We start from the raw sequence: 72,089 nt of genomic DNA on the forward strand, positions 1-72,089 counted from the left end.
TCATTTTAAAGGCAGTACACTTTTAAACTCAAATCCTACAATATTACTTCAATAAATACAGCTGTGGTTTCCATTGATTGTCATTAAGTCGTGTACCTAAAGAAGTGGCCTCTGTGTGTATTGCATTGAGATTTATAGATCCACATTTCGCTCTTTGCAAAGAATGAGACGCAAGCGTCTGGCAACCTTGGTGCAAATGACCTTGCTGCAGCGTGACGCAGGCTGAATTTAAACACGGCCGTGACATTAGCCTGCCCACGCGACAACACGCTTAACACCGTACCGAGGATGTGATACCGCATCGTTCGATACGCATTATTCGACTCTCATTAGCTTGGTAGGGTTCGCTCATTAACGAGGGTAATCCCATTCTGTGTAAGCGGGAGAAAACAGTCATGTTTTTAAACAGTGTTTTTTTTACAACAAATGTTTGGTCTTGGGAGTCTTGCGTGATGGTTTATAAAACGGATTTGCCTTTGTTGCTTGGACAGAAAATTTCCTGACCTTCATGCCAGTTTGCACTTGGATCCCAACATTCACTTCTGTTATTACGGATCATCTTTAATTGAGGGCATAGGTGTCAAACACAAGGCCCGGGGCCCAGATACGGCCCGCCACATCATTTTATGTGGCCCGCGAAGACAAATTGTGCATCAAATTTGCGTGTCATTACTAGAATTGTCTTCAATTTTAATCATATCTTTTTCTTTTTACCAGTTTTTACTCGTCTGATTTGAAAACGAGTTATTTGTCAGTTTGTTTTGTAGCTTTTACTGTATATAATATGAGATGCTCATACATTTATTTGGGTTGACAGTCATAATGGCCCTCTGAAAAAAGCTATTAATACAATGCGGTCCATGGAACAGAATGATTTTGAAGCCCCTGATTTAGGGGCTCGACAGAAATTTGTTCAGAAATGTTCTGTATGGGTTTTTGCGCCACGAACTGGTTACGTGTCAGAAATATTTTCACGGACCGGTTACATTTATTTATATATTTTTTCTGTGGGGCCCGGTACCAAATGACCCACGGACCGGTACGGGTCCGCGGCCCGGTGGTTGGGGACCTCTGCTCCTAGAGTCTAAAACTGCGCATATAATCATAAACACTGAATTGATGGCTTTGCCAAAGAGTGAACTGTGCCCCGCTGGCTTTGTGTGTTTACACACAAGTTTCACAAATTTGACGGTGTTTTTGAACGTGTCAGGGCATTTATTGAATCAATACATGGTTAAATTGGCTCATTCATTTGCTAATATTACCAAACTGGTATTTGACCACAGTGCACTCTCACAACATAAATAAATCACTGGCTTTTATAAACGTTTAACAAGATGTTGTGTGTTCCTCCTGACAAGTGCAAACACAATAAAAAGTCCCCATTTGAATCAATGAGGTACAAATTTTCCTTCAAAAAGCATTATCATCATCTTCAGGAAGCAAACATTCATTATTACTCACCACTTTGGCCTATTTACATGCAAAGTGTCAGGAGATAATAATCAGTACATCACCATAGACGTGGCGTACTATTTTCCATGCCGATGTTATGGTGTTAGGTACATACAAAAATGTCAGTTAAACAGTAGTAATAAGTGAACACGTTTTTTTTTTTTTTTAACAAACGGTGGTTTAGAGCAGTTGAAGCCTCCAAACGTAGCAGATTTGCAATTGAGTAGCAATGGAATCTTCCTGGCCATCATACCCACAAGGAAAACGTCATGAAGATGTATTTCACCGTAATATTGTGGATGGTAGCCTTGCTCATACAAAACCTTTCTACAAGATCCTGGAGTGGACTGTTCATCTTCCGCATCATGAGTGTAATGAAGAGCTGGTGATATGGCTGCTGGTATCGATCCATCAAATCGCTTTTGAGCGTGCCCGTCTATGACATCAAACATGTCACTTTTGAAAGACGTCTACGTCAGCTTCTGCACAAAAAGATCATTCTTGTTAATAGTGTACAACACGTGTAAATGAATAAAAGCAAAACAACACATAACCATAAATGAAATCATCGTGAAAATATATCTCATACAGTAATTACTCACATGTAATCTCATGGGATTGCATTTTAGTAACAAAATACATTTACTTGCCTTTTACTTGCCTTTTCTTCATCTGTTTCAACTGAAAATGGCAGTCTTGTTAGAGTCAGACCTAGACTCTCCTTAAAATTTGATAATTCGGCATCTAGCTCTTTCATACGATTTTCTACCTCCTGTAAAAAGAAAAATAATGTTAGCAACTATCATGCATTAAAAAGCACAAATAAAACCAGTATTGCTATCCAAATAAATATGCATGTAGATGTGATATGAATCTCTTACGGATATCATGGCTGCGGCCTGGTCGTAAGCCTTCCTGCAAGAATGACCTAGGTCTATGGAAGGCATGAATGACGCTGGTTCTTCAGCAACCTGTTCCACATCTTCCACTTGCTCAGGTGCAGCTTCACGCAGATCCATATTGCTTTCTCTAAAGACAAGTTATAATAATTATTCTTGTTAATATTAATAGCGTTATTTTAATGACACTATTCATTTATACATACACGCGCATTGAACATGAGTATCTCGCGAGAACGTTGGGGTCATCAAAGTCAAAATGACGCCCTGAATTCCAGGGGAATATGGTCGGTCAGACTTAGACTCAACTTTAGACATCCCTTGGGATTGCAGAGTTGAGGGCATTGAACAAACTGTGAGCGGGATGTTATGGCCAATGCCAGCTACACTCTGCACACCATCATCATCGCTCAGAGGAGCCTGTATGAGCTAGGAGAACCAGGATTTCCTGAGGGGGCCATCCCAAGTGATGAATAAAGTTGAGTTAAAGTCAACAGTTTTGCTTCATGTTCAGAATTTCTTTGTGGCAAGCAAAACTGTCTTGTCTTTTGTCTTTTGTTGTTTTGGAGATGTATTATTTAATAAATAAATAAATAAATAAATAAAAATAAAAAATACATTTATGACAACCAGGGGTTCCAATAATTATGGAGGGCAGAGTATGTCGAAAAAAAATATTGAGGATCTTTTATATATATGTTTATGAATTGAAAACACAACGGCTGATAGGAATGTATGTAGGAATTAATTTTTTGGGGGGGTCTCTGCTGTTGAATGGAATCAGCAGCTTTAAGGTGACAGACTTTTGCAGATGACATCATGATCTGCAGTGAGAGTAGGTTACAGGTGGTAGAGAACCTGGAGAGGTTGAGTTATCCATTGGAGAGACAAGAAAGGAAGGTTCGTTGTCGCAAGACACCTATGAATAAAAGCCAGAGTGTTGGAAACGAGTTGAGGTGGAGAAGGAACATGAGTTCAAGCTATTGGAATCAAGTGCTTAATGCAATGAATGTGGAGGAGAGGTGAAGAGGAGAGTTCAAGGCAGGATGGACCAATTGGAAGGTATCGCTAGCCACACTCCACCAGCTTGCAGAGTCTAATATTGATTGAGTACAAATAAATGTTAACAATAATGTGTCACCTAATTGTCTTTCGCCGCAGGTATCTTATCCATCCTCGAAGGAAGATGATTACACAAAAGGCGACCGTCATGGCGCCGTATGATTTCAAAATGATTCTCAAGGCCAAGGGCAAGTCTGGATTTAATGTGACGGGCATATGCTCCCCAAAATGGGGGTAGACCAGCAGGTTTATCTCAGCCGCACGGCGTCCCTTCAGCCAGCAGTAGAAGACACCTGAAAAATAAAAAGTCTGTAAAAGCGGTTCATTTGAAGCAAACAAAAATGCACTCATCGTTCTTTAGCCTATTGTCCCAGCTGGCTTTGGGCAAACACTCTGGACTGGTCGCAGGGCACATTTTGACAAACAACCATTAACACTCACATTTGGATCTATGGATAATTCAGAATTCATGGTTTGGAGCTGGAGGATGAAGCTGGCCGGAGTGCTCTGCACTCAAGGCACGGGGAGAGCATGCAAACTACACATAGGATAATCCAACTAGAAAGTCAAGAAAGTCCAAGTCAAGACATAGAGCTTTCAAAAATATTCCGTACCCGAATCCTCAGTTTGAGCAGGGGTGAAGACCAGATGATGTCCAGTATCAATACGAATCCTCGGAAACGGGCCATCTGTCGTAGTCTGCGAGCGATAAATGGGCACAGATCCCTTGTCCCACGCTACCGCCATGTATGCCCGAGCCCCCGGGCAGCCAAGGGTCAAGATTTGTTCTGCTGGATGGTTTACGTAAGAAACCTTTATCGCCGATTCCTTTGTGTCATGAGAACTTCAACACAGAGGGAGGAGATGTTGAGGAGTCAGTCAGGTTATTTTTCTTTTAAGCATATCATTTATTTCCCCACAGTTTACCGGATATTCCAAATTATATTCCACCAACCTACTCTGTTGAATCACTCCTTTCTTGAGTCCCGTCTTTTTAGCCACTTTGGAAGTGGGAGGAGTTTCAATTGGACAAGTCACATTACAGTCTCTGAACTCCACTCTGGCTCTGCTATCCTTCAGTTGACCGAATGCCGATGGTACCGCCCCTGAGCCGCAGGATGCTACCGACTGGTTGAGTCGCGTGAATCTCACGTGCAAGTAACGTGAGCGGATGTAGCAGAGCCCTACTCGGACCTGCTCACCTTGCACGCCACAGCGGTCGCATTGTGACCACGGATGGAAAGTGGTGAAAATTTGGTAGAGCAGCAAACCAGAACGTTTTACTCTGAATTCTTCAACAGAGTTCGTCTCATTTTCAGGAGTCAGCCTGGAAGGAACAAAGAAGAACCTAGATCAGTCAACTTACCTCATAAAGAAGGATCATTTGATTATCAATATTATCACCTCTAGCACGACCTCATACCGTGATGTGAAGCTGAGCTCATGCACCTCTTGGATGTCAAGATCGTAAGCATAGAAGTAGTCCCCCTGGGCCGACCCGCAGATATAAATACCCGAGTCATCCACAGCCGCTCGAAAGATCAGCAGGCTGAAGAGACGAATTGAGAAGCGACTTTGCAGGTCGTTGCTGTGGGTGGTTTGACCGGAGTCCAGCAACTTGGTCCCATTGTTATCAGACAGGGCTCTGGTGTCTTCTGTGTAAGAGTGGTGTTCCCTGAAGAACCAAACCACTGACTGGACCTGAGACGCAAGCAATGGTTCAAATGTATGCTCAAATATGACTTACTTCCCCAATCACTGAATAATTGTTCAAGAACATGAATGGACTCACTTCTTCAGGTTTGCAGTGGCAGGGCAACTCCACCGTTGCCCCCGCCTGGTAGGCAGTGTTGAAGAAGATCAGGATCGCTGGACAGGCTTTTTGTGCAAACACGTCCGGCTTGTGCTTGGGAGCTTTATAGCCCCATGCCTCGGCGAGGAGGAGGAGCAAGATGAAGAGTCGAGACATGCACGGGGTCAAGCAGGCAAAGTTTGTAAGGAGCCAAGAATGGTGTTTAAAATTTAACGACATAGTCTTGACTTATCCTCTGGATGGTGTGTTGTTGAGACCATACAGCAATAGTCGTTGAAAAATATTGGAACACATTGTGCTGAAAACATGTCCGCTTATTTTTGACATATTTTGACAGTCTAGAAAATACACTGGAGAAGCATTTCGCGACTATACAAGTTGCTCAGCTGTTTTTATTGATTATACGAAATATTGTTAATTGGCTCATGTACAACGGAATCTCTATACATTTGAATTGTAAATATAGTTTATCAAGTTATTGGGTAACATGAAACACCACGTTTTGAGCTTGTTTGATCAAAGTGCCGTATTTAAGATTTTACGCTCCTGTGCAAGCGAGTCTGCGCGCGTCCTGCTCGCGTCTTCTTGGCTCTTCTGGGCTGTTGGTGAGAGCGTTGGGAGTGCGCGAAGGCGATCGGATTTTGGAATCCCCCGCCGAATGTATTATTTTTTTTAGGTCTCAAATGTAGGACATGTCCAGGAAAAAGAGAACGTCTGGTCACCCTAAGTAAAGCACCTCCAGCCCTTTCATTGATACGCCGTGGTGACGAAAGCTCCATGCACTGTGTTGAAAATTAGTCAAACTTGCATGGCATCGTTTTTCTGACATCACCAGACAGATCACACAAGAATCTGTTCGTAATATTCTACAAAGTACGGACGGCTACATCATACTTTGTTGCAATCGTGACGTCTGTCTTGGTGTCGTGATGACATCGCCTCTCTCGCTGCTTACGTCACACCCTGACATCATCATTTTCCTCCTCGAAAGATGTTAATATCTGTTATAATATGAACAAATCTATTCATTACGTTTTATTTTAAACATAATTTTCAGCTTCTGAACCAGCCTTTATTCATTCTAATGAGATTAATTTAAATGACTCTAAATCCTTGGCCTTTATTTGACAAATCTATGGATATTTTTTGTTCATGATGACGATGATTTCCCTGACATGTTATTGAAATCCCAATAAATTGTTAATATTTTGCTGATGATCAATGTATTTCCTAGCCATTGAGTTACACAGCAGGACGTCAGCATAATGAGGTGGTTAGCACGTCCGCCTCATGATCAAGAGATTTGGCTTCGCACGACCTCTTGCCTGTCGTTTACTGAGTTAGGCTTTATTTGTCTAATAGTTTTAAAAATATATATAATGCAGTGCAGTTCTACAATGAGCAACACAATCTCTGTAAGAATGGATTTTGAATTTTTGTGCCGAAATGTTGAGGTCAATATCGCAAAACAGCCGTCTGGCCGTCATGTCTTATTAGAATAAACAAGGGTGCTGTCGTTATGAACGCAATTGGAACCGCCTCAGTAATAACATCCTTGAGCGTCTGAGGGCAAATGATGTGGCCGAAGCATTTCGTATAATTGCATTGTTGTTAGTCTTCCCACGTAGGTATGTGGCTCAGCTCACATGTTCAGTGCACAAATGGCTTCTTAATTGGGTTTGGAGGTAACTGTGGTGACCTTCAGGGGCGGCATTGATTTCAAGAAGCATAACCACAGATCAGAGGGACTTTTTTTTTGGGACTACTGTAACTCTGGTCAGAAAAGAATAGACACACTGTGTCTTGTCACGTTTCTAATTTATAACAGTATTTATGTTCGGCTATTACGTATGCGGTATGCATGACTGAGTTTGGCTGCACTTCATCTGTTTATGAAAAATGGGCGTGTTTTCTTTTTCCCGGTTATAGAACGGCTGCACGGTGAGCGATGAGTATGTGCGCCCGCCTCATAATCGAGAGTCCTCGGGTGTAAATCTCAGCTCAAGTCTATACATAGTTTGTATGTTCCCACGCAATATAACTCCTGGCCTCTCACCCAAAGTCATTTGGCACAGAAAGTCAGAAGAAGCTGGAAACCTAATGCGAGGTGACATGACGCTACCTCAAGGGCTCAAAAGTCGTTATTTTTACCCTTTTTTTTCCCCCCTCCAAATAGGTTAGGAAGATCAAAATCATGTTTTGTTCAAACTGTACTGTGCTGTTTTTCAGTCTTGTGATTGCATGTAACAAGCTCATCATAAAAAGAACTACAAATTTCTCCCATCTACTGCTGATGCCCTTCTCTTTTTAATGGAGGTCACGCAAGTTCACTGTGCAGCTGTGATTTGTTGAGGGCGGAGGCGTCAATATTGTTGGAAGACCTTGTCGCTATTAGAGTTCTTGATGTCCATCGTAAGCGGAACAATTTAATAGGGAACAGCAACAGTGCACAGCATAGCTCCTTAGCAATAAATCTTTTATCGCGGGATATCATCAGACATTAATAACAAACACATTGTTGTATTGTGTCTTTGAAAATATTAGTGAGCTTTATCCAAAACTAGTTTTCTAATTTAGACAGCTTTTGTGTTGGATTATTCAGAAGTTTCCATGGAAACAAAACTGCATAATCGTCTACTCCAGAGGAAATCATTTCCTTCTATTAGTCTATTTACTCACTTCTTACTCTCATGCCTTCCATCACATTTGAGACATGTTTAACATTTTGTTCTTAGAACATGTCAAATGATGAAACACTAATTACTGTTTTCACAAAAGCCCAGGTTGTAAAAAGACTGGATACTTGCTGCCGCTTTGCAATTATAAAAGCTTCCGCTCTCCTGAGAAGACAATCTCTAAGATGTCGGCAAATGTCTGTGGTGGGAATGTTTGCAATTTAACTTAACAGAAAATTTTCCTCGCTCAAAATTTTATTTTCTGTCACATTTTGTCTGTCTGCTTTATGACACTCATTTTTTTTGCACATGCGAGATGACTCAAATGATTCCTTTTACCTGATTGAAGCAATTTTAAGTGCTCCAACTGTCCTCAGTTTCCCCAAAAATTCATCTCAATGAATTTAACGGTATAGAACCGCAATCCATTTAAACGATTCAAAAACATGGGTAATCAATAATTCATGTCATTAAGCTGAAAATGATATATGCTCCTCTTTTTAGACAGGTTCTCTTTCCAGGTTCTTTTGTTGATTTATAAAACCCGTAATGGATCTTATTTATTGGATTTGCTTTTACCACATCGACCCAGGCAGATGCCAAGTCCACTGGTGCTGTCCTTTTAGCAGAAGTTAAAACCGAAACCCAGCAGGGGAGGCAGATTCCCAATTCTTCGGCCCACGCTTGTGAAATGGCCTGCCCGAATGACTCAGGGCCAGAAGAGAACGTTGACATTTTCAACCCAAGACTTTTTTAGTTTAGAATTTGGCTGAATTTATCATTTGATGACTCTCACCTATTTAACTTATGCATTTGTATTATATTTTATATTGTTTTCATTGCAATGATCCTTACTTGGGAGCTGAATTTAGCTCTGCCTGTAGAGATGATGGGGGAGGTCCAGACTCGGCAGATGGGGGACTCCCTATCCCTGGAGGCTGGGCTTGACCCCCAAAAACGGTGTGTCCGCTCTCTGGTCACTTGTGCCTTGTTTTCAGGCTTTTTTTTTTTTTTTAAATGGGGGTCTTAGTTTGTTGTCAGTCACGCTGCATAAGGTGCTATACCAATAAATAAAGTTGAGTGAAAAAGAGCTTTGTTTGAATAACTACTAACACCCCATGTGAGGAATTCCGTGTTTTGCATTCTAAAAAGGCACTGTGGTATTTGATAGGATTTAATAAGCTGCCACGGGATACAATTATGTTGTGACCTCACAAAAGTCCATTCTGTTGACTTTCAGAGCTGTAACATTTTTAGATCCTCACTTTCTTTCACAACTGACACCAGGAGCCCTCTGAAAAGGTAGGAGGGTTATTTTATTGTATTTTTTTTTAAAGGAAAGTCGCTGTTAATTATCCTTTGAAAATTTTCCATTATGTTTTACCCACAGGTGATTTTATTCATCATTCACATTTAAAGACATAACTCATATTAGAATTTTCATTTCCTCTCCAAAAACGTCCTCAGAGAAACATAAAAGTGGAAGCAGTGGCTCATTATGAAAGAACTTTGGAAAGATCGGTCTGTCTGTCTGTCCGTCCGTCCTTTTGCCCATCTGTCATATAGGCTACTGTATTGTACACTCTACCTGATTTTTTTTTTTTTTTTTTAATTTCCTGAAAAATATTGAGTTTGGAGATGTGAGGATTCCATCAAAAACAAGATAATGTGTATTTGATGTGTCCAGAAATCCAGCGTAGATAAACACTCTCTCATAGACTTGTGTTCATCAACATCAATCTCTTTATTAACGTCATGTGCAAAAAATATATACAGTATACAGTTTAAGCTTCAGCAAATAAATTCTCCATGTTTTTGATCAAGAATCAGCTAGCACTGAGTAGCCACCTTTCTGTGCCTGGAGTCATGTGACACAAACAGCTTTGACACATGCAGTTTCACGCAGGGATAGCTTTAAAAGCTTGAGCCCTAAAAACCCTTTTACTGTCATTTCTCCAATCCGATAAGATTTAAACATATACCAAATCTCCTGCACAGCAAAAACACCGCAGAAGCAACACAACATTTTCAGAGCAATTCTCAAATAGCAACATCAACATTATATGTTTTTCTTCTTACATTTGGATTTTCAACAGTTATTGGCTCAACATTCACGTGGTCTGCAAAATGTAAACGGATGAGAGGAATCAGGTGCACTTAAATGCCCCATCCTGCTCGGAGAGGCAAATATATATATATATATATATATATATATATATATATATATATATATATATATATATATATATATATATATATATATATATACATATATATATATATACACACACACACATGTATATATATTTTTTTTCTTCTACACACTGAGAACACAGAGAAACAAGAAATCAGAGGTAAATGGTGGTCAGAGCCGAGTTAATACTTTTACACAGCTGGTACGAAATATCTACAAGGATTGAACAGGCAGTTAAATGCGCACTCACTCTGCACTGACAAGGCAGTGTGTGCACCCTCTTGGTATCATTGTTCTCTTTAGCTTTTTTTTGCGCAACAACTACGACAACAACAACAACAACAACAACAACAACAACAAAAAGAACATTATGCTACAGAACAGTGACCTTCAAGGATAAAGAACACTTTGAAAAAGTGTCGACGTGATGCTTTTGATTTGAGTTAGAATACCACACCACTATTCTCAGATTACATTTTTGTGTTATGCGATCACCTTCAAGATTCTAATCAGGTGTATGGCTGTGGATGGTTTTATACTCATTTTCATCCAGTGGTAGAACTGCATTGTTGCCATGGTTACCTGGAGTTTCATGCAAAAGAATGAGTCAGCCAAAACACACCAACTTTAACTCAACGATGTTTCTGTCCATCTTTGTTATTTTTTATAAAAATATCTTTTCAAATGTTTTTTTTTTTTTTATGAAAGCTTAACACACTATTGTGTCCACTGAGTCTTGACTGTTGCCATGGCGACACCGATGGATGCTGCTCATCCCTGCAACCGCATGGGATTCCTCCATGGGCCAATGTGGCACACTTGGAAAAAGACTCCTCCCAACAGTGGTCGTATGTTCGATAAGATCTGTGTTTGAACTCATTAAACATTTAAGTTCGACTTCAGAACATGACTCAGACTTTTTTTTTCTCCACTATCGTACTGATTTTTTTAGACTGCAGTATAATTTAAACTAATAGCATTAAAACAATATTTTCAGTATTCCAATACTTAAGGCAAGTGTATGCTCCTCTTCAAACTAAATGCAAAAAATATATAAATAAATAAACGCACCAAACACGACAGGAGGAACGATAGGCGACGCAAGTACAGATGAAAGGATATGTTAACCTTGAGACAGACTTGTGCAAGTTTAAATCTAAACTATAAATTATTTGAAATCATTTTTCTTCAATCAATACGATGTTTACAAAGGGTTTAGTCATCTGGGGATTGGGGATAATTCATTGTTAGATTGCGTCCAATTGTGTCTGGCTCAAGCTGATGTTTGTGTGTCTGTCTCCTGGGCTGGTTTTAAACTACGAGTGACACAATTTCTATGGTCAGATATGTTTTCATGGCAGAAAATCACATTTATGATATGCTCGGTTCAGAATTTGACACATATCAGCTATGTCAATACGAGTGCAGCGTATACTGACAGTTCTGAGGACACTTTCAACTTTGTGTGTCCAAACAACACAAATAGAAATAAAAATACAACAACAACTGTCGTAAATTTGAACATTGGGCATCTGAGCACGTCCGTAATTTCATGTGCTCTAGAAACATGAACACAGATTGAATGTGTCACTCGAAACGTACGCGCAAATAGATTCGAAATCGGATGGCATTCAATTGAAATTGGTTTACTGAAGATGCCTTGGAGACGTGAGTCATTCAATACAATAAGTACTTGGGAACATTTTCTTACATCACATCTGTCAATCAATCAACCACATATATGAGCCCTGTAGGCTATTAGGTGGCTAAAAGCTATTAGCATGATTAAAAAGGTAATTATACATAAATACTGAAAACACATCTGCGAAAGGTGCAGCTCACCTCTCGCACTAAAGCCCTAATCAGTATTAAAAGAAAGGAGGGTCGATATATAAATCTACTAAAAATGTGCAGCATCACAACGACACCTTGTGGTTTCTGTTTCAGGGTTGATGTCAGTTTTAAGACACTGAGAAGAGTGACAGTGAGCCCCTTAGTCCCCTTGGAACGGGATCGGAGCATGGCGATCCCCTTCTCTGGTTGTCCCCTTCAACGAGACCCCAACCCTCAAAAGTGACCCTTGACCTGTTGAAGTGCAACACGGCACCTCCATTCACAAAGCACCTGCGAGGATGCTGATCTTGGATCATTCATGGCTCTTGTGACAAAAAGAGCCAAATTGTGAGCAATTGTTCAATTACAAGCGCTATGCTAGTACAGGTTTATGCTGCATTGCAGAAACAAGGATTCCAAAATTAAATCGGACCAAAAGGCAACAACAGAGAGCACAAAACTGAGTAACATGTTGTTTTTTAATATCTATATACTTTACCAAATGACCGCATGCAGAAAGAATATAGCAACATATCTTAACACCAAATTCCGTGCTGGACAGGTTGCTATTAATAACAATATCAAGTAGAAGCAATTAAAACAAACAAAGAGGTTACATAGCTTTTTACATAACATTTCAATCAATTCCCCCACTTTGGTTATCTATCAGCATTTCATTGCACTTTTCCTCGAGGGATATCTGAAACCTTGGAATTCCCAGTTTTCTGGAATGCAGCATAGGAGTTGCTTTAACGTCTAAGCAAAATCACATTCATACGACCCAGCACAGGTCTCGAGACGTCAAATCTTATGACATGCACACATATTCACAACCACCAATTGAAAATCTCTGTTTAAGGCTTGATCACATGAATCTAGTGGACCCGTTCATGATTAAGGAAAGGGAATTTATACATCCCGATGGCCTGATACAATGACCTCAAAAGATACAATAAACCATCAGGTTCATCCCTCCTTTCACAAGCCCAAAGCAATTCTGTCAATATACAATCTTCTTAAAAGCACCAAATTAGTGGTTTGAACGTCTTCTCCATACAGATCCAGTCTTTGTCTGGATGACGAGACGCGCAATCAGTGGGTCTTGTTGGCATGGGAATTGCTTTTAAAAATAAACCCCATCTAGGGTTTATCTGACAGACTGTCAATTCCATTCTCGGTTTTACCACCCCGTCCCGTTTTCCTCGTAGAAAACTGCCAAACTGGAGTTCTCAGATTCTTTTACCTTCCGTACCATCATTCTCGTCAGACTCCCCCCCACCCCAGGCCAGTCGTATAGTTGGGGGGTGGGGGGGCTCGCGCCGCTAGAGAGCTGTGATCTGAGTCAGTTCTGTGTTGGAGTTCCCCGTCCCTGGCATCTCTCCCCTCTGGGGGGGATCCACCCCCACCAGGGGCAACTCCACGCCTAGTCACGCGGGATTGGGAGTCCCACCGCCGGGTCCCCCGCCGTCGGCCTTGCAGCTGTAAGCGGCCGCCACCTCCCGGGCGATGCTCCTCATGCGGCCCGATTGCTGGGTGTCCAGACGGAACGGCGAAGGTTGACAGAACTCACGGAAGCAGCGCTTGAAGTTCTCATCCAGGAAGGCATAGAGAACGGGGTTGAGGCTACTGTTGACGTAGCCCAGAGCAATGCAGAAGTGCATCAGGACCAAGGTGGACAAGCTGCTCAGGTTGAAGCCCAACGACTGGGCCAGGACCATGATCTGGATGGGAGTCCAACACACCACAAACACGGCCACCACCACCAGAACCATCCTGGTGATGCGTCGCAGGTTGCGGTCCTTCTCCTTCGAGCCCGACAGGATACGGACGCTGCGAAGGCGCTTGACCATCAGGCTGTAGCAAATGCTGATGATGGCCACGGGGATGAGGAAGGAGAAGAGGAACACGCAAGTGCCAAAGACGGGATCCCAGTGACTTCGCGGCTCAGGGAGGACGACGATACACTCGACGCCTAGATCCACGGAAGATGAAAACAGATGTGGGGGAGGGGGATCATAAATTCATATGACTCACTCAAAATCAGCATGTACATGACCTCTTATTTGACGCTTCAAATATTTAAAGAAAGCCCAAAGACAATTTCTATTTTATCGACTTTGACTGCTAAAAAATCCATAACAGCAACATGGAAATTTAACAAAATTCTGTTCAGCGTTCTTGTTTGAGAGTCAAAAATACTAAAGCCCACTTCAGAGGGGGGCAACAGTCACTGATGCGCTTTCTGCCATTCATTAAAAGATGTATAAGCTTGGAGTTAATAGTAATAATATAAGATATTAAATATAATATAAAATAAATAAATAAGTAACAAACCAGCAAGACTGGTATTTGCCAAACTGCATGTTGACAAGCCATAACATTTCTGGGAGAATGCCCTAAAGACAGACATAAAACTGGAAGCTTTCGACAAATCATTCACAGACCCCAAAAAAACCGAAGCATACCAAGAGAAGAACATTTTGTCTACTGGGAAATGCTACTACGAGGAAGCTCTGTTGCGTTCTGGGGCTGCTTTGCGGTCGATGTTAAGGTATTCTCAAGAGAAAATGTCCGACAAATTGCTCTCAGGATAAGGACCCAAAACTGAAATAGCTAGAATAATCAAAAATGGCCAAGAGCAAAACAATGTAAAGTAGTTCTCAAAGAATTATGCTTTTTGAATGAAGGATTCAAACCCGGAGACTTTTGAGCAGCCGTGTTAGAGGTGAACCATTCCAAGTGTGTGCTTTGATGCAATTGATTGTGAAACAAATATTGCCTCATAAACACAATCAAAACCTTTTTTGTCATGCAGAAAATGTGGGTGTTATTTGCATACATTGTGAAATGCAAATAACCCATTGTGATTAGGAAGCTATGCTAATATTAAAAGGCAGGGCAAAAGAAAAGGATGAGAATATATGCATGTGTAATGGCACTTGACGAGACAAAAAGATGACGTGTGCGTCGAGGGAGCGTGACAGAAGACGTGACGCCCGCTTTATTGCTTTTAATTAGAGGCTGCAGTCTGAGACTAATGTGTCTGAGACTACAGACTGATAAGGAGAAATTGAAGAGTGACACGCAGACAGAGCAGACCTTAACCGAGGCATTTGTCACCTGTGAAATCAATAACTGCGTAACTAACTATCTACTATCTCAAATCTCCAAAGCTAAAAGGAGGTCACCCGAATCAAGATTGCATCTGGATCGAAGAGGAATGCAAAATGTGACAGTTATGTAAATATATATCGTACAACAGATTGACTTTTTTCACAAAACATTCAAGCCTTTTGTGGCCGGCGCTGTGTAAACGCACTTTGGCATTGAGCGGTGCTTCCTTCCACTATGTGCCGCATCTCATTACCTTTACGGCATTCGACAGAATTTTGAGCTGTCGATGAACTGACTTCAATAATGTGCAACTGCGAGCACGTGCTCAAACTGATAACAAGAAATACATTTTTAAAAATGGATTCGTGTACTACTTATGTTGATCAAGAATCCAGTCGAATAAAAAATGCTTGTAGAACAGACCACAGGCGGAGCTAGAGGGGGGGGGTGCGGGGGCAAAGAAATATGGTCCCCCCCCAGCCCCCCAACCCCCGACACCCAGGTGCCAAGCCACTTAATTGAGTTATGGGTATTTTCTCAATTTTCCAGGATTTTTTTCTCATAGAGAATATTACGAATCTGTTTTTTCCGCTGAAACAGATTTTTTTTTTTTACACGGATTCCCTGCACATAATGAGTAAGTGCAGTGTAGTTTTCTCATTTAATCATTTAGTTTTTAATCATCAGCTACACCCGCTTTTAATGCAGGATGTTTAATACCAGCAGAAGAAAAGGTCATTCACTCGATAGCTTTTAGTGGCGATCATTCTTTTTGAATGTCTCACCTTCTCAAATGTTAATTGTCCACTTCCACTCCATCTCGTCCACCAATGGCGGTGTTACATTGCCATAGTTGCAAGGGTGCATTTTGGCCCAAGCTTCTCTTTTGTGGGCACAAATTGTGACGATAGAATGTAGCGACAGCGGGAAAAGGGAGATAAAGATAAAATGAAACGAGGCAGAAATGTAATGTGGAAGGAGAGCACATAAAAGATGATGTGGTCAAAAGAAAATAATTCCAAGAGTCCACTAATAACAACACTCAAGATTGCTGCAGGCTGAAACTGGATCGATGCAGAACCACAAATTCTCTGGTCAACATTCATTTCACTGAGTCTCAAGAAGGCACTTAAACGTTTTAGCTGCATTTAGAAGCGCAGCAATTAATCAATAGACAATGTATTCATTCATTCATTGATTCTTGACTATTTTGACTCAAAATTACAATTATGATGAATTAATCATAATTAATTATTAATAGAAATTCATCAAGGGACCATATAAATCAATAAATATTCACAGATTTCTATAGTAACAAGCATTGTGCCTTTTAAAGTTAGATGAGCTATCGTTGCCCTGGTAACAGCCACTGTATGGTGAAGCCACAGGATTCTGACTGTAATTATTACTCGCTTGACTTGCTGCATGTAAAATTGGCATTTTGCATTTGTAAACGAGAACAAAATGCGGTTTAATGATTATAATCTAGAGGCTACAAAAGTTTCATTTAGCACACGTGCACAAAATCACAGACTCAATGAATTGATCTGACAGCAGCTTTTCATACCATTTCTCGCACCATTCTCTTGAATACACACACCCATTCAATGGTTCAGTCTGTCTGGGCGCACTCACTATTTTCAAAAGAAAATTCTTCAACTCCAATCCTTCTCCCATTAGTTCTGATGTCCCCCAGGGCTCTGTCTTGAGCCCCTCCTTATTATCATCTACAGTTTTTCTAGCATTGAGTGTGTTGTGCTTGTCATGTTGTTTGCATGCCAAGTTGTGAAACAAAGGATTTAGTAAAGCTTAACCTAGTAAAAACAATTTCTAAAAGACAGTAAAACAAAAGTCAAGCATGTGGATTAATGTTACATGATTTATTAAAAAAGACAATATAGCTCGGCAGGTGGCGCGACCACAAATTATGGGCAGCCAGCCACTTTGTCAGCGGGCCTGCTGGCAAAACAGGACCTCCTCTGGGTAAATGGGGCTTCATGCAGGGCAGCATAGCATTATCAACACCACGCACACGCGCGCACACACACACACACACACACACACACACACACACACACACACACACACACACACACACACACACACACACACACACACACACACAATCTATCTTGAATCAACATTAAAGCCTTTTCAAACACACTTAAATGCATCACTGAAGACGCCAAAGGTGGCCATGTGGTTGGGAAAATGGTTTGTGGCTGTTTAACCACAGGTTAAATTCCCCTAACTGAAAAAGGCACTCCTGGACTCAGCTGGAAAAGCTAACTTGCGCATTGCTCATCATGAAAGCATGTGTGTGTGTGTGTGTTTATCAATTAGCACCTCCCCCAATTTAGTACAGTATTAAGTCATGTAGCAATTTATAGAGGATGTAAATAAGCTTTGTTCACAGCATAGAAAGGTTACAAATAATATCCAGGAAGTGATGAAAGCAAAACAAATATTTGCAGAAATCAAGTACAAAGTTCACAATGATGTTCTCTTAAGAGTCTCGCCGTGGCGGTGGAAAAGGAGAAGCAGCGGCAGTAAAGTTTAACTGGAGTGGAGTGATTGTGCGTTGCGCTAATAGACATCTCATTAAATGAAATGGAGTTCGGCGGCGGGCGCATCAAGGGAGGTAGGGGTGCGGCTCTAAAACCTTTGCGGCTGACATGATTGAACTGTACAACTCCTTTTAGAGGCAATCAAAGAACAGATAAACCGACTCAGATGAAAGTGTCACATGTGGAAACGTATTACACGTGTGTTTATGTGGCAAATGATGACTCACCAATGGCGCTCATCTGAGTCTTTTCATCATTATACTTGATTATTATTTATTTTTTTACTACTATTTACTACTGTCTTCCTAGGCTGCATTTGCATTGCCTGTGTCTGATTTTTGTTTTATTCATATATTCATTCTCTATTGCATCATCAGTGACAATGTTAAAACTTAAGTGGGGGAAATTTGATTCCACCTCCACTAGCATTGCATGATTGAACTAAGAATGAAACACACTTTGTAATGTGAGGAAGTTACCCATTCAGTTCTGCGTGGACCAATCAATGGACACATCAAGTGCATCTAACTCCACTTTTACCCAAAAATCTTCTATCAAATAAATGTCACTTGTAATGAACATGTTACTTATTGCACTTACAGGAAGTAAATCAATGCCATCCAGTGATTAACTGCACAGCCAAAATAGAGTTTTGTACATGAGAAGAATCGTGCCAGATGTTGTTTAAATGCCACAGTGCGAGAATTCATAACATCCACCGTGACGAGACATTTTGCTGGCAAATAACTTGATTGTTCATAAATTGTACGTGTCGAGCCCATTAGTGAGATGCGATGCCATAAAAAGCTGTAAAAAGCGAGCGCAAGCACATTTGGAAACAGGTTCACGCATACTGCAGCCCCTCAGGGTCCTGGTGAAAGATAGCTTCGAGCCATTTTGTTCCCATGAATTTTGGTCGCTAATGGATAATGAAATATAAATGCTGTGTGGCAGTGTTTCGCCAGTTTTGCATATTAATCCGAGATGAATACATCACAGTTCACATGTGTGGTGCACATGGAAAAGATTCTGTGTAAATGCAATGAGCTAGTTACTCACTATTATGTTCTTGCTCCTCCTCAACGTTGCCCATTACCATGGCCGGAACTCCAAAGGCTGACGCCAACACCCACACACAGATATTCACCACCTGACCAAAAATGGCACGTAATTAGTTTGCAAAGGAGCTAGACAGAGGGCTCAATTATAATTGCCTGATAAGTCAATGGAAAACGCCCACGCTAGATTGTCTGAACGGGAGTGATGGTGTTGTGCTCCCGAGAGAGAGCGCTGACAGCAAAAATAAGTCATACTCAGATTAAAAAAAAAATAATAATAATACAATGCGTTGAGGCTTGATTCTTTGATGCCGGATCGAAGTTTAGTACTAGATTATTCTTTTTATGCATAGCCAAACTGGGGCACAACGAGGAAAGAAGAGCAAAGTGCTTCATCACAATTTTGTTGATATGCCAAGCAGACATTTTACCTTGGCCTTGTGAGGTGTCCTCATGTCCAGAGCTTTGACGGGGTGGCAGACCGCCACGTACCTGTCCATGCTCATCACTGTCAGCGTGAAGGTGCTAGTGAACATGTTGTAATAGTCGATGGATACGACCGCCTTGCACAAGGCGTTGCCAAACGGCCAGAAGCCCAGAAACACGTCGGTACCCTGGAAACATTCCCAAATTAAAGCCATGAGGATGTGGAGGTCCCATCTACACTCAAGCGTTGATTCAGTTGAGTGGAGCGTGAAGGCACTTCACCTTTCTCTTGCACTGTTTTGATTCTTACGCTGATTAGACTTCATTTGCACATTCATTAAATATATAAACAATTATTTGACCTTGATGACCCCAGGCAAAAAAAAATTACATCACTGATTGTTGTTGTTAGCAAGATTGCACACATAACTGGGCAGAAGAATAAATATAAATATAAATATAAATATAAATTTATATATATAATAATACACCCATGAGCAGTGGTGTATTGTTTGTCTACATGTGTTGAAATATTCGTCGATTTGAGCACAACAACGGCGCTAAATAAATGACACAAATTGGGTTTCTAATTGTTGTTGCAAGTCAGGGAGTGACATGAAACAGCTTGAAGTATTAAATTGTCGATTTTGATCATTAGTTCACCTGGAATGGTAAAGTGGCAAGGAATAAAGAGTCAGCCAGAGCCAGATTGAAGATGTAGATGTTGGTAGCCGTCTTCATCTTCGTGTACCTATAGACATAACACAGGCAGACATAAACTGCTTTAGTCATCTACATGACAAATAGATGGATGATGTTGACGTGGAATTAAAATTCGCAAAGGTGCGCTGTCTGCTGTTTGTAGTGGGGGAACGGGGGCACTTTAATCAGACCTTGCAGCTTTGGAATTCATTTCAAGCATCACTCTGAACCAGCAGGTCCTGGTATCACTGCACCGACTTGGCCCTTTTCAAGTGGTATTAACATGAGTGATGGGAGAAGCATTCCAACAGTAACTACTGGAGGGGTTTTGTTCATATCCCCAAAACCCTAAAACATAACAGACAAGTCATATACAAAGAAAGTTGTTTGAAGTAGGCCAATCTCATTCAAATCATTTTCTCCATCAAGGCTAAATTTATGATTTATTAAAGTGATTAGTTATATAGTTCTTTGATTGATTGCGTAATCATACTGAGTAATGAATCAACCACCAAACAAATTAGATTGGGACTCAAGTCCCTATTTGCACTTGGCACGAGACATCAGCAAGCTTCAAAGCCAGATTTCAACTCAAAGGGTCAGTCAGGACATGAGAGCACTGTGGCTCTCAAAATTTACCACGAAGAACAATAAAGAAAATTCATTGGAACAATTCATCATTGCCTGTGGGTTTTTGGTCATAAAAAATGCACTTTCAAGCAAATAATTAGGGACAAGATCTTAAAAGTAGTTTTGCAACTGCTGCTGCGCTTGTAAATTCACTGCACCATCCCTTGTCCAATTGGGATCGAAACTTTCCTCAACCACAAGTTCCTCATTTGCACCTTGCCGAGTCAATCTTCTCGCCTAATCTCGTGTTTCCTCTTCTCTCCATTAAAGTTGGAAGGAGGAACCAGGATGAAGGGAATCTCTAATCTGATGACTCTTTCATCCGCCGTGCTGTTCACTTTCAAATATTCATCATCACTTTGAATTATTCACACGCCGCAGTCAGCGCTGTGTTGGCTTGTCACTGCATGAACAGGAAATATACTGTCAGAGGCTCTCAACTTTTTTGGGCTTTCATTTTAAACACAGCACTGCATTAGGGGAATTAAAGATGATTGCTTTGTTTTCTTCTAATCTAACAATTGCAAACGGAGATTCTTTAACATAGATTATTTGGTCACACTATATAAAGGTGACTTTGTTGTTATTGTTATATTATTGTTATATTATATATATATTCTAATATTAATACTTCATTTGTGGTTGAATTAACTCTTTTCACTGCCTTTGTGGTTGCCCCCATTGAAATATATATAACACTTTGTTACAGCTCCTGCGCTACATGAAAAAAAATGTACTGTATTGTATGAAAAGAAAACGTAATGAACTGAGTTTGCCGTTTCAGGATTCTAAGAGGCCAAACGCAGGAGTCAATGACCAAGGACATCTTAACAAATATAAAATGGATGTATGGATCTTAACAAATGCATAGCACACAACTGTCCAAATGGTTTTGCTATAGCCCGTATCTCACTGAGCTACAAGTGTTTGCTCATATAAGTGATGTTATTTTATTAGGGTTCCTAAACAGTTGCAAAAAAATGTTCGTGTCAGAAAAGAAAAATCGGACAAAAGAAAACCATTGAGGACTATTAGCACTGTTGGCAAATGTCTAGTGACTGTTTGCGACCTTGAACGAATTCTGACGGAAAACCAGCATTCAAGCCGTGCGCAATCCTTAAAATGAACAATTCAAATTTATGGACAACTAAGGGCTGTCATACAACCTAAATGATTTCTTGATTCTTCTGAATTACCGAAACCAAGGAAGGTGTCATCTACGTATATAACGTATTACCAATAGGTTTTTGCTTCTTCTTAATCCTTTCCAATAAACCATTTCCTTTCTTATTACGGATTACCTCCGCACTCTTTTTACACAGCTCGTAAAGACCTTAAAGACCTTTCATATGGTGTCCTTTTGATGACAGCCACAAACCCAATTCAGTGAGCGCTCGCTTGTGCGAAGTTATCACAACCCCCCTTGATAACACCAAATCAACACTCTCCTTCAAGAGTCTCAGTAAACCATTCACATGATCAGATGGACAGTTTTTTTGTGACGCACTGATGTCAAGACTAACAAAGCCTCGGTCATGTATTTATGGAGGCTTCAAACACACACAAGCACACAGTACCAAATGCCAACATCAACATCAGGGGACTTCTCAACCCATGTCGACTTGAATAGTGTGCATTATGAAATGCACACTTGATTAATTTAATCTTTATGAAACTTTAAATTAACTACAAAAACATTATGTGTTGAAGGTTAAAAAATGATCAGTATTGAGTCACACAAATATTGAGGCATCTGGTTCGACTATAAACTTACATTTACAATTTAAATCTTTCAAATGGTTTTGGATTACGGTGACATTATTTATGGACATGCAGTTTTATTCATTACTGGCGTGGCGATAGCTACTGCACACTTTATATCAAAGGTGGGATGGGTGCCTATTAGATATGCACCGGCTCGTTTTCATTTACAGTCTCGAAAGGCAACGTGCTAACCTACATCAACATGTCATTCAACTGGTCACATAATTAACAACATCGGTTTAATGCTCAAAGACTGATCTTAGTCAAATTATTTTCAATGTTTCTACACACACACACACCTACACACACACACAAAGTGTTAAGGTGCAAGAGTGCTCCTCCAATCCCCATCTCCAAGTGTCCTTGAACATGACACTGAGCCCCTAATCTCTGATGAGATGGCGGGTACCTCGCATGGCTGCCTATGTGCACACATAGAAAGACAAAGCACTTTCCTCCCCAACTGCATCAGCGCACAAATATAATTCAGAATTGTGAATACCGTAATTTCTGGACTATAGACTGCACCTGCATATGAGCCGCACGATCAGTTTTTCTTCTATATATACTATAAATCCTGGGTTTCAAATGAAGTGTCCACATTTACCAAAACAACTTAGTTTAAAATATCCTAAAAATCATGAAAATCCACAGATAAGCCGCAGAGCCCAAAGCTTGTGCAAAAACGAGCAGTTTATCGTCCAGAAATTACGGTATATGACAAAGATGGCTATCGTTGACTGGGAGAAAGACAACTAGGCACATGTCTACATAAAAATAAATAAATGAATAATAATTTGACAGACTTTTTAGCACTGCTCAAATCTCCACCAAATGGAAAAGAGTGGCGAGAGTGAAGTGGCCTGACGATACTCGACGGCTGTCTTGGGGCTAACATGTTACACACACTGCGATCATTTAACAGCTTTCTTCTCCCTGGGAGGCAAGAGCCAAGATGTTTGTCACCCACCAGCAGCCCATTTCTTTGTCGAGCTGCACAAGAATTAGAGCAGCCCCATGGGGAGCATCCATGGGAGTTTGTTGGACCATCAAAGAGAGAAAAGAGCCGATGTGACTGAACATGTGACCTTTGTGTCACGGGATAGTGGCAATTAAAGCACAACATCACACCTTACCTCTCCTCATCCTCCGGCGGTAAAATAAATTTTGGCTCTTAGCTCACCTCCAATGCGGTTCTTGTTCAGCGCACACATTTTACACATTCAGCCGAAGGAAACCTGACTTGAAGGCCATTATCGGCCGAGGTGTGTGCTGTTTGTCACATGGCTTAGAACATCCGTTAATATTGGCAATTGGGTGCCATTTTGGATGTGAACGACCGAGTATAGTATTTTTAGGACTTGATCTGCTACAACAAACTCACCGAAGAATGTGCACCAGGATTAAAACTACTCTTGTCCTCTTCATTAGGGTTGCCGTTGCAATTTCTGAAAGGAACTGGTCACATTTATCTAACACTCCTGAAACATAATCGGCTATAGCAGGAGCTCATCTGCCAACACTTGCATGATCAAACGCCCCTTAGTGTTCCTTCACTTTACAGGCACCTTCAATTTTTGCCCCTCAGTGGAAAATGACCAATTATCTTATGTCATTCAAAAATGGGGGTGTCCCCGTGGTGCAGCTTCTTGAGGTGACGGGATTAAGTCCCTTTACAATGACTTTGAATTCGATTTTAATGCCAGGTCAATGAACCACAACTAATTGAGAGAAAGATGCATCTATGTTGAAAAGTACTGAGATGGTCGACATCAAAAGCTGCCGGATGATTAGCGAGGCACTGATACCATCACTCTTCTTGACCAACGTTCACTCACTGGACAATAAAATGGACTTACTCCGCCTGAGGTTGGGGCACAGTTCCAGCGAGATTTGTTCCGTGCTTTGTTTGACCGAAACAATATGTCTGACTCATCCTTTGAAATCGAGGGAATAAAGCTGTTTTGAGCCAGCTCTGATGCCCGTTTGGGGAAGAAATGAAGCGGTGGAGTTTGTAGCGAGAAAGGTTGATGGACTTAAATGGAGCAATTGCTCTGAGGAAATTGAGCATTGGACCGTTAAATACCAGCCACACTACTTGCCTTGCAGATTCACTGCTTTTTACCCTAGCAGTGTTCACAGTTTCCAGAGCTCATGCTAACGCTAACATTAAGAGAAGGGCAAAGAGAGCTTCACGACACCATTAGTTCCCTACCATCCGAGCAGAGATGAGAGCACTGTTGAATGCTAGGGATGCTCCCTTCAGGGTACAAGAAGTAAGAACGGAGCTCAAACGCTTATGCTCAAAGAATCCAGATGTCCTCAATAAGTCCTTCCTTGGCCTTGAGGATGCTAACAACACCACCCACACAGTCCTCAGTGCATCCCCAGCAGACGAAAAGAACCCAAGCGATTCCTGGATTTCCTGACCAAAGACTTGTCGGGATCCACTCGACCATCTCCTCCTCCATCACCATCAGCATTGGCTCCCCTGTGTGCCAAGCATATATGACGCTCTTGATCGGGACAGTCTGTCGTTTTAGTTTGGAAGGAAGCAGCAGCATCATCGCCAAAATTACTTGGAAAAACATTGTCTTATTCCTGTCCTTTCACCACCTGAGTCTCTCATTAGAGGAACTGGCTAAAAAAAAAATAACCCAGAGAAGGCTTGGCTGCACACATCGCCTGATGTGTGTATTTCCATGTGCCCAACCAAGCTCAGCATCTGCTACCAGTGAGAATAAATTGTGTGCCTTACCTGAAACAATCACATCTTTTTTGGGGTTGTGGCAAATTTAGATATGTCCAAAATACCCCGCCAGTTTCCTTCAATGTTGCTAGTTAACTTATAAATGAGAGAACAATTTGGAATTTTTATGGCAACTACTGTACAGATGCTAACTGATGATTTTGGCAAGGGTTAAATGTGGGTTTGCAAACTCAAATGAAAGTTAAATTGCTCTATGTTGTAATATAATAAACCTTAAAGAAAAAAAATGCCCTTACAGTGGAAAGATGATCATGCTGCTCATCAGTCTCATTTATTTCCATGCTTCACAAAGTTTTGTCACCATTATGATGTTCAGGGTCAAACTCGACGACATTATATCTCGCCATTGATTTAGCAAATCGCTTGTCCTCATTAAGGTAAGCTTGAGCCTAGACTAGTTGACTTTGGTTAGGGGTTGGGGTAAACCTTTGCCTGGTCAGCAGCCTGTGGCAGTGTTGTCATGACATCGTATACAAGCAAATAAAAACAGAGTTGAACGGAACATCGATATGTTTCTTTTTTTTCTCAATGCGTTAAGTGTCTTGCCATTCACATACACAATGTAAACATCAGCTTGAGCTAGAATAGAGAAGGTATAAAAAAAAGACGTTCATGCCTCATTGATCAAGGCCACCATTTCAGTGTCATAAGAATAAAATTTACAAGAAGGAATCTCATTTGTCGCACCTTGTTTTCTGAACCAGGCTTTTTTTTCCACGATCATTAGAAAACATGCAAATGAGCTACGCATGGCTGATAAGTTTCCTAATGCAAGTGAATGTCGCTTTGTGCCGTGAGTCGACAGCGATCATTAGCAGACACTCATAGCTATGAGAAGATGAGGAGGGCCTCGAGGATGAAAGAGTAAAATCAGATAATAAGGGATGGAAGAAATAAACAAAAGGGAAGGTTTCGCTGCACCAATCATGTTCGGTCGGCTTTCCTTTGTTCTTAGTGCGCCAAAGACCGCCTGAAAACTAAATGCAGCAAGTAAAATCATTCCAGCCCAATTAAAATGAAGTTTTTTTGCAGCAAGAAAACATTGCTCAGATCAAGCACTGTAAATTGTCATAGTTTTAATGCCTTTTTTGCAGTTTGGAGAGGATCGTCAGAGTGAGGCTGAGGTCTGATAAAGTCCAACTATGTATCTGTCGGGTTTTCTCCTTCTTTTTCACAGATGGCGTCTGTGAGCAGGGTGGTTGAGGACCTAGCGTTGTTTCCAATTGAAGCTCATTAAGGTGGAGCTTTTAAGGAGCTTGCTGTCTTCCATCTCCTGCATCTACCCTGCTTACCTTCCGGCAGAACCCATTTCCTCCCTGGTGGTACTTCACTCTCTCCACCTTTTGAAGGACCAGTTCTGTTACTCCTGTCCCGGATCTTCAGTTCTACTAATTCATCATCTTTCAATAAACACTTAAAATTCGCTTCTGACCACTGAGTGTGTCCTGCATGTGGGCCAAATCAGACGCCAAAATCATGACAGTATCTTGTTGAAACTCTAAGCATGGGTTGTCATGGAAACATGGAGGAGTCCTTGAAGGGTGCTCAGAGAGGCTTCAACTTGAGCTTCAGCCTTAGGACAGCTCACTGCTTGCTTCGCTTTGATTATGCTCTTCTCTGAGATGCAACTTCTTTTGGGAAGAGTGCAAGAGAAAACGGATGCTTGTCAGAGTGCCTGCTCGTAGCCCTTGTTGTTGTTGTGAGAGGCTTCAAAATGTTTTTTTTTTCCACTGCCTGACAGCTGAGCGCAATCATACGGCTTGCAGTGGACACAAGAAACAAATACCATCTTGGTTATTAGGTTTCACTTTATCTCACTTCCTCATGAAATGCACAAAAATTCGCCGCTGATTTGAACACCCACCGGTTGCGTTGCATTTCCGGTCTGACAGACCTGTTCCCAAGATTTTCATCGGAGTCATCAAAAACATATTAGCTAAAGCAATCATTTTATAGGTTATAAACTTCATTTAAAAAAAAAATGTTCTGTAAACCATCCCTTTGTTATAATTCAATTTGAGCTGGCATCATGGAAACAAAAAGATAAAGTAACTAGGAATGAGTCACTTAGAGCTCAACGATCACAAAATGTGCTGACATACTCTCTGAGTCTAATCAACAGTTCAATTATGAACCTTTTTGCAGTTTACCGTTGACAAACTATTTGTGTCGTTTCAATCTGGACTAATCAATTATGGAATTTATCACAAGACAAACGGTCTTATCGACCCTTTCTGCAACACCACAAGATGGGGCCAAAGCACCCTACTCCACTGCAAAGGAACATCTGCAGTTAGAAGGTCAAGTTTAAGCTGCTGTCGTGACAACATGAGATCATTGATAAAGAACATTTGAGCAATCCATATTTATGCGACTGACAAGACTCATGGATTCATATGCTGGCTGACTGGATTATTGTAATGCATGAGCCTACTCACAATGGCAACAAAATGATAGATACGAGATGCGACTTGAGAAGACGAGGAAGGATCAAACCGAAGACCGATCGGATGAATACAGGAAACCCTTCAGGAATTCTTCATTATGGTGTGTGTGATTGTGTCCCATACAAAATGTGGATTTCATGGATTCATCAAGGGATGACATCATCTTTGTTGGCATTCCAAGGCCTCTCTGAGTCCTTCTATGAAAATGAATCAGCCTTTCACTTTTTTTCCTGCCTCCCACTGTTACCGCCTCCCCTCCATCACGGCCGAGTCATCGTGACACGCCTCTGAGTGTTTTTGGTCGACATTACGTAAATCTCATGCTGCTATAACAAAACGAGAGACAATCTGAGGTCATGAGTAAGAACTAATTAGAAGGCTAGTAGTAGACAGATGCCACTACAAAATAAAAACAGTCTATTTGAAAGTGCTATTTATAAACTTATCACTAGACAGTTTCTTCACAGTTTCCTATGTCACTGTTGTCATGACAACACTTTGGGCTTTATTTACTACGGTACCACATAGCAGGTTCGAAAATTGCATGTTGGCTCATTCGAACAGATGGCACAGGTGTAGAAGTGCTAACCGCTGTATTTAAACGCTACGATTTGTTTGATTAAACGAGTCATGAGTGCCAATGTGCACAACATTGAGTTTACAACGTTGGACAGCACACCCAGAAAACTGTCTGCTCTGCTTGCCGATGTGTATGATGAATTGAGAAGTTGCACGATGGTGTTGAAGTGTGTCCTCCGCAAGGAAAATGTTGCAGCTTTTTTCTATTCGCCTTTTTCTGGACTTTGGCTTGTGCTGGCTTGCTCGCCTCAATGCCCCCCCACCCCCATTCATCATGCCAATATCCCATACAACACAAAAACAGAGCAATTTCAAGTGGAATATTCCAAAAGCACACATTAGAATTGTTTTGGATTGTAGAAAAAAAGACATGTCTCTCGATTAATTGTCACGTTAGCTGTCGTGTTGATACTCAAATGTGAAAGCACATCATTCTGAACTACTGTGAAGTTGATTCATATCACCGATGTGGGTCGTACATTTGCAGGAAACGTAGTTACTAAATAGCTTTTAGTGTGAGAAGGTTTCAATCGCATGAGACCAAAATATTGTTTTAAACAGGCCACTCAAATCACCAGTCACCTTCGATCTCACCACACTGATCTCACCGTTCCAGAATGTGTTTAATTTATACTGTCACTGCACAGAAGATGCTTCTCTGTTTTACAACTTCGGACACTCGGTTCAACAGAGAGTTCCTCTTACCTTATAATGACGTACATGACCAGGAAGTTCCCCACCAGGCCGATGACACAAACGATCATGTAGACCACCACGATGGTGACCCTCACTCCCGTCGGCAGCAGGGCGTCGGTCTCATTGTAGGCGCTGCTGAAGTTGTTCTGGAAGAACGAGTCGTTGTACAGCTGCAGGTGACTCAGCTCGGCCAGAAGGAGTTCGTCGGGGAAGTCCATGTCCGGGCGAGGCCAAGGGGGCTAGGATACGCCGGCTAATTATGCAATCTGACCTGAGAAGGACACAAAGAACACTTTAAGTCTCTCTCTGTTGATACAAACAAAACATACTGGGCTATCCGATGAAAACATTTCTAATTGATCTCTGACAAGCTCGAAACATTTCAATGTGAATTATTCAAGCTTGTTTATATGTGGTTTGTCATTTGGTGACATTGAAGTACATTCAGTGTACATTTTATCATGAAGACACTTGGTGACCTCGAAGTACATTGAGTACATTTTATCGTAACGTTTTGAAACATCCTCTAATAACTTTTAAAGCGGCAACGGTTTACCATTCTTTCACTGCATATGTATGACTCCTCTTCATTATTTACACCCATGTTAAAATGACGATGGTCAAGGACTTGGTCTTCTCACTCACAGTTTGAAAGCAATCAAATCAAATTGACAAGACAATGAGGTGACGGAAAAGCGTCAATCTCATCAACATATGACTGACTGGAATGTAAAGGAATTTTAATATTCAGAATAAATTCACCTACAATTATTCCAAATTTGCATCTGTTTTTTTGCACCCTTAAAAACATTATAATCAAAGAAAAAGTGTTCATGTGCCGAGCAGCAAGGTGTATTTGCTAGTTCCTGATTCTGTGAAAGTACCCTGAATGCGATATGCAGCAAGCCTGTGACGTTCAAAACATTGTCATCGCTAATGCTAAAGTCAATGTGAAAACCTATTGACATGCTAATAGAAAATGACCATCAACTTTAGGGAGCGATAGTCCGAAAAAACAAATAGTCACACACAAAGGCCGTAAGGACACACAAATAATTTCTTAATTCGCTGATGGGGGAAGTGAAAAGTAAAAAAAATATATAACTGGACGTGAAAGGATATTCCACAAAGCTTCAGCTATTTAACTAGCTTGAACAACGACATAAGATCTAGAAATAGCTGTGATCTCTACTCCAAGACCTTGTTGAATATTACCTCATTAATATTAGACAGTCGGATGTGAAGAAACATTAATGTCTAATATGCAGCGCTTGCTTTCTTGCATCAGCTGCTGCAACAACACCTCAAATTGTCACCACGAAAGCGACTCCTGCGCTCTGCCTCTCATCAGTCATGAATATTCATTGAAACAGTAACTCTGAGGCTGCAGCATCCCCGCTGTTACCGCCAGCCTCAATACATGTAAGCTATATATGCGCTAGATTGCCTCCACCCTTTTTTCCCCGCATCCCGCCGTACTGATACCCAATTCACATTCAGACACTGCAGGGTGGAAAAAAATAGGGCGCATTAGTACAACGCAACATGTTCATTTTATGATGACAGGTGCTCATTACAGATCTTGTGTAAGAAGAAGCCTCACATTTGAAACTAATTGATGTACGCTGTTGAGGGGAAGCCAGCAAGATAGTAAGCATGTGTGTTACGTTGCCAATTGCAGGCCTGACGAGACTGTTTTCGTATTTTTTTTCTTTTTTTTAATTCCCCTCTGACAAAGTTGTCTTCTTTGTGCGACTGCGTATGAAATACTTTTTTTTATTTTTAGGGAGACTACTAATCAGATAAAATAATCTCTCTTTCTGTATGATTTGTTTTTGTACTCTGGAGTCATCAATGAACAAAAAACACAAAGGGTAGAATAATAGACTTAATCATAGACAATGCCGCTGAAATGGGAGTCCCTCATCACATTAAAAACCTCTAATGTGGTTAATTGATTTCTAATTTGGAAGTTTTGTGAAATGTCCATCCTAATATATGTCATTATAGAACGCATGGCAATCTCTACAGTAGACATATTTGCAAACGTACTCGGTAAAATATACATCCTTCGCCTCTTAAAGAGTTGTGCCGAAGAGAGATTGGGACTGGATGGGTATGACAAGCCTATAAAAATGCCAAGGTTTCCTTCTTTACTGAGAGCTTTTATTACAGTCCGCAGTACGTACGTAGCACATCTGCCTCACAGTCCAGAGAGCGAATGTCGGCTCAGCGCCTCTAATGTGGAGTTTGCATGTCTCACCAAAATAACTACACCCCTCACATTTTTGTAAATATTTGATGACTCCATCTTTCTGTCTGTCTGGTCTCAGCCACTCCGTTGCAACTCAGTCCTAGGGTATTAGCAATATGTACAGCAGCGATTATTTTTTTTTTCCAATCCAGAGACTTTCTTTGCCATACTGAAATTCCAATGACTGATATGAAAGAATAAGAGCGTGAACACAAAATGCAACACTGTTCCCATTTCACACCTGAGCTCTATGAAAAGAATCGAGTCACGGGGAAAGAGAAAATAGGTAATTGGGTCCAATTTGGACATTTTCGCATGTGCACTGCTGCCAGCGGTTTTGACATTAATTGGTATGTTTTGAGATAAGATGAGGGGGCAGGAATTATGCTGTAATACAAGTTATACAATGACTTATTTTTAAAGTGAGGTCTACAACCGCTTTTGTGACTTACTGTACTTGCCCTGCAATTAGCGAGTGGCCCAATCCAGGGTTTACTCATCCATGAAACCTAACGAAGATGAAAAAAATGTCAAGTTGTCCTGTCAGGTTAATTAGTGAAATTATAAAAAGTGACAGGAGTGGACATCAAGAAGATTCTGCCCTCTTGTTAACTCAAAGCAAAGCTCTTGTTTGGAAATGTTCCACCACTCTGTGGGTGTTGCAGGACATCCAGGACAGTGTAAACCAAGTTGTGCAGCGGCGTGGAAGCATTTCAAGCAGCCTCGATCATGTTCCAACACCTCACAGTTTTACCACACAGTCGATTAATAGCAGTACGAGTGCTTCGCTCGTCTTTCTCATGTTTACTTTGCTTACAGTATATACGGCGTTGTCACAAAATTCAAACAGTCGAGTGATTTTATGATTTGGAATTCAATCAACAATAGGGGTTTGAACATTGGCCTCTTACTTGAGAGGTTCCAGCTTTAAATCTTGGCTCTGCACCTCCTAAGCTGAGTTTCTCAACTTTCCTTGTACACTTAAAAAGCTTACTCAATAACATTAACAACTTCATGTACGGGCTCCTCTATTGAGGAAACATCAACCCTTCAAGCTGCAGGTCACTTCGAGAAATAAACAGGAGCTTCACAAAACAACAAAAAGATGCACGTTATGCGTGTATTTTACCTTTGTTGTATGGTTTATGTATTCCCTCTAGTGACCACCCAGAGTGAGAATATTCACAAACAAGACCACCCAGTTTGTTTTCACTGCATGTCAAGAAGAATCACCTACAATTCGTTTTCATCACTGTAAGTCATATTCACGCTGGACTCACTGGAAATATACCACACACAATAACAGGGAGGAGAAATTTCATCCCCAAAAAAATAAAAAATCATCAAAAGCAGTTGACCTTCCCTGAATGAACGTGTGGCCATGAAGGACAGGCTGTATCTGACTGATAAATACAGCACATGCTCAGTACGTCAATAAATCTGTCTGAGTGTGTTTTGTTTTCCAGGTTCAATCTCTGCAAGTGTGTGTGTGTGTGCGTGTGTGTGTGTGTGTGTGTGTGTGTGTGTGTGTGTGTGTGTGTGTGTGTGTGTGCGTGTGTGTGTGTGTCTGCGCTTTGATGAATATGCATTCATTTCACAGTCCAAAGTGTGTGTCCATATAAGGCGTCCTTCTCTTCGATGACAACATGAAGCAAAACAAAGCCAATCTCTTGGTTCCAATCAGGTGTACTTGTTGCATTATTAACATTACAAAGAGCCACTCCGGTTTTATGAAGAAATGCAAAGTGTATTCCTGATTGGGTGTGACTGGGTGCAAACAGGTCGCGCTGACATATACACATTTCGTGAAAAATAGAAGATGTAGAGTAGACTCATCCAAATAGTTTTGGTTCCATAAGTAGTTCTTATGCTGCATTCAAGGAAAGTGGGAAGTTGGACTTTTCCGACTGCCATTTACGAAAAGGACACCAGAACGAATTGAGAAGCCCAGAGTTGCAAAGTCAGAGAAAAAAAGGACCCCCAGTTCTCGGACCGACTACAATGTGATGTCACTCGACAATGGTGACCCCGTGGAGTTTCCGTCTGATTGTCTGTTTATTTATATACATTTAGGACATTATGAAGAAGTTCTACTTGAGGTCAAAATGTATTGTGATAAACAAGAACAAGAAACAAGCTATGGGAATCAGCCATCTTTGTTGTTTACAACGCTTTAAGGTCGCATCTGAGAAAATCAGAGTGGGCTAAATCTGACTTCCCACATTCTTGAATGCATCATTACTACCCCGGAGTGATGACATTGATGACAAAGAACATGCACACACACATTCACACAAATGTGCCCACTCGCAACTTCTGTTTCTACCTCAGAGGAGCTAGCTTGCTGTAGCTCACAGTTACTAATACAAGCTCGGAAAATGGTGGGATTCCGGTTCCAGGTTTAGAATCTATATTCAAAAGTGTCTACTTGACAATTTGGGGTTTAGATTCAATTTGGTGTGCATGTACTGACCTGGAATGAAAGTACCAATTTTTTGTTTAAGTGTCTTTTTTTTAAGCAAAAAAAAAAAAAAAAAAAGTAAGTACTCGTGCGAGGAAATACACAATGCTTAACATTCACAAGCCAAGGTAAATTTATTTGCTGGTTCAACGATCCATTGAAAGTTGCGCGCCAGAATAATACTTTTGGCCTGTTTGTTGACGTTGGCCAGCGCATCAATAAAGCAACATGTTTGAAGGGAAGGAATGACCTATCCAGCTGTGAACTCTTGAAAAACAACCAAACAGTAATAAAACACCTAGTTGATGTTTTTAGTCTCAATATTAGAAAATCAACTTCACGCATGACCTCCCCAGATTGCAAACATCATGCCATTAAACCAAATAAAAACCTGTCAGCATTTTCCTTCACATTTTTTTCCATCTCGTGAGCCCCACCACACCAGAAACGTCTTTGGTTTTTCCGCCATGCAGATGAAGCGCAAACTGTCAACATCAACAACTGGAGTCAATAAATCACAGCAAAAGACCCACAATGCATCACGCAACTCGAGTGGAAGAAGTCACTTCGGCCAGCGACAGACAGACAGACAGACAAACAGACAGACAGGGGGTTTGCAATTGAAGGCAACATATCTCAGCCCTGTCGCGTGCAACCTGTCACTTACGCACCACGTTACAAACTGCAGCCGCATTTTTGCACACTGAACGCACCATCTGCGCGGCGTGTTGACACAAGCCATTGCAGATGTCTTCAAAACCTCGCCGCAATGACCCACTCACTCTGTCGCAGCGGGCTAAGTCTGCATTTGGTGAAGCCCAGTTCGGTCTAAATCCCGTTCTTGGTCACGGTCCTACCTTTTCTTTCTGCAGCTACGCCGCAAGTTGTTGTCGCTTGACTGCAGCGTCCTGATGCCTTCCACTCGCTCCTGTTTCACTCCGCAGCCTCCTGCACCGGGGAATAGAAGAAGAAGATGAAGAACAAGAAGTGGAAAGGACTAAGGTGGTCCAAAATGCAGTTGGTCCGGTGTGGTTGGAGGGGAGGGGGTGGGAGGGAGGAAGGAGGGAGGGACGAATGGCTTTACCTCTCCGCGCGGAGCATTCCGCATCAGCCGGGTGGCAAACGGGCTTGGGGAGGAGGTCGGTGGAGAGGGGTGTGTGGGGTCGGAGCGATGTGTGTGTGTGTGTGTGTGTGTGGGGGGGGGGTACTCCGTTTGGCAGACCGAGGGAGGAGGGGAGTATAAAGATGCTCACCCCCCCCACCGACACTGACAGATCAATGGAAGCGCAACATCTGCAGCTCCACTTCATGCTCTCCAACACTTGGGAAAAAGCACATGCTTAAAACGTGTAATTAAAAAGATATTTAGTTACAGCTAAATGGACTAGTTTGTATCAAATTATAGTCATGATTTTATTCAAATCTTAATTTTAATTCATTCCCATCCTCAACAAGACGACTGTTCTTTTTCCTATTTATTTTTTTTCAATCTTCAAATTGTCTCCTTTTTAATTTCCTAGATTCCTTTCTTCCCTTCTTCCTTGTCTCCTTGTTCTTTTCTTCCATTCTGTCCTCATTACTTTCTTTCTTGCACTCCACACCAGGATTCAAACCCCGAACCTAGGAATACTGTATGCTTTCCACTATCCATTTGTCTAATTCCATTTGCCTCATTTAGTTTGACTTATCTTATTGTCATTATTTTCCTTCCTTCATTTTTTTCTCTGTCCTTCCTTGCTTGCTTTTGGTCCTCTCTATTTCCTTCCAAACTATTCTCTCCTTTTGAATAGGATCTCTGCAACACATTTCCATAAAGCTTGCACACTTTAACATCTCATTTTATTTTAATTGTTGGTTAACACTCTGGGGTCTCTGTTGTGGTATTTTTCAATAGTCTGGACTGCTTTTGGAGCATATTGCAGGCATCAAAATCAAAATAAACAACTATTTTGAATAAATAAATAAATAAATAAATAAATAAATAAATAAATAAATAAATACGGAAACATTGTTAGCAACTTGAACATTAAATATTTTGTGTTTTTTGGTTGGCCACTGTGCCACATAATAATAAATATTTAACAATTTCATGAAAATATATTGATTATTATCATTATTATTATCAGTCAGCTGGGATAACCACATAGTGACTGCCATAACTAGCAAGAGCAAGTCACTATAATCATTTAACAGATTCAATATAATTGTATTTAATTTGGGTTTTATTTCACAAAATACAAGACAACTCTGGTAGTTGTGCTAGACAAAGCTGTCGCCTGACAGTTTGTCTTAGTGAAATGTTTTTCAGAGGAACAAGTAAATGTATTCTATAAATATATCCTGAAAAAAGCTGTTTATAAGAAAAAAGCTCACGGGCATCTTGCAAAAGGTACACACTGGAAAAAAAGTGCTTATTATCAAACACTGTCAAGGATGTAGATAATAAAAAAAAAACTGTTTTAACCCTTCATGGTTCACCAATGTGCAGTCTGTCGCCATGGTAACACTGAAGCAGGTTGAAAACTGGGCAGTAACCAAGCTACAAGGGAAGGTCAGAATTTTCACAGTTTTGATAAAAAACACATTTAACATTTTCTTTCCTGCAGTACTCTGCAACTGGACTTAAAATTTGCAAACATTTTCTGAAATCAGTTTTGGGATACAACTTTTTTTCAAACTAACATTGTAACACAAAGTGCCTTCTACATTAAAAGCTCCGTCAATCAACAACACAGACACACATGGATAAAAATGAATACATTTGTTGATTCGGGCCAAAACGAATAAATAACCAAATGAATAGTGAGCATATACATTTTTTAAGTCTAGTCTATTAAAAAGAAAAGTTTTGAGTGGAGTCCATTAAATCTGCACTGTATGTATTTTTCTCCAGAATTTTGAACCAAAGGTCAGACGTCTTTTACAAATACTGATGTATAGTTAGATAGCATGGTGGGTGCCTGGAAGGCTGGTACGAAGTACAGCACAAAGGTCAGGTCTCAGTTCAACTCAAACAGAAGTCAAATTGATGCTGTTCAAAGCTGTTCCGGTGCCAGCATACAAGGGAACCTGTCGCTCGTTTTCAAGAAACTGGGATGGTTGCTTCTTAAAGGACCGTGACTTGAGGGCATCATTAAATCACATGAAACTCATGTCTGCATTGGTCCAGTGAGGACAAAGGTCTTGTTGCCATGCAATTCTTAGCCTGTCTCTTCTCGTGTCCTCAATCGAAGGTCGTGGATAATCTAGAATGTTTGAACGCTCTCGAAAAACAAAAGAAGCACATTGAGTCCCGTAAGATGCATAAAAACGACTTGGGCTATAGCTCAAAAGCACAGCTGGACATTTCAGCTTGGAAGTAGATGAGTGGTTAATATTTGATCAATGTAATATTCAAATCCTTGCTCGTATAGCTTAATATACCCATGGATGTTATGAGTAACTAGAAATCTAGTGAATGCAGCAGATATAAGTGAAGTCTTTTCATTTTACACTCCACTTAAGAGTAGCTGAAGTGTGAAGTGATGCCCTCGGGTGGGAGGAAGTGACACAAAAGTATATTAAAGTGTCCAGTGCTACTTTAATGTGAATAATGGGAAAGTATTTGCTGCAGTTAGCAGATACGCAGCCAATAAGAGCCTTGAAGAAACCAACATTTATGTTTTCATATTTTCAAACCTGATTTTGGAAACTCAGGAAAATTTCGCCTTCAAGCAATCTAATGTGAGTGGGGTTTGGTTTTCAAACATCTGAGGCTTCTTAGGCCCCCATTATACATATAACAATAATTTGATGTGTTTTTTTTTCTCACCGATGGAGTCCATGGGTACACACGAACAAATTTGTCATTGTGAACTGAACAGATTCCGTGTTTACCGTTATCAGCTGCTACCATATTGCTATCATCAGACATCAGAAAAATTCCTTCAACACACTTCACATCTGTGTTTTTGGAAATTGTCAAGTATGAGTCTTCATGTATACAAATGAGAATTCAAATGGCTGAAAAGGACTAAAATGGTTCTGCCCTATTGTAGCTTTACAAGCAGCTGCAGTCGCACTCTCCTCAATTCAGAATCCAGCTGCAGGCTTGGTCCCGCAGCAGCTTTTTTTTTTTTTTTTCTCACGCTGATTGATGCTGAGCGTCGCAATCAGACTGCTATTTGCCTGCCTCGCCAGGCACCAGCTTTACATTGTTTAGAATTTGCATTCACGCATTAGAGCCACATTTGACCCTTTCCATTTCTTTTTCATTTTTGGGCTGATTCGAAATAGGCCGGCATTAAGTGTATTGCAGGAAATGTGACAAGCCCAAAAGCCAAACGAAGGAGTTGAACTAGTGCGTAAGAGACATTCATGTTCTCCTACACCTGTGAGTCTGACATATTTTCATCTGCTTCGGCAAAATATGCAAGTGTCGTCATAGTGATCAACTCTAGTGTTGTCCATGGAGACACATATTCAATTTTGTTCTTCACAGTGTTTTTCAGTGGTAAAGGTTAATGCTTGGCTGTCTCAATGATGTCACCCCGATTTGGTACTTTAGTCCCATCCATCCATTCTCTTCACCACTTATCCTGTTCACACTTGCTCGGAGGGGGAGTCTCTCCCAGCTGACTTTGTGTGAACGGCGGAATACACACTGGCTCACATGACTGATGAGGAACAAACCCACACTGCGTATTCCGGAATCAGCCGAGTCACACATCCACAATGTTGATTTGACTAAAGAGATAGAAAAGCATGCATGATGAATGTAAAACATCAATAATAAGCTGTATTATTTTGCAGTGGATTGAATTGTTCCTGTCCAGGTTAATGGAGGAACACCTTGTTAGTGGCGAAAGCCTTTAATTGCTGCCAGAAGCCCCACCCCCAGTTTTCATGGCCAAGTCAAGGCATCGCACTGCAGTGACTTGCGCCTCTGAATTATTCATAAGAGAATATGCACCATAAAGCTGAGGCATAGAGACACGCTGTAGTCAGGTGTCTTTGTAGTTCAACTCCATTAACCCAAATTAAGAAACATACATGTCTTTGTGAGCAACAGGGAGCTTCTTTGGCTCATTATTTACACACATACTGAATCACAGCATCAGCCACAAAAGGAAGGTCTATAAAACACTGGCGGAGCTAGGATTTTTTTTCTTTGAGGGGGCTGCGGGGTGAGTTTGGCGGGGGGGGCGGGACAAGTATATTTCAGTCAATGCACAAACAAAAAAAAAGAATTCCTCCCAAAACACTGATAGCGATTCATAATATGTTCAGATGAAACTATTGAAAAAAATACTTGGAAAAAATCCAAGAATATTTTGAGGGGGGGGGAGGGAGGCGGTAAAACTTGACACTGAAATGGTTTAGTTTCCAGTCTTGCACCGTCTCTGGTGAGCAGTAAACAAATTCTTTGTTGCCTCCATCTCTTTGGTGTATTTCATTAGTTCCGATGAGGAATTTGGACTGTTGCCGTTATTAGGAACACCCTCGCGACACCTCCTAAATGAGCATGAGGCCTCCAAACTGGGACACCACCAACTGTTTGCCCGCCACAGACGGAGGCGGTGTTGGAGTATGACGTGGGAAAGTGCTTTTTCAGTCATCAAAATTACATATTACATAAAATGCATTTTGTTTCATCACAAACATGCAAATAAACTGAATAGCTGAGCTCTTTGAGGTCTTTGATCCAAACGATTTGATGACTTAGTTTTGAATCAATTACAACTCCAAACTGTGGCACTGTCAAAGTACATCTTGCAGTGCAGTTTAAAAAAAAAGATACAGCATGTACTTTTATTTTTTCTTCCTGAACAACTATCAATCATCTCATTGCACTTCCATTTTTCTTCTACATATACAGTGTATACTTACATTGTCCGCTTCATTAAGTACACTTACAACACGATCTAATTACAAATAAATGTACGCTTCCTGTAAAAAGACTGTATGTGATGATAATATAGAATAATTAGTTTGGAATGAAACTACACAGCCACTGGATTGATGAAAAAATTTGGTTTTATTCAAGTTGGGTCAAATTATAAGAAAAAATGTAGTGATTCCCATTTTTTTTTTACCATCATACTTAAATGTTTCAGATCATCAAACCAGTTTTAGCATCTCACAAAGACAACTTCAATAAATATATTTTTTTATGATTATTTTGATTATTAAGGGGAAAAAGTCAAAAAGCATGATTGGCTCTTGAACATAATAAGTGGTCACGTATCGTTGGAATTGAGCCTTCCAAAACAATCACTATTCATGCCATTCAGAGGTGGACTTGTTGATATCTCTTTAAGTTGTTTTCCTGCTGTACCTGAAAAGCAGAAGCAAATGGAGTCTCTGTCAGCAAAACGCATTGGTTGCATTTAACAAAAAGGTCCGAATAGACTGTTGCCGACAGCCTCTCAAAATGTCCAAAATCTCTCTTCTTCATAATGGCATAGTTCTTCGATCTCAGACGATCTTATACTTCTTAATATTCTTGCCTGTTTCATCGTCTTGGTGGCCATCCACTTTATCTTTGACAATTGTGACATGTTTTTGTGATTGAAAAACAAAACAAACACTGTAGAGTATATGCAATGTGCCGCCTCAAAACATCAAATATTATTGTGGTTTTTCTGTTACATTTTCTGTTCATTTTTTTTTATGCGTGTTACGAAGAGTCGCTGACTAAATGCTTTTTGTCGACGATCCACTTGAGTCGCTATAGACCGCGTTGCTTGGCGTGTGGCGGACTTTATTGAGCTCAAGTGAGATATTCGGTGGGTATGTTCTCTTTTGTGTCCATCAGGATACGTGTCGATCAAGTAGGCATTGAGTGGGCGATACTTCATTAATTGAATAACCCATTTTAATCTTTAGCTAAGTGCCCTCGAGTAGCTGTGCTCCCCTTAGAAAGATATTGCAATAATCCATCAAGTACACCTGAGTGACTTCAGCTTAGTTCTCATGCTCCTTTTGATTTTGGTTGCTTTTGTAATTTTATGTCTGGTCAGACTTTGGCTCCTCTTTTTGTCGAGCTGTGTTCATCTCTTGGTCAACCAATGGGCTCGCAACTAGCAGCGGTGCGGTTGGACTCACTCTAAAAGTTCGTCCAAAGCAAATTGTTGTGAGGCTTTTTTTTTAATGATCTCTTTAAAGTAGAAATTTCTACTTCAAATAAACACCCGGACTCTGAGTAAAATGCTTTGGCTGAGCTTCATATATTTCAATGTTTGAGGGGACAGCAGACGGGTAATTACTGGGAGAGACGCTCATTGATTTACCAAGACGACTCCATCTTGTGTCCAGTTGAACTCATTTGTTCTCCGCCTCTGCGGTGTCTCAATACAGCCCGAGGGAGCCTGAAGCTTGGCTTCACTTCACCCTCTGGTCTTTTACACTATAGTGGAAAGTTTGAATTAAAGCTATACAGCACACAATTGGAGCGGTGCATGTTGTCGATCTTTGTGAGGCCGAGAGGCCCTTTGAGATGATTTTTTTTTTTTTTTAATTGAGATTTTTTTTTCTTTGTTTGGCCTATATATGTATGTGGGTCTCCAGATCACACTCATACATAAAATTACCTGTACATTTTTTTTTTTAATTTGGGGTACATTAGTGCATATAAATAGTGTACTAATGATATGAGTAACAATTTATAAAAAAAAAAAAAAAAAGGGGTAGGAATCAATACTTTTTTCTACATCTTGCTACTACCTTTGAACATGCATACAGACTTATTTAAGACAGCTACGCATCATCGGTTCCTTTCCTTCCATTTTTACTTTTATATCTCTATGTGTTCAATAATTCAATCAATAGAAATAAACATAGCTTGGCTTGACCTGACAATAAACATAATTTGGGAAAAACATTGACGATGCAGACTTTTGTATTTTAGTCTCACTACACTAGCATCAGGTATATCAATACTGTCACTGTGGGGCAACCAGCAGTTATGTACATGTGGCTTCAGATTCTCCCACTCAAGTGTAAGTTATTTCAATTTTCATTGATGTGGTTTCTTCCCTACAGATATCCAGCACAGGCAGTGTACAGAAGTGGTGAAAAAAAAACAACCAGGTACGATTCATTCTCAAAGGCTGTATGGAAATGGAATTTTCTTCACTATTGTGGATAACATTCAACTCCATGAAAAAGAGTGTATGTGTTTCTATTCTGTATGAAAGAAGTTCAATAAGAGTAATTCGATCCAGTGTACTAATGACTCAATGCTTGGAATGTTTGGAGGTCAATCGATAAAATTGTTGTGTGTACTTGTGCTGTTGGTTCTTGAAATCAATTAGCTTCACATCCTACATGCCACAAATTAATATGTTCGCACACACACACACACACACACACACACACACACACACACACACACACACACACACACACACACACACACACACACACACACACACACACACACACACACACGGTAATGCTTTTCTCTTGGCCACTGTTTACTGCGGTGCAATAATAAAAGCACGACCGGTCAACCGCGATCGACCGGTTGGGCACTACTATTCTCAACATTTCCAAGATAATAATGGAATTTTAGTCTGAAAAATTCACAGGAAGAAAAACATGCACAGATGTATCCGGATAGATTTGTGGTTGAGCTGATAACGTCCTGAGTTCTCAGCATGAGACAAAGCGTTCGGAAAAGAAGTAAATACACTGAGAGGACAACTGCATCATTTGAATAAACACGCTCAGCACTTTGAAGCGGGAGTAAACTCAAAAACTAGCCTCACATCTTGTCCATAGGGTCAAGGTACAGAACTGTTTCTCATCGAGAAGAGTTAAAGTCGAAGACTGCCAGATAAAGAGGAGAAGGATGAAAGGGAAATCAAGAAAGTGAGAAAAGACAAAATGGAAGAGATTTGTCAGGACAAGGGTTCACACATGATGTGTTAGAGACCACCGGGGTTATGATCCAGGATAGTGGCAAGGCACAAGGAGAAAATTGGAAGACACAGGTGGGAGACGGGTTTCTCTATCACCCAGTAGAGATGTGACGATGCTGTTCACACGGTCAAACGCTGTGATAATGTAGCCATTACATTTGATGGAGTGGAAGAGAGATTAGCACTTGAGGTTCTGCCATCAAGAAGGTTCAAAGTCACCTTGTGCTTTTCTGCGATTGTCTGATCTGACTTTGGGGCAAAGTCTAAAATTAAACTTCTTTGCTTCATTTTCCTCACTGTTTATAATTCATATCATTCAATGATTTTTGTCCAATTAGGCACTTTAGGTTAGTTTAAGTCTCAATTGTTGTTGACGTATACAAAAAGGTCTTTAAAAGGTAGGGCTGCTACAAAAAAAAACAAAAAAAAAAACAACATTGGCGAACTCGGTCGGGCTGCGTCGACCACAATTTTTTTTAACACATATGCCTGGAAAGTATAATGAATCATTTTAAAGCCATATTTGCGAACAAATATAATCAACCATGGATTAAGCAGTTGTTTTTGTCCATCAAATTACCCCAATTTTTTTTGAAGTTATTACATTCGACATTCAAAATTCTCTTCAGGTCTTAAAAAAAACATGATCTCCAACTGCTGCCCTGAAAAATGTTTTTCATCTCACAGTAGACTATTCGGATTTCCAAAAGGGAAATTAGTGACCCTGGCCGTTCTGTGGCTAGTGCTAACTCGACCACTTGTCAACATCAACTGTATTGGGCTTAATTAGCCTAAGACCTTACATTCTTTCTCCCTCACTGACGCCACATCTAATTAGCGTAACTGGTTGGTGCTGGGATACGATGACATGAACGCCGAATATATAAGTAGTATGACACTTGAAATTTGCTCCATGCATGTATGAGCGAGTGTGCCGGCCTGCATTCTGAGTTCGCAATCGAGGACGAGCCACTTCTGTGTGGTAGCGGTAATGACTTGAGCTCAAAAGAAAGCTCAACATCCAGGAAAGAGAGCTCTTGAATTCCCCGTGATGGTGTCTTTCCTTTTGTATTCTTTTCAGCTTCGGAGCTGATTGGCTGTGTGAAGAGATGCAAGCTGATGAAACAGATCACAGGGATCGGATGCTTCCGATGCAGATGTACGTGCCCGAGAAGCCAAGATGGAGAGTGGGTAGAAGAAAATAAAAGCAACAGCAAACAAAGAAAAAAAAATCACTGATTCAAAATGTTGTACATTGAATTCTTAGAAGCCAAACACAAAAAGTCTTTCTTTCTTTCTCTCTTTCTTTCCTTCTTTCCTTCTTTCTTTCTTTCTTTCTTTCTTTCTTTCTTTCTTTCTTTCTTTCTTTCTTTCTTTCTTTCTTTCTTTCTTTCTTTCTTTCTTTCTTTCTTTCTTTCTTGTGTGTTTAGAATTCTGGTCCACTTGCTATCCATCTGCCTATATAATCACATCGAACTGGTTTTGCATTTAGTCGAGTGACTCGAGTGAGTGATCATGTCGCGGACCCGAGAGTCGTATTAGCACGTGTTTCCATGGTGAAGCCATCTCTTATGTCACATGATTGCTCCATGGAAATTAGCAATGTAAAAACAGGATTCCTTTGCTTCCTCCACATCTACTAGCTTGTCCTTTTTCGCCGTGATGCAGCCATTCAGATAAATGATCAAAATTAAATTATTATCAATTATTATTATAAATGATCAAAAAGGAGGGCGGCTCGGTGTCGCACTGGTTGGCACGTCCGCCTCACAGTTAGGATGGTGCCGGTTCCATTCCACCTCCGACCCTCCTTGTGTGGAGTTTGCATGTTCTCCTCATACCCGCGTATGGTTGTTCGTCTCTGTGTGCCCTATGATTGGCTGGCAACCGGTTCAGGGTGTTTCCCCCGCCTACTGCCCGATGACTGCTGGGATAGGAACAAACTAATTGGTTGAGCCCTCTCTGTGAAAAATGCTTTGAAAGTAAACTTATGTAAGAGAAAATATAAAAATGATAGGCAACATTTTAAAGCATATTTCTTACCATGGTAGAATTGGCTTGTTATAGTCGCAAATTGGTTTCATGCAGTGAGCCAACCCTCATCCTGCTTCCCATACTAATGGCCATTGGAGACCTATTATATAACAGCTATTAGCCAGCTTCTCTGTCACCTCAAGTGTTAGTAATAGCAAACGACCTGGTAAGCTATTATTTCAACAAAAACTAAAAAACTTTTTTTAAGGCTTTAACCTGAACACCACTGCAACATTGATGAAAGTCCACCTCAGGTTGTTGTCATGGCGACTGTGCTAAAATGTTTGGTCTTAACTTTCATCTTTGCTTCACTCAGTATGAGATGGAAGAGCACCTTTATTATTTTAAGCAACATTTTTTTTGCAACAACGACTACTTTACTTTTCCCCACACCATTGCACAGCGAAGAAGCGGCACAAATTCATTCATTCGCACGTTATAGACAATTGGGATCTTTAAAATGCATATTTTTGGGGAAGCCAGAGAACATAAGATAAGAATTAAAGCTTGTTTACTTACGATGTCAATTGATTCACTAAATTTGCCTGAAAGTTTTGAATGACTTTCAGGAACCTCTTCACTACTTTTTGCAACAATTTACTATAATTGTGCCAGTGTGGTTTGAGTTTGCTATTTTTATGCGGGAGCCTTAAAGAAGCAAACAAACACACAGCGTCAATCAAACGTCGTAGCTACATCGCAATAGCAGGGGTGCTTGAATTTTAGGAATACGTTTAGATATTTGAGGTAATACGACCTACATTATAGTCGGCCTCATTACGGAGGACAGCGGGGAACGTCAGCACGGGATGTTTTGATGTTTGAATATTTAATAAAGAGTTTGAGATTCCACTTTGGGGTTCTCTTTGAAGGTTTTTGTGACACCAAAACACAAATTGAGGCACATAAATGCAAGCTCACGCAGGGGGTAATAAATTAGCTCCCACGTTGGATATCCCATAAAGGTGCAGCCACTTCCTCCTCACCTCACGTAGGCTCTTGCACACACACAATACACATGCACACGCACACTCAGTTAACATGTCATCCGACACCCACAGATAGCAGGCAAATGGCCATCGACTCCCTGATGTAGGTGTAGGAGGATACATTTTAATCAAATGAAGATATGCAAATGATAACTACGCACTCATAATTATTATCCATTCATCAATCCATTTTCTGAACCGCTCTTCCTCACAAGAGTTGCAGGTGTGCTGGAGCCTATCCTAGCTGACTATGGTAGACCCTGAACAAATCGCTAGCCAATCGCAGGGCACACAGAGACAAACAACCATGGGCACTCACACCCATGCCTACGGGAAATTTGAGGTGGTCAATTATTATTATTATTATTATTATTATTATTATTGTTCGTAGTAGTAGGAGTAGTAGTAGCAGCAGTATACATTTACTTTGCAGCAAATACTCAGGATTGACATGCAAAATGACATTTTTGCAAACAACAGTATCGTGGATTTGTTCAACAATCCATCTGTGTCTCGTTAGTTTAAAAAAACAAAACAAAAATCAAATCATAAAATAAGGATGGTACTGCTGAAACACCCCATGTGTGTGTTGTCAATTTACTGCTAACTGCCATTGTCTCATAGGGGTAGTATGTTGCTACGGCAACAAGCGCAGACAGTGATCAGAGTTAGGGAGATGGGCAGGTAAATCCAAGTTCGAGAGCTACGTTTGGTCTCACTGGAAAAGGATTGAAAAGACTAATTCATGCTCCTATAATGAAAACTGAACATGATGAAAAATTGTCAGAATGTACTAGAGTGAGCCTCAGCTGGTGAGTCAGTGCAATTATTCAAATAATAATCACGGTGAGAACAAGTCCACATAGACACACTCTTAAAAGTGGAAGGCGCTCTCCAAGTGGCCATTTTACAACAGATAACTTTACATCAACCGCAAGTGGAGGTCTTGCAGTTTCTTTCAAACGCACCAATTTCCTGCATCTAACATTCCAGGTCGACTGTGCTTTCCTTTCAGCACTGAATTTAAAGGAAATAAGGGGAGCCACTTTCATCGGATGGCATACAAGTCATCTGGATACTCTTCCACAACGGCGCAGATGCCCCTTTGTCCAGTTAATTAAGGCTTAATGACGACTGTCAGATCCTGATTTTCAATTCCATGATTTGCTATTGGACATCCTGGCTCAAAATCTGAATAAATGGAGGTCAACCTCTGAGGTTACAATGTAGCAGTGCTGAACTGTGATAGGAGTCGATGCAGAGGTATGAAACTGAACCCGACACAATCTTAAAAAAGAAAGTGTTTTTTTTCTTTTTCTGTCCCATTCAACACATTTTGTGAGTGTGTCGAGAGGGGATCAAGTTCAGAAGGATGGATGACGTCCGGGAAGAGGCGGTGTGTATGGACAAGGAGGGTCGGGCATCTGTCGTGTCCCCTATGAGGTGAGCTGTGAGTGCGTTGTCCAATGTTCCATATCAATTCAAGCTTTTACATGTCCGAAAAAAATCATCCGTGTTTGCCATTTTGCAGCAAGAGGACGTTGCCAGTTACGTTGGCATTAACGCTCATCGTCCTCATAAGGGACACAGTGAGTTAACTTTTGAAAGTGCTGGTCCTTTTCTACCAGCTCTTTGCTCAATGCAATTTGTCAAACTAACCATCTGGTGTGTCATTTGTTGTAAAAAGATGACAAATGACTCCAACACTGACATTTCCTTTTGTCGTGTTGTTTGCGTCATTGTAAATGCGCGTGTCGTCAAAGGTAAAAGCAAGGGACAAATTTAGAATGACTCATGAGACAGAGAGTATCACTCTGTTGTTGTGACCCATTTGTATGTGTGAGACATTCCAGTCATTTCATCACTGCACTGACGAGTATCGTCCACTGACATTAGGCGCACAATGAAAAAAAGAAAAGAATAATAGGGGAAAAACATACTTCACAGAGACAAACCCCCCCCCCCCCCCCCCCAAAAAAAAATTGTGCAATATTAAAGGTTTAACACAAGTACTTCCAGGATATGGATAAACACAATTTTAAAAATAGGTAGGCAGGTCAGTTGCCTGATAATAAATGTCATTTACTGTAAGTGAGGAAAGGAAGGTTACTAGAAGGCACAAAACAAACAAAAAAAGCAGGAGTTAGATTATCTAAGCACAGTTGATTTTATGATGTGCATTCCCGCCATCATCTTTTATTATTTTTATGATCAACCGTCTATAATGTGTAAGCAGCCAAGACAAAGATGAGTTGAAGAAGTTGTAAGTGTTGCATTAGGACACTTAATTGAGCTATCGGTAAAAAAAAAAACTAATTTGGGAATTTAGCGAAATAATATAAATTGTGATTTTCATAGTAGACTGAAACTAATAGGAAGCTTGACTAAATGATGGTTCATCATTGACTTTTCATTGTTGGTTGTCATTTGAAAATGGGAGTCAGTTCTAGATCAATTAAGCAAACGCCTTTGTTCCGATTAGAAATTAAATCACATTTAGTCCTATAAATGGAATGTCTGTTTGTCAAAGCAATTCTCATGAAGCTGGTAGCAACCAATCATTTCAGAAAAAACAAAAAGAAGTCCTACGCAAGAAGAAATTTTATCCAGATTCGGCCCTCCGATAAGAATAAAAAAAATTCAAAACCAATTTTAGTACATTTATTACGTTTTTTCTGATTAGGGTTGTAAGTATTTCCTGACGAGATTGGTTATCTCAAATTTCCTGGCAAGATTATCTCAAAGTACATTACACATTGAGCAGGTCAAGAACCACCCTCCACTTACATGAAAGCAAAACAAGTGAACCCCACATGAAAAGCATTTGGCACCACAGGGAAGACGGCGTGGAGATAAAGTGCGAAACCAAGATGTAGGCGTTGTAGGAGCAGGGGGAGCGACAAGAGAACAACAGGCACATTCTCAGCCATATCTCTAACTCAAGAAGACAGCAACAAACATAATGCCAGTCCAGTCCTCGCAACAACGTCCCCAGCCTCACCATTGCCGATAACAAGAAGATAAATGTGAAAGCGTAACTCCAGAAGCAATGAGCAGCAGCCACAGGGGAGTGAGATTAAGACAAAGGGAAACAGGTTAAGAACATTTTACTGCCTGTCAAAGCTCGTGTGAAAGCCTACTTCCAAACCCCATCCCTAGTTTTAAACCCATGCAATAAAACCTACTTTGAAATCCTAACCCTATTTTAAAACCCTACTCCCAATCCCTAACCCTAGTTATCAACCCTACTTTAAAACCCAAACCCGAGTTTTAAATCCTGTTCCGAAACCCTAACCCTAGTTTTAAACCATACTACCAAACCCTAAACCTAGTTTCCAACCCTAGTTCTTAACCCTACTTTGAAACCTTAACCCTAGTTTAAACCCCTACTCCCTAACCCTACTTTCAAACTATTTTGAAACGTGTGAAAAGTGTGTTCAAACAGTGTTCCCATAGATATGAATAAATGTGCTATGAAATGACAAGCAAGCAATATTGGATGATAACTACAGTCTTTTCAGGCTGAGTTAAATTTGACCCGCAAGACCATCCTCTGAAGCTCCAAGAAGATTGTTGGAAGCGTCCCTTGAACATTTATCCTTTGCAACCATTCAGGTACTTGCTTTGACATTTAGCAAGCATTTTCAACATCAGCTATTACGTTATTATTCCTTTGAAATAAATGTATGGGTTTGCTGAAAGTGAATAATCAAGGGAATATGGAGGTCGACTCCATGTTCCAGTCTGCGCATATTACCGCAGTCATCGAGGAGGACCGAGCCCACGGCGGAAGGAAATGAAGGCTCGGCTTGTCAGCACAACAGTAAAGGTCAAACCTGATTGTGAATGTGCACGCTTTGTCTTTCCGGTCAGCCATGCATCACACAAAGGTCTGAAGGAATGTTGAGGAAAGCGCGAAAAATTCAGCAGCTCAGCAATACACCAACAAAAGCGCATGACAGACACAGAGTGGACTTTATCTCATTTTCATTATGAGGTCCAAGGTCCCGAAAACACCACGATATCTTTGCCATCAGTATGTTTTCAATTTTGTATATGAACTATTACATCCATCGAATTGCACCACACTGTGTAAGAGAAAACAACTCGCAAGCAAGTCCTCATCTGGCCTCTTCGTAAGTACAGTAATTACCATGTTGCTCAAGTGGTTGAGATTTTAGATGGTGGCTCGAGTGCTTCAATCATCAGACAAAATCCACGGCGGCGGCATAAGGTGTCATACGGTCTACTCCGCTTTTGCTCCATCAAACTCATCATTGTAAGCTTGACTGAAAGCTGCGAGGAGTGAAAGTTGCCCAGTCAACTCTTTCTCCTTCCATTTCTTGGACTAGCACCAGTATGTTGAGCTGACATATTGGCTGGCTCCACTGCTCTTAGCATGCACACTGTCGCATTTTGCTTTGTGTAGCGAGGCCTAAACCTGAGTCGCTTTTGTTTATTCATAGCCAAAGCCTTGACTTTCTCTGTCTTCTGCACCCAAAGTTTCCTCATACTAGATGAAACCATTGTGTAGCACACATAAAAGAAAAATATTCGGCAGAGAGTTCAGATGGAATTTAAAAATATATGACCCGTTCGTTACTAATCGTTGCTGGCTGATGGGTAATGTTAGAAAGTCCTTTTTTTTTTTACATTAAGTTTACATACAGTCAATAACTCAAAACCGTAACATTAGCAATATTTCAACAGGACATGTCAACAACTGCAAAAAAATATATATTTGATCAAACCTTGGCTTAATCCTTTTCAAACCCGAATATAAACGTGGAGCAAGCTTGTTAACAAGACGCTTCCCATAGTGAGTCAAAGATTTTTTTTTTTCAGTTCTCTTAAATATTTATGGCCTTTAAGACATGGCTTGTATAGTAATGGAATACATGTAAGGAGCTCACAAATTAGGATAAGTGTAGGCTCTTACAGCTACAGAATAAAACACAACTCACCTTTATTTGTTGAATACTAACAAGGGCCGAACACAAAGTGTTTATCAACAGACAATTTTGTTGAACGTGTATCGCTTGTAGGCTCACCAACTTTCCTTTCCTGTATTTCTTCCATCTTTCAGTTGCTTCCCTTTCCCCTTCGAGACGATTGCGTTTGGTCGCCAGCATCATTAGTTGATTACCCATCCATCAATGTGAATTACTGGACAGCACACATGCATTTCCCCTGCTTGTCATTCAACCAGTGTGTGTGTATGTGTGTGTGTGTGTGTGTGTGTATGTGTGTGTGTGTGTGTGTGTGTGTGTGTGTGTGTGTGTGTGTGTGTGTGTGTGTGTGTGTGCGTCTGTGTGTTTACTTTCAATTGCCCTCATACAATATTCAGGTCAATATACTGCTAAAAAAACAGCAACACGTCAGAGCACAATTTACTGCTTGCTTCATCTGTGACCAAGCACCTTTCACTGAAATTAGCAATAAAATCCAAAGGCTGCATAACCACAACACAACACACACACATCAGCTTCTGTTTGGAGACAACCCTGACAGTGAGATTTTTAGACATGTGGAGAGATTCAATGAGAGAAGAATAAAATAGTACAAAAATAAAATACAACATGAAATAAATTACAACATAAGATAAAATACAACAAATACAACATGCACACTTGTACATTCACACAGATTCATTATTTGTGTAGATGGTGCCGACAGATCGTTTCCCTCTTCGGCTTAGTGCCATTATGGCTCAATAGGTCAAGTAAATCGTCCATTGACCTACGAGTTGTCGGTTTGTATCCAGCTGGCTATTGAAATGTCCTTGAGCAAGGCACTTAACCCCAATTTGCTAGCTGTGAGCTTGACATCACCTCTCATGGAAGCAGAATGTGTGTGTGAATGAGTGAATGTAAGGCTTTGTTAAGTACTTTAGAGAAGTGTCTTGTAAGTGCATGCCATTTACCATTTATTAGGTTCTTTGCTGAAGAGACCCTGTGGCAGCTAGGTCACAATTGGTGGAACAGCACAAAAGCAATAGTAGACATGAACAATTCTATCTGTATGTCTCTGTACCCTCTGAAAAAGTGATGGGTACAAAATAGGATTGGTATAGAATAGGACAAAAGAGGAGCAATAAGCCAACCAAAGCCATCGCTGTGTGCTATGGGGTGCCAATCACCTCTGGAAAGAATGAGCGCAATTGAGAGCTCAATCTGGGAAGATAAAGGGATCACCAGGGCTGCATATGGCAATTAGAGACTGCCCCAGCATCAAGTCAATAAATCACATGGGCATGTTTCTAAGGAGACATGCTCGTGATCAACATCAATGCTAATACGTGTGTATATGATCAAACGTGTCGAAAGTGGTAGATGGCCCAAAACTCGTGCGAGGGATATGGGAGCCCACCCAGGCCAGAGGACTAGTGTTAATTTTATTTGCCATTTTTAAATTCACTTTTAGTCCAATTTCAATTGGGAATATTTTAGTCTTTATTTCAGTCCAAAAAAAAACACAATTTATCAATCTATGTAAAAAACAACAACAAAAAACTGTCAACATTTTAGTTTAGTTTTATTCTGCATGGATGCAGTGTTTGAGAAATTTTCCAAAGGCATGAGTGAAATGAATATAATCATGATCAAACTTAGTTACTTTGGGTGTTTAAATGTAGATTTTTGCAGTTATTTATGAAGATTAATGTGACTAATGTGGCCTTTGATAAGTACTCTATTGACTGTCAAGCAGCTCGCTGTTAATGCGGACATTATGGGGAAGCCCAGGAGGGAAGTACAAGTCATTTATGATAGGACCAGTTTCTCCACTGCCGATATGAAAGTTATTCATCCACAAGAGTAACACTTATGCATGTAATTTTCCTCTTTTCCTCAGAGATAAGGCTGTGGAATGGATGTCATCAACTGATAAGATCCAGCTTCTCCACCCTGTTTGTGTATCTCAAAAGCCTCATCGTCACACCTCTCCTCGACTCCAAGCTGAGCATGACCCAATTAGCAAATGCCAGCATGCAAATTCATATTTGTTTTCTAAACACGACCCACAGAGATGGAGTAAAAATATTCACGGAGGCTAATTGAGTGTGACATGAGAGATGAGCGTTTAAGTTTTGCGAAGTGTAACGGACTGTTGTGATGGTAAACTAGCCTTGTCTTAAATAACACGAGAATAATTGACCATCTAAAAAAACAGAACCAAAATGAGGTCATGAGGGGCATCTGAGTCAAGTAGCAATAGCAACAGAAAATAGTGCTTAAAGTCAAAACCAAAATGTTCGATAATAAGATGTCCCCCACTAGTCTAAACACAGCATTCGGATTATTGTTTTGTTTGTAGAATATGAGTTAAGCAGCAATGATGGACCCATTTTTATCCATCTCGGTGGGGCGGCCATTTTGCCACTTGCTGCTGACTGAAAATGACATCACAGTTGCCAGGTCTCAAGCCACAAACAATCACGGCTCAGCTTCAGAAAACTGGTGAGCCGAATTCCAAATCTCAGTGGTCTTAGCTTCTTCGCAGAAGGCTGTGTGGCACTGGAGCTTTGCCACTGATGATCATGTCAGAAGATAAAGAAAGTCGATGTGTGCATAACAACGTGGCAGACGTGCTCATGGATAGAAATATGTACATTGTCAGTGTAAGTTTGACACTTGATGGGTATATATACCCAAGATAACTTGGGAAAAGAGTCAACAGCCATTATTTCTTCGTCCTATCTCCTGGCAGAAAATCAGTCATCCATTCTGGTTTTCACTCAAACTCTACTGCAATAGGTGACCTTGGGCACGACTGACTGGTATTGAATATATTTTCACAAGTGTGTCAAATCAATGTAATTCGACAGGAAGTGGAAAGCGAGGGGTCGACACTTACGTACATCTGTCAACGAATCACGTCGCCTGGCCAATCCACCTTGTCAAAACGTTGTGCAGGAGGGCATGACCATATGCACGCTATCTCATCAAACAGTTGGACAGCTGAGCATTTGCGTGTTGCTTCTGGTGACCTTAGTGGTGACAGGAAGGAAAAGGCTGCCAATATGTGTGAATATGACGATACTCACAGGTACGTAAATGAGGGAGAGAGGAATACACAATACAAAAGGGTCGTTCCCATTAAAAATCTGACGCCCTCTCATCCCTATACACACTTTCAGTAATAAACATTATTTTTTACCAAATTGTCACACGGCGAGGATCAAACTCATGATCTTCAGATTATGAGTCTGACGTGCCACCTCTTGCGCTAACGAGGCTCAATTGCAGGTCCATTTTACGGTGAAGTTGGTTCAACCTCCGTGACTGGCCCGAAATCATTGTCCTGTTAACACTTGTTGCAGATCTTCACATGGCTATGTGGCCTAATGGATAAGGCGTCTGACTTCGGATCAGAAGATTGAGGGTTCGAATCCCTTCATGGTCATTATAGTATAATGTAAGGGTGCTAAGGTTGAACTACTCAGAAATAGTGGTGAGAATTTTGAGTTCTTACTTAATCCATATTGTGCTGACACCCCTAAATGTCAAAAGCCAATATGTGGATCTCTCGTTTTGTAGCTCATTAAAACAATTACAATTAAGAACATACATATTTTAAGTTGTATGCACTGTTGTATGCTGATCGTTTGCTCATAAAATTGGAATTACTGCTGAACAATTCACCTCACACACACACACACACACACACACACACACACACACACACACACACACACACACACACACACACACACACGAACACAGATCACATGTTGTCTCGTCAGTCTCTTACATTAAAGGTCAAACCAATTTGTGCATGTGAATACATTCAGAAATCCGCTCATAATTATTTTGGAGACTATTCTTTTTTTGTCCTCTATCTTCTTTCTCACCAGCTAATGAGTGAAGTAAGAACAGGTTAATGAATTATGTCAGTAATTTGCTTCACAGTGTGACAGAGAACACAAATGATTGTTCTCTCTTTGCAACTAACTGGATTTTTCCTGTCGTTTTTCTTGAGGTCGGATTTACTCAAGGCACAAATTTGACTACGCATAGCCAGATGTGGATGCTGAGCGACTAACTAACACACAGTACTGAATTTGCCAAACACACAAAAGACTGGAGGGCATGAATGCAAATTGATTTCAATAGAACATGCAATGTTATTTATCAAACTAGAGACAGACTGTTGAGGCTGTTTTGCATCTTTATCTAAAATGAATTTAAACCACTTCTCATGCCACTGTTGAAGCGAGAGGGAGGGCTGCGAGGGCTCTGCCCCACCCTCAGCTAAAATATTCCAGGCATTGGGTATTCTCTAATTTTTCCCAGATTTCTTTTCCACATTTCCACCCATCCATCCATCAAACAATATAATGAATCTCCATCCGTGTTTTCTGAAGACTCCCTGGAACATCCATTAACAATTTTGACTGTGTTTTACGGGTCATTTTGTACCAACAGGGTATAATCTGTGTATTGACTTATTGCTACTTTTGGCTGTCTCATAAATATGCATCACAATACTGTGCATCAGTTATCCGAGCTTCATGAGAGCATTTTGACATTTAAAGAGCGTCCTGTCCTTACAGGCACGTTTTTCAGTTTCTTCAAGATTTTTGACAGCTGAGTACCATTTCATGTTTCCCCTCCATTCCCAGCCTCAAATCCCACCTGATTCAACTCCTTCAATTTATTTCTTGCTGCTCTCATCACCAAAACCTCTTCATTTAAATTTGGTCCTTTCCTTCCCTTCATTTTCTGCTTCGCAGAGTTCTTCCTACCACACATTGTGAAAGAATTGATACGGCCGTTGCTCTCCACTAAGCTCCTCCTGTCACAGCCTTCTTGATGCATCTGTCTTTTCTCTCTTATCTAGGCATTCATTTTTGCTCCCTTTCTGCTTCATTCACCCCGTTATCCCATCTCCAACTCCATCCCCTGGTTCCCCTCCTCATTTTCTGCCACTGACTCTTTGCTTACCGCCATCATCTCTACCAGCCCGTGAGATCATTATAAAAACGAATTTGCTACACTCTAACACTCGATATAGTTGTGGCTGTAATGTGTGGTGCCCATTTCGGCATAGCGGCTCAGGTCCAACCGGACTTTAAATCAGCCCAAATTTAGCGAGTGTGTCAGAGGTTGTCAAAACACAAGGACATTTTTGAAAACCCTTATTGGACGACTGGCTAGGGACACTTGGAAGTACGTACAGCATTTCAATCCCATCCCAATAAAAACCATAAACCTAAAATAAATAAATAAATAAATAAATAAATAAATAAATAAATAAAGGACCCCAACCACTTGACGTGAAAATGAATAGTTAATTCCCTTGTAAAAATTCAAATGCTTTTCCAACTCCATTTTTGTTTTGTGCTCGCTCCATTGGGCGTATGAACCAGATTTGAAAAGGTAAGCCAAAACAAGCAGCTTCATTCTTTTAGGCGCACGTGTTACATGAACCACAAGCAGCCCTCTCAGTTAAGCACGCTCATGTTGCACAAAGAGGCTGCATGAGGACCACTCATCATGACATCCAACTCTCCACATTGATTACTGCCTACCACATGCAGAGTGATACAAAAACATCTCAGCATTCAGTCAGCGTGGAGAGCCCTTTTCTTCTTTATTGTGCACTGCAGGGGTACCGATTACAACCAAGAAGATCTGGAGTCAAAAACAAAAGCGCAGCGTCACCCCATTCATAGTCCTCCTCAACTTACTGCAGGCAAGCCTCTAAGCAAGCCGTTTTTGTCATGTGTGCTCAAATAGCAGCTTCAAAATGTTGTCATTAAGAGACGAGTATGTCAGTCAGTCTCATCTTGTGTGGAATATTAGCGTTGTGCTAATACTAATTCTGAAAGGCATATACAAGTTGAATAAAAGTGGTTCAAGAACTGACCCTTGAGGGACCCCCAATTTTATGGCCTTTCAATCAGATCCAGAAACTTCTAATGGTCACAAAATAATTCCTTTCATCTCATTTGGACCCAAACCAGTTACAACCATTTCTGTTCCAGTTTTCAACTCGATCAAATTCTGACATGGTAACTGAGTTATTCCTGAGTGGACTACACCCTGAACTGGTTATTGAAACAGACAACCATTCACACCACAACTGACTGTGAGTGAATGCAAGAATTTTGCTGAGTCACAGTAAAAGTCTCATCTCTATTCAACAAACCTGGCTATTGATACATATAAAGTAGATTTGCAGGTTTCTTTCTTATTGCTTGAATGAGTGCTTGAAATATTGAGCAATAAAACACAAGGGGACTCAATTTTGGGCCTGTCAGAACATATTAGGCTCGGACTGGCTCCATTCTGACCCACAAGGCAACAACGTGAACCCCTCTGCGTCCTTGGATAAGCTGCCAAGTGCGGAATGGGATGATCAGAAAGTCAGTGGTGAGTCTGACTGTTGATTCTTTGAGAGTCAAAGAGCTCATTACTTGCTTCTACTTTCCAAGTTGTCTGTGCCGCATCCAATTTAAAGAACCTTTTTTGGTCCCAATTGGAGCAATTTATTTGAAGAACCTGAAAGAAAGACAAAAATTTGGATAAAAATGAATAACAAATAAAATGAAACTATATAGGAGCTGCATTTATTAATAAAACACGGGATGGATAAATGTGCCGCTGAAATATCAGCCTTAAGAAAGCTAGCAACACAAGAACATACAGAACTCCACGCAGAAAGTCAACAGGAGGTTGAAATCCAAACCTCACAATTGTGAGGCAGGCGTGTTAACCACCTTCGTGTCCTTATGAGTTTGAACTACATGCGACGTCAGTGGTGTTTCGAAGCATCTAAAATGTTATTTGCACAAAAACACACTGCTGAATATAGTGTTGTGTGGTAGCAATTCATCTTGAAGGCACACACCGTGCAGTTCCGTACTGTACAGAATGACATTTTAATGACATACATTAGAGCTTTGTTGAAGCAACGCATTGGTGGTGGAAACTGCACGTGCATCAATGTCGAAATATGTCATTTCCAATAATGACCAAGACAAAGGTCTTAGACATCGTCATGGTCATTTGAAACCATATTTGAAGCTTTGGTGGCATTTTATCATGTGGAAACTCTTCACTGTCTTTTCACATCTCGCATGCTTGTGCATAGCTGCTCTCGTGTCAGATATCATCTCATTTTCTTTGCATTATTTATCGTGTCTCATTTCTGTCATATGCGCCCGTTGTTTCCCCATGAGTAAAACGATACACGTTACACAACAAGAATTTGGTAAACGATAAGGGTGAGAATCAAATTCTCAAGTCCTTTTCAGGTTTTCAGGACTTGCATGTCAAACAAAGAACATCAATTTTTGTTTTTTTGTAGCCTGGTGACCAAAAAAGCTGATTCAAATGTTCATTTTCCCACAACCAAGGCATGAATGTTACTTCTTTTGAAAATGCCTGAAGTAACTGGAATCAAAATGTGGCTATTTTTGTTCAATGCATCCTCAAACCAACAATCCATTGATAGGACAGAAAGCTCTGTTGATTGTTGACATCCTGGGTTTGCAGCGTTGTTGTCATTTTGATGGTTATTTGTCAGTTCACTGCTTTCATGCTTCCTCGACGCAGCTTTTTCTCTCTGTTGCTTCTTGCGCCGACACGACAAATGCTGGTAGTGGCATGTCCCAATAAAACGTAAAAGGAAATGGCTTTGAGGAGGCGATTGGCGCCTTCATGCTCCCCCGCCATGCCGACGCCAGCTGGCACACCTGCTCCCCTTCAACTCTATTGAGTTAGTAACAAGTGAAGCACGCCGTCTTCCTGGGTCACAGTCAGAACCACTTTAGTCAACTTGTGCCAGTCCGTGAGAGCATCTGGGTTGGATTATGGGATGTGGGTACTAATGAATAGGTATTTGTAATCAGGAAAACTTCAAATTAGAGCATTTAGTTTAGTGGAGGGCAATATGGTGACTATTAGTTTAGCGTTCAGGGTTCCGAAGCAGCTGCTTTCGCACATCCTCTGATGGAGAATATTTAATCATGTTCTTCCCTTCAGTGTACACAAAAGAACTCAAAGACTGACAGTTGACAGTCAGCAGCGCTCTGCAATTTTCCCCCCAGTAGTTTACTTGTCTGAATGAACACGCAAACCAAAACAAGCGGGAAATAAGAGACAATACATATTTCACGTGGCCCATTTTTGGAAGTAGGTTATGTTGCGGCCTGTTTTTTTTGCCAAATCATGGCAGCAAAGCACACCTTTGGCTTCTCAACCCACTTCATCCTGACTCCGAGATTCCATAAGTTTGCTAAATCGACGTGTCCTCTGTTTTTTTCTTTCAACTTGCTTTCTCTTCAACTTTCAATCGTACTCAAGATGTCAAGATGTCCAAAATGTTTTTTGACCTTTCTCTGAGAAACACAGCATTCTGAATGCTGTGCAGTCAAACTTCTATTTTGCAAAGCTCGCTTCACTCAAAACACTGAGCGGGAAAAAAACGAAATTATGATACATCTGAACGCTGTAGCGCAAGGATCACTAAGTCCGGTCCAGTTTTACTTGCAAACCCGACTGCAACACACCTGATTCAAATCATCAGGATCTTTATCAGGCTTATATAGAGCTTGCTGTTGAGCAGCACCTAAACCTGGCTGGAGCCCATGAGGATCATGACGCAATGTTACAGCAATTGTTCAAAACAGATAGTTGGGTCTCTGTAATGCCTTGTTTGCCAATCAAGTACAACATTAAACAACCAAATAAGTCTTTAGTTATCTGCCTTTCTGACAATGTGTCTGTGAGCGAGCCATTTTGCGCTCCCGCAGTCATAAAACAGTACAAGTAATTAACTTAATAGCACCCCCCACATTGAGTTCGTCAAACAATGACACAATCAGCTCGGCTGGCTGAAGTTTCAAAGAGGGAATAAAAGGAAAGCTGTGGTTGAAGCACTATCATCCAAAGCCAGAAGGTAAGCAAACGGTAGTGTTAGCATGGATTAGCGCTGACTAACAGTGTGACCAGCACTCGCTTCTGATAATAATATTTGAATATTGCTTGGATAAGTTGTCGATGTTTGGGTGGTATTAGTGTTTGCTGAGTTTAATTTGGGTTCTCGCATATGTGGCGCATACGCGGCATTGTTTACATAAAGGACGATCGATGGATTTAATGAATTGGAGTAATACAAATGGTTTGATAAACTTGTTATTTATGTAATACCTATTTGAATAACTCTGAATGTTACGTCAGGCCCGTTCTCAGCTCCTCGTTTGGGTATATGTCACGTTAGCATACCGTATTGTTTAGTCAAAGTCAAAGTCCGCTTTATTGTCAATTTCTTCACATGCCAGGCACACAAAGAGATCGAAATTACGTTTCCCACCGTCCCACGGTGACTAGACAGTACACAACACTCACATCAAATAGCACAAAGAGTAAAAACGCTGGTTGCTGGTTCATGTCTGTTCTTGGTGTTGGATTTTGACAAATGAATTTGCCCCAAAAGTGCGACTTATACTCCGGTGCGACTTATATATGTTTTTTTTCACTTTATTATGCATTTTATGGCTGGTGCAATTTATACTCCGGAGCGACTTATAGTCCAAAAATTACGGTAAATAAAATGTATGATTATTATTGTTATGATTCAAAGAAGCAATATGTTCCTGATTTAAGAGAATTGTTTGATGTTATGGGTTCCAAGCATGATTCATGATGAAGACATTGTGTCCTTGCCAGCGTATAAAAGAGGTTTGCGGTACCTGTTCAAAAATTTCCTGAATACAGATAAGCTGAATTGTTTGAAAAGCAAAAGCAAAGCTGTGGGCACATGTTTTAATGGCATAAAAGCCCGAGCCAGCGCTACTTAGCTTTTATCTTCAAAGTACGTAGGAGCATTTTAAAATGGAACAAAAGAATGGAATTATGCATGCATTTTTTTTTTAATTGTGCCAATAATTGCGAATACAAATCCATTTTTCATTAAGTATATTTTAAAGTCTGTATTTTTGTACTCGACACTAAGGGTGTTTTTAAAAGCATTACGCAGTCACCTTCTTGAGTAAATGTTAACAAAGTGAGATTAAATGCAGATCCCCTGACGCAAATTGATCAAAATCAGAAATGTACACTTAGGACCTTTAAATCCAGCCAAATAATTGATAAGGCCTTGGTTTCATTAAAAAAAATCTCATTTGAAAACAACCTTCATGTCACAGAGACTTAGGCACATGGATGCAAAATAAGCGTGGCTGAATTTATTTGCTTCATATTTACATTTTTCCGTTTGACCTTGGTGTGGCCAGGATGCCTTAACGAGAATTGCTTTCATGCGTACGAATTATTATATGTGAGAGTCACTTGTGGTGATGTGTAGGCTGGAGGGAACACGGCCGAGACTGTCGGACGCCATTTTGGCTTCGGGTGATCAACAAAGCGTGGGTCAAACTCATTTACCTGATAACGGTTTAATCTCCTCATCGCTCAGACAGACACTCAGTGGCAGAGAGGACGCGCATGCGAGCCGAATCCTCGAACAAATAACGCTGAAGGACCTCCATTGCACTTCAAATGTATTTTCTTTCATTTCTTCAAAACCGGGATGTTCTTATGAGGCTATATAGGGATGCTCAAGCACCCATTTATTTAATTTTAACTCTCTAAAAAATACTTAACCCTTGCACGCACATCAGTCTCGTTTTGCCATTTGGTCATTATTCCCAACTGTGCTTTTTTTCTTTATTATTATTTTTTTAGTATTTTTTTCTTTTAATAAAATAACGTAATTTGCATATTACCTGCCAAAATAAACAACACTGCAAAGTAGTTCACTTCTCTTATATTGTTCTACATTTGTTGAACAATCTTGAGTTAAAAAAAAAACATCAATATGTTAATTCTTTCCATTTTGCATTAAAATGTTATTCACATGGTAATGTTAAAAAAAACCTTTAATCTACTCTCTGGGTTATTTAGCTTTCAGAATGTCATTCTAGTTCATGATAATTTGCATTTCCAACCTAATTGTAATCATTATTATTACTATTATTGTTAGTAGTATCTATTAGTAGTATCTATATTGAAGTTAAGGTTTAATTCAACCTGCACTCAGTCACGATGAATGCAGCAGTCAACCATGATTACACCCAACAAACAGAATCGTGTGCCACCAGCGCCTCTTGGTGGTCAAAGCACAATTTATCAACCTCTATGTGTGTATCTTCTTTTTGTCTTTTTGTACTTTTGTGCGTGCGTGCATCCATCCATCCATCCATCCATCCATCTCCGTCTGTCCATCCATCTATGCATTAAAGTCCTACACTCTGCACCCAAAACAGCAGGGTACGCTCTTGGCTTTATGCACTAGCAAGCAGATCTGAGAGCATTTCTGATTACCTCTTCTCATTTTGACCACACAGATGTGCTCGTCCTCTATTTTTAAACACGAGGCTATTCAGATTCATATGAACATGGCCAGTGTGATGGTTGAGTGGGGTGATTCCTAGCCTGGATGTTGTGACACGTTACTGTGAGGGATCAGCAGGTCTGCCACTCGAATTATACAATTTATCGTAGACCAACTGTCTAAAAATTGTTAGTCATTTACTCATAATTTAGCAATATGTCATCAGCAGAAGATACAATTACAATATTCCAAAAACCTAAATATCAAATTAATTGAAGAGCCAAAATGATCCATTGGGTTGTGTTGCTTGTTTAAATTTCATGAATGAAATTCTTGTACTTTATGTTTGATTTATTTTCAGACATTTCACACCATCACCAGTTTGAGCTTTATTCATGATTTTATTTGTGAAGGCATACATTCCATTTAATTCTTTGCTGTTTGCAGAAGAATACAAATACGTGTTACAAATACAAAGTTGGTGAAATAAAGAACAAGCACTTTTCCATCAAGCACTTTAGTTTTTACGTGCTATGCATTCAAGATGAGGGGGAAACAGCAGCCAGTTGATAAGATTGAAACTGGGACCTTTTGCCGGCGGGTCACTAATTCATTCTGCCGCTGTTTGGCTCAGTGCTGATGGACATGACCTTGGGAACGAGCCCAGTATCCATTTGGACCATGGCCTCACCAAATGACAACAGATGGATGTGCGTGCAGGTGATTAAAGGTTTGCACAGGTAGACGACTGTCCGTCAAAACTTGAATATACAGCAGACCCAACTACAAATGGTCATTTTCAGTCACCGAACAGCCGACACGTGGAATAACAACGAAGCAGTCATGTGCAATTACATAACAATGAACCCAAATCACATTTGATGTGTGTATACAATTAATGGAAAGTAACATTCACAAGGCGAGAGAAAGTTGTCGCAGGCAAGTTTTATGTCTTAAAAGTTAAGCAAACTGGCTGAGTAATGATTCGACACAAAAACCAACCGGTAACCTTGATGACTTAAATTCCTACTGCACGGACTGAAAAGTTTGAAGAGGAAAGAAACTTTCATTTGAAATACCTTGAACACTTTTAGAAATTCAACACATTGCTTTTTCAGTGCTAAACAGACAATAGGTGAAGCTTTCAGAAGAAATAGTTTGAATCATCACAGCAATAAGCAGTTCAGATAATGAATGAATGGATTTCCACCGATATCTACGACAACAAAAGCAAAAGACAAACGATGCAACTTCAATTAAAGACCAAACGGTTCCGTACGAACAGTATTGCCCATGTGCCAAAATGCTCCGAATAAAGATTGACTGGCTAATAACAGAGAAAAATGGAACCTTAAAAAGAATCAAATAGACTTTGAATCAGACGCCAAGTGTGACACATTTTGAAGATTACATTGATAAAATATGGTGTGGAAGAAAGGGTGATGGGAAAAGGATAGATGTTTTGCTATCTTGTCAAATGACGTCATACTAATATAAAAATACAAACATAAGGCTTGCTATCCTCGAATTTCGTTACCATATGAATGTAATGTGTATTAGAAAGAACAGGTATTGATGGTTTTGAATAAGAAGCATAATTGTGGTTCCCATGTATAAAGAAGCAAAAGTAAATTCAATTTTTTTGTCTTTTGTCCGCTTGTAAATCTTTTTACAGTAAAACAAACTAAGTAGTTTGGTGACAAGGGCAAAGTAGGATTGTTGTAATGAGCGTCTAGATTTGCATAGGGGGCGACAAAAGCTCACAAATTCATCAATTACAGAAAGGGTCACATAGCCCACCTGTCTCGTGTCAAACGTCTACGTCAGCATTAACAGTCATCCTTAACACCAACGTAATGATAAAGACCGTCATGAACTCTATGAATAATCTTGATAAAATATTTCTGCAGATTTGCAAATGAAGACTTTTTTTGGGGGGGGGGGGGGGGGGGGCAAGGCAGTTATGATTTTGATATGCCCCGCAAGAAAATGGTGCAAACTATTTTCTACTTTTCAGAACACTTTATGAATCATAATGTTGTCCCTGCATTTGCACAGCGATTTTTCCTTTACATATTCATGTCACATCGGACCGATAAACTTGAAACCATCCGACTGTTCCTCAAAAAAATCCAACAATTACACATATTAAAATTGATAAACATTCGTTTTGTTTCATACATGTAATGGCACGTGCAACAACAAAGTCTGAAAACGCGTTCACATTTAATTTTTTTGTTAATATCAGCGCTTGAGTCCTTGCTGGTTGTTTTCAGATCCTTAATTGTTTAACGCAACACAAAATGTGGCGAGGAGAATTTTCTTAGTCGAAGCGACAAACGCAGTGAGATTTATACATTTATTTATTTTACTGGTAAATGTTCCTTTTCTTTTTCTATCTTTTTAGACTCATTACGTGCCCGTACCATCAGTTCATGCTGGACTACATTCCAGCATCTTCTTGAAGGCTTTCCTAAAACTGTCATCTAGGAAGGCATAGAGAAATGGGTTGAGACAGGAGTTGGCGTAGCTGAGGCTGGTGATGAAGTAGGAGATCCCGATAACCAGAGGTGTGGGCCTCAGGTCGGTGGTCAGGGCCACAATGGTGCTGAGATGGAACGGCGTCCAGCAGAACAAGCAGACGGCCAAGACGATGAAAACCATGATGGTGACTTTCTTCTTGGCTTTGTCTAGCGCTTTGGCGTTGCTGTTGAGGCGCATGTTTCTCAACTTGTAGAGCATCATGGTGTACAAGATGCAAATGGTGGACACCGGGATGGCGAAGCCCAAGATGTGGGTGTAGATCCGACTGGCTTTGAACCACAAGCTCTCCGGTGCGGGGAAGCTGAGCACGCAGCTTTTCCTGCCATCGCTGGGGTCGATGTAAACCCCGGCGAAAATGCTGAAGGGTACCACGATGAGAATGACCAGAACCCACACGCACAAGGAAATGATCTTGGCCGCCCGGTAGGTGCGGTACGGCATGCGTTTGGACCTCACCGTGGCCAGGACCACCAGGTAGCGGTCCACGCTCATCACAGTAAGGAAGTAGATACTGGAAAAGATGTTATAGTGATCAATACTGAGGATGATTTTGCACAAAACCTCCCCGAAGGGCCAGTAGTGCAGCAGGTGCTCGGCGATGCTGATGGGGAGCACCAATGTGAACAAGTCGTCTGCGATGGCCAGGTTAAGGATGAACATATTGGTGACCGTCTTCATCTTGGGGGCTTTGAGGATCACGTAGATGACTGCCGTGTTGCCGGTCAGGCCCACGGCGCAGATGACCGAGTAGATGATTGGCAAGATGACGTAGATGTCGGCGTAGAAGTAGAAGTCAGATGCCAGGGTGCAGTTCAAGTCGGTGCGGTTGCCCGAGGAGAGTGCGTAGAAGTCGACCGAGTCGTCGCACTGCGGCGGGGCAAAGACGCCGGGGTCAGACACGTTCTCCATCTTTCCGACGGCAACCCGAGTGTCCCTAATGATTCATATCGAAGGATGCGTCAGGATAATTCCGGAGACGTCTTCATGCACGCTGGAGGTTAAAGATCAATCAAACAAGTCTAGGTGAGGTATGGTAAGATCCTTATGGAGGTCTTTACCGTACAGCTGCAAAAAGTAAATAATAATCCTGACCGCTGGATTTTCTTTGAAACCAAAAGTCTGCTCGGAGTTCAGATAAACAACAAACTGTGAATCCACTTGTATTCTTTCAACATCGAAGCCCGTCAGCCGACTGAATCTCTTCTGCCTCCTGGAAAGTGTCCCTTCCAAAAGCTGTTCTGTGTTCCTCTATCAGGTGGCCCCCGCTCCCTCCTCCTCCTCCTGATTTAAGAACCCTGGAGACAGAGCAGTTTTGAATGGAGCATGTTCAAAATCACAAATAGAAAATGAAGCAGATTTTTAAATGAACAAAAATTACCTTCAGTAATGAGATCCAGCAGAATGGAGGAGCAATGACTTGAGCGGCAGCTGAAAACAAATTTAAAAACGTCTCATGTCATATTTTCAAAGAAGCTTTTTGAACAAGTGTTTTGGTGTGAGGAAGAGAATCTTCAGCCACTGTGGCACGCTGCCTCTTCGCTCCTCCTTCGACTTCTCAGCCGCTCCTCCTCGCACCGGCATCTGTTGAAGCGCTCTCTCTCGCGCTCTCTCTCTCTTTCTGTCTCTCGCTCTCTTTCTCTCTGGGCTTTAATTCTATTCGTTTCCCTATCAAATGTGGTTATACTCCTCAATAACTGTTGGGAGGAGAGATTACGTTGGTTCTGACACTCGTATTATGGTTGGCATGGAGGAGTTTGGCAGGGGGCTTCCCCGGGGCCTCGTTTTGATTGGACGTGCCCAGAGCAACTCAGTAGGAGGCATCCTAATCATATGCCAAAGCCACCCACATCAAACTAATCTGGAAAAAGTAGGTCTGTGGTGAGCTTCTCACCATGCTCATTCCATTATCTTGTTCTTTTGGATGGTGCCTACATTGCAAGCCAACAGGTGAGGGTTTAAAGATAGTACATTGATTGGTAAAGCTTAAATTGTTGCCTCAGCAACCGCCAAATCCACATTTCACTTGATGGTACCCATAAGCTGCCAAAAACGACTCATTGGATTGCTTCTTCCCTCCACTGTTGAACAGTACATGAGTGAAAAGGAAATAAAAGTTTAATTCCAAAATAAATGACAGGCTATTAAAACCCGTAACCAATATTTGACAAGATAATTAGTTCCTTCAAATGACAAGACTCACAAACCCGTGCCTATGTAAATGAAACTCCGTGTTTTATAACTTTGAATCGTGAATACTGATTGGATTCTGTTTTTTTGGTTTTTTTTAAGTTAATGTCAGCTTTGGGATCAAAACAAAAGAAAATAATCATCTTTGACTCAATGCAGAGGTTAGTTAAGGCAATAATGTTTTGGGGGTTTTTTTCAGTCAAAGTGTGGAGTTGTGGACAAATGGGTCTAATTCAAAATTGAGAGGTTGCCAAAAAACCTGGAGCTTTTTACCAAAACTGTTGTCATGGAAACATGTCATGTAACATGTGGAGACTTTTTCGCCTCTTCTTGGTATGAAGAAACATTTTGACACGTCAGATTTCCTCCAGCGCCCAAACACTCTAGTACTTGGGAAGTCAGCAAGGACCTCGAAATTAAAGGAGAACTATTTTCACATCACTGACCACTGCTCATCATCTTTCTAGCTTTTCCCTCTTTGGATATTTTAAAACACCCAAATCTCTGTGGATTCTCTTAACTTTGACTTTAATTCAAAGTACAAGTACAATACAAACAGAATATTTTATCTTCAAAACATCCCCAGGTCCCTCCTCAGGGCTGAGTCCATATTGTTTTTGTGCTTCAACTTTCTGCTTGTTGGTCTGATCAAAAACCTGTGAGTCAGTTTTCCAACTTTTTGCTCAGCAGGCATGCATCCCATGTGTCCCAAAATGCTCGACAGTGTGATTGGCTAGTAGCCAGCCAATATGCCCGAATCTTTTCTATGCGGCTTAATATAAAACTTAAAATTTGGCCGTAACAACGCATAGCATGTCACATGACCTTTACTTTTAAAAAACACACACAGAATATCAGATGATGTTGTTTTAGTGTAGTGTTTTATAAAGTCAATGAGAACTTGTTGTCACCATCTATGTGACTTGAAAAGAGAGCTCAAGTCCATGATGGACAAAAATTAAATGACAACCTGAAATGACAAAATGAAACTGCCTGATCCATTAAACGTCATAAAAATACCGCATTTGAAGAAACCTCGAAACCAAAAGTACAATTTACGATCAAAAATCTGACCATTTGAAAGCAGATAAAAGGAATCAATCGGCAGCATTTTGATTACATCTCTGACATCAGACCTTAAAAGCTCCTGTGATGGTCCATTAGCACATACAAAGATTTGCCGGGGTCATAAATGTCCTGACAACTGCTCAGGAATACACTCAACAACCATGACAACATGAAAGAGCGACTGCATCAGTAGGTGAGCTGCCATCCAGAATTCTATTGATGCTGAAAGCACCGGTAGCGGCTGTTATGGGGGAAAAAAAAATAAAAAATACAAGAATGAGTATGTTAAAGAAAAAAACGTATTGTCTTTGTAAAATGGTCAGGAAAAGACTGTATCAAGTCGAGCTAAATTGATATCAGAACAATGAACGCTTCACAGGGAGACAGACAAATTTATTGAGACATTAACACGACAGGACACTTTAAGTGAGGTATAATACCAAGCTTCTTACAAAATGTGCAGTTGTTACAAAAAGTGAAATCATTTTGAGAGGGAAAGTAGAAATAAAAAACTGATAGTGTGTTTGCACAAAAGTGCGCACGCTCTCATAACTGCGAATGCAGCTGTGTTCGGAATTAATATTCAAACTCATGCTCAGATCTCAGTTATCTCACTTATCCTTCTTAAAATAGTATAATTATAGGCGTCATAATAGGAATTGGTTTTATGAGGTCATTTTTACAATTCTCAAAGCCTGGCATTTTGAACAAGGTTTTGAAAGCCTTTCATGTCTATTGAATAATTTTGTGCTTTACCAGATACTGCCAGATCGTAGCCAGGCATATGGGGGGGGGTAGCTCTTTGTAATTCAACTAAGCCAGGTCTTACTATATGATTCATTGACAAATAAGGACCAACACATGAGAAATTGGTTTAACTGTAATAAGATTTTGCAGCAACATACTTGCTGGTTGGGATAAAGGCTCGAGCAACAAAACTACTTTCAACATGATCATCATCAAGAAAAACGATTGTCTTTAATCATGACCTTTTATTATTATTTTGGTTTGCGTTTTACTACTGCTTAGTAGTACATATACGATTCTCCTTTAATCAAACAACAATCACCATTTGCCAGAAGCAGCATGTCATAATAACCATCTCATCGTATTGCAGTTCATATTTTACATTTGGTTTGGGGAGTCAGAATAAAATAAAATATTTATTTATTTATTTATTTATTTATTTATTTATTTATTTATTTATTTATTTATTTATTCTTATTTATTCATTTATGTTTGCCTATGTACCTAGTCCCTCTAAGTGAAAAACAATTGTTTCCTTGAGATTCATCATGTCTTCGTAATTATATACTGCAGATTCTTTTGTTCCGACAAGCAGAAATTTTAAATGTTACCTGCTTGACAGTTTCGACTGTCAAGCAGGTAACATCTGAAATGTCTCCTTGTCTGAACAAAAAAAATTGCAGTGTCTAAAAAACAATTGATTTTGAAAAATGATTGCCAAGGTACCTACTGTCCAGAATCCGAGACTAATTTTCAGCAGTGCACATTGTAACACACATAATCACTTCTGACGCATGTACACGTAATCACACACACTTAGCAACAGAGGCTTTTAGACTACAAATGTAAGCGTGTGTTATCTATGGCCTGTTCAGACTTCATTAAAGACCCCAGTAATCGACCTGCGGCTGAAAGACATTCAGAGGTGAAAGAAATAAACAAGGTGACAATTTTCCCCCCACTATGCATCAACGCTTGGAAACACTTTCAGACATTAAGAAAGCAAAGTGTGGAATGATTAAAGATGCTGATATTTTGATGCTTGACATTTATTCTATTCAATATTTGGGAAACTCGCACAAGACATGACAACTCAAACACAGCAAGATTTGAACACAGAACGTCTGAGCTGTGAGGCTGAAGTTTTCATCAGTAGTCTACCGTGCTGCGGAACATTTACCCGTCTGGCGTGATCTAAAGTCCATTAGGATGTCCAACCAGGCTGGATAAATGAGCTCACTTTTGCTCACTTTCCCCTGTTGCTTGTGACGGAGAGAGTTACCGACCCACTTCAAATTAGAGTCCAATTCCAGCGCATTAGGTTTTTCACTTAGACCAGATCATGGCCGGCTCTCTTCCACGATTCCATTTTCTGAAGTCTGCCGACATCCAATAATCACAAATCTACTTAGATTCTGATAAATGAGAGCAATAAAAGTGAAAGGGTTCTCACCTGTGCTCCACCGCTGAATCGATTTTCTTCCTCCTAATCTGTCCACATCTAAGACTGTGAGATTTCTTAGCGTTTTCACAAACAAAAGAGAGCCCCCAAAGTTGAAAGCATAAAACTCTCTCAAAATTTTGGAACAAGTTAGTAATATATATATCATTGTTTCTCCAAAAGCCGAAGATCATTATTTATTCATCATTTATTTCTCTCAACGTAGCGCCACCTACAACTTTTGTCCTGCCCTGCTTTAGAAGAGTATAAAGTGATCATTGTGGGTTCATTCGATGAGACACACAAAAATAGAATATGATTTAACACACACGCATAAAGAATGCTTTTATATCTCCAGAATGAACTCAAGGTTAGTCATATCCCATAGGAGAAGGCCTTAAGTTGATTCGAGGTTCCTTCAATAATTGCGTTTCAAGGCGACACAACCTAATCAGAATTTATCTTTTCTTTTGGCCAGCCATGAGTGCAACAATGTCGAATTTCTTCGGCGTATCAATCCCTGATGAGAAAGTCGTATTTGGTTCCTCCAGGATCACACTGACCCAGGTTCTTTTTCTTTCTTTTTTAAGTGTGCCTGGCAAGGTTTCATATCACAGAAAAGGTGTGATGAGAGGGCGGTAATCGTTCCTGAGGTTCAGCTGCACCTCTCAGGAGGCAGACAGTTACCATTTTGTGAATCTCCAGTGAGTCCGCAAGTTTCACTATCAAAGTCAATGAATTACTTTCTCGCTTGCGAGATAAAATGCACCTTTTTTTGCATCTGAGGTTACTCGACAAAAATCTTTTTTTATGATTATTCAATGCCAAATTCCCTTCAAAGGAGCATTTTGCTTTGAAAAATATAATCTTGCAGTCATAATTCAATTTGACAAAAGCTGTGACGCATCTTGTTACCATGGAGATGTATTGGAGGTCTTGTCGACTTGGGTGTCTTATTGTCATGAGCTTATGCAAGATGTGGTCCTGGTCCACTCCAACTGCAGCTTTCTTATCATGAATCATGCAGCCTGCAGTTCTTGGCCCAATTTTGGTGTTGTCTGAAAACAAAAAGAAATCTAACAATGTTTTGTCCCTCATGGAAAAAAACCAACAACAAAATCAACACTAAGAGGCATTGCAACTGTAAATCTCTCGATATTCATATTTAATGTTTGGGGATTGGAAGCTCACAGTCATAAATAATATATCAAATAAGATTACAGGTGCTAACAGAAGGATTTAAGATGCAATGGCATGAGTGGGTGCATTGTGTTCAAAGGTAATGTGATATGCATTATTTACAATTTTAATTTGAGTCCCTGGTTCAAACAAGACCATCGTCTGTTTCAGCAATCAGGACAAGGATTTTTCTTTCTTTTTTTTGTCTTTTTTTTTTTGTCGCTGTGATCAGCTGTTCACACACCCCCTGAGGTCAAATCTGTGCCACAACATTTTCGTCAGCCTGTCTTTGAGCCAAAGTACACCAGTCGCTACAACATCCTCTCGAGGTTGCTTGTGTTGGTTGCAAATGAAAAAAAATGTGATGACACCTCTCCCAAATTGAGAAAACGGAATGCGGAACGACATTAGTCAACCTGATAGCCATCAGGATGCGCAGTCTGGGGGCAGAGGCAGCTGTGAACGCCATATGAGCAAATAGAAATTATTTCACCGTTACATAAGTAGACCCAACTGAAAATGACACCCAGAACTGATTAGTAATTGACGACATCAGATAGCTTTTGTTTTTGCATCGTAATCCGAACAAACATGATAGATATAATACTTATCATACCATACTTGAAAATTGAACTCGGAGTAGTACATTATAGAAATAAAAACAAACAATGGAAATAGTAACTCATACACAAATGGAAAACTGGACAACATGATCACTTATTGGGCCCTCCAAAGCTGCCAATATGTGTTGGAAAAGGCTAAATGCAAAAATGTGTTTTACCATCATTAGGAAGTCATTCGGTTGCTAGTTAGTTTGTCGGTCGGTCGGTCAGTTTGTTTGTTTGTTTGTTTGTTTTTTTGTGACACAAAAATCAAGCACTCATTTCCCATGAAGCCTTCAATTTGGAGGGATGACTTGTTCCAATCAGGAACTCATTCACCGTAATTGTGGTTGCACAGCTGAATTAAAAATGTAAACAAAAGACCTCATTTTTGTTGTTATTGAAGTCCCATTGGAACAATCTCATCCTCGCCCCAAAGAGCACGTTATTTGTCGACGCCTCTCATTTTGTAGTAGACCTTACCCTAATATGCCCCCCCCCCCCCCCTCGTCGCAGAATAATCTTGATTAAAAAAAAAAGTTTCATTTTAAAATCCTGCTCCCGGTAGTACACGGTATGATTTGTGTTGAGGGAGGGTTGTCGTTTATGCTGCCATTTCCAAAATGTGATGTTGCACCAGCAGCCATATATCTTT

At 40.5% G+C, this 72,089-nt stretch overlaps 3 protein-coding genes and 1 non-coding gene across 4 annotated transcripts; 1 reads left to right on the plus strand and 3 right to left on the minus strand.

The window, feature by feature from the left end:
• Positions 1-1,201: 1,201 nt before the first annotated feature.
• Positions 1,202-5,940, minus strand: LOC147061738 (Ig-like V-type domain-containing protein FAM187A). The gene is made up of 8 exons (XM_085916930.1): positions 5,209-5,940; positions 4,840-5,117; positions 4,372-4,743; positions 4,031-4,260; positions 3,496-3,709; positions 2,337-2,484; positions 2,106-2,227; positions 1,202-1,937 (listed from the first exon to the last, which is right to left on the minus strand). The coding sequence occupies exons 1-8, from the start codon at positions 5,446-5,448 to the stop codon at positions 1,931-1,933; spliced, it is 1,611 nt and encodes a 536-aa protein (XP_085773056.1). The 5' UTR covers positions 5,449-5,940; the 3' UTR covers positions 1,202-1,930.
• Positions 5,941-12,289: 6,349 nt separating this feature from the next.
• Positions 12,290-34,420, minus strand: LOC147061739 (delta-type opioid receptor-like). Its single transcript, XM_085906714.1, has 6 exons — positions 34,257-34,420; positions 28,694-28,955; positions 19,760-19,847; positions 19,102-19,284; positions 18,672-18,762; positions 12,290-13,903 (listed from the first exon to the last, which is right to left on the minus strand). The coding sequence occupies exons 2-6, from the start codon at positions 28,900-28,902 to the stop codon at positions 13,359-13,361; spliced, it is 1,116 nt and encodes a 371-aa protein (XP_085762840.1). The 5' UTR covers positions 28,903-28,955; positions 34,257-34,420; the 3' UTR covers positions 12,290-13,358.
• Positions 34,421-53,655: 19,235 nt separating this feature from the next.
• Positions 53,656-53,728, plus strand: trnar-ucg (transfer RNA arginine (anticodon UCG)). The gene has a single exon. It is a non-coding gene; the product is annotated as a tRNA-Arg (tRNA).
• Positions 53,729-64,099: 10,371 nt separating this feature from the next.
• Positions 64,100-65,119, minus strand: LOC147061741 (neuropeptides B/W receptor type 2-like). Its single transcript, XM_085923089.1, has one exon. The coding sequence runs from the start codon at positions 65,117-65,119 to the stop codon at positions 64,100-64,102; it is 1,020 nt and encodes a 339-aa protein (XP_085779215.1).
• Between the last annotated feature and the right edge of the window lie 6,970 nt (positions 65,120-72,089).

The sequence above is a fragment of the Syngnathus leptorhynchus genome, chromosome 1 (assembly GCF_054491065.1).
Source record: "Syngnathus leptorhynchus isolate UIUO chromosome 1, UIUO_Slep, whole genome shotgun sequence".
Classification (NCBI taxonomy): domain Eukaryota; kingdom Metazoa; phylum Chordata; class Actinopteri; order Syngnathiformes; family Syngnathidae; genus Syngnathus; species Syngnathus leptorhynchus.

What these genes read in the sequence shown, in the direction of transcription:
- LOC147061738 (XM_085916930.1), bottom strand. Translation starts at nt 5,448, where the DNA reads ATGTCGTTAAATTTTAAACACCATTCTTGGCTCCTTACAAACTTTGCC. An exon ending in GCCACTGCAAACCTGAAGAA is followed by an intron (nt 5,118 to 5,208) that starts GTGAGTCCATTC and finishes CTTGCGTCTCAG; the next exon opens with GTCCAGTCAGTGGTTTGGTT. An exon ending in AGGCCGCAGCCATGATATCC is followed by an intron (nt 2,228 to 2,336) that starts GTAAGAGATTCA and finishes TTCTTTTTACAG; the next exon opens with GAGGTAGAAAATCGTATGAA.
- LOC147061739 (XM_085906714.1), bottom strand. Translation starts at nt 28,902, where the DNA reads ATGGACTTCCCCGACGAACTCCTTCTGGCCGAGCTGAGTCACCTGCAG. An exon ending in GTCATGTACGTCATTATAAG is followed by an intron (nt 19,848 to 28,693) that starts GTAAGAGGAACT and finishes TTATGTCTATAG; the next exon opens with GTACACGAAGATGAAGACGG. An exon ending in TTGCCACTTTACCATTCCAG is followed by an intron (nt 19,285 to 19,759) that starts GTGAACTAATGA and finishes GAATGTTTCCAG; the next exon opens with GGTACCGACGTGTTTCTGGG.
- LOC147061741 (XM_085923089.1), bottom strand. Translation starts at nt 65,119, where the DNA reads ATGGAGAACGTGTCTGACCCCGGCGTCTTTGCCCCGCCGCAGTGCGAC.